Source organism: Esox lucius, chromosome 18, assembly GCF_011004845.1.
Source record: "Esox lucius isolate fEsoLuc1 chromosome 18, fEsoLuc1.pri, whole genome shotgun sequence".
NCBI lineage: Eukaryota > Metazoa > Chordata > Actinopteri > Esociformes > Esocidae > Esox > Esox lucius.
The window spans coordinates 3,179,779-3,236,808 of NC_047586.1; the positions used below are offsets into that span (position 1 = coordinate 3,179,779).

General features: G+C 45.8%; 1 protein-coding gene across 1 annotated transcript; it reads right to left on the bottom strand.

Moving 5' to 3' along the window:
• Nucleotides 1-876: 876 nt before the first annotated feature.
• Nucleotides 877-43,991, bottom strand: pdzrn4 (PDZ domain containing ring finger 4). The gene is made up of 8 exons (XM_013138556.4): nucleotides 43,548-43,991; nucleotides 17,636-17,886; nucleotides 16,012-16,105; nucleotides 10,824-10,922; nucleotides 8,685-8,747; nucleotides 6,392-6,598; nucleotides 3,820-4,664; nucleotides 877-3,652 (listed from the first exon to the last, which is right to left on the bottom strand). The coding sequence occupies exons 1-8, from the start codon at nucleotides 43,614-43,616 to the stop codon at nucleotides 2,803-2,805; spliced, it is 2,478 nt and encodes an 825-aa protein (XP_012994010.2). The 5' UTR covers nucleotides 43,617-43,991; the 3' UTR covers nucleotides 877-2,802.
• Nucleotides 43,992-57,030: the final 13,039 nt, after the last annotated feature.

Sequence of the window (57,030 nt, forward strand, 5' to 3'; positions counted from 1 at the left end):
CGGGCCAGTCTGAGTATTTCACAATCTGCTCAGTTACTGGGATTTTCACGCACAACCATTTCTAGGGTTTACAAAGAATGGTGTGAAAAGGGAAAAACATCCAGTATGCGGCAGTCCTGTGGGCGAAAATGCCTTGTTGATGCTAGAGGTCAGAGGAGAATGGGCCGACTGATTCAAGCTGATAGATGAGCAACTTTGACTGAAATAACCACTTGTTACAACCGAGGTATGCAGCAAAGCCTTTGTGCAGTCACAACACGCACAACCTTGAGGCAAATAGGAAAAAGAGGCTACAATTTGCACGAGCTCACCAAAATTGGACAGTTGAAGACTGGAAGAATGTTTCCTGGTCTGATAAGTCTTGATTTCTGTTGAGACATTCAGATGGTAGAGTCAGAATTTGGTGTAAACATGCCTTGTTACCACTGTGCAGGCTGGTGGTGGTGGTGTAATGGTGTGGGAGATGTTTTCTTGGCACACTTTAGGCCCCTTAGTGCCAATTGGGCATTGTTTAAATGCTACGGCCTACCTGAGCATTGTTTCTGACCATGTCCATCCCTTTATGACCACCATGTACCCATCCTCTGATGGCTACTTCCAGCAGGATAATGCACCATGTCACAAAGCTCGAATCATTTCAAATTGGTTTCTTGAACATGACAATGAGTTCACTGTACTGAAATGGCCCCCACAGTCACCAGATCTCAACCCAATAGAGCATCTTTGGGATGTGGTGGAATGGGAGCTTCGTGCCCTGGATGTGCATCCCACAAATCTCCATCAACTGCAAGATGCTATCCTATCAATATGGGCCAACATTTCTAAAGAATGCTTTCAGCACCTTGTTGAATCAATGCCACGTAGAATTAAGGCAGTTCTGAAGGCAAAAGGGGGTCAAACACAGTATTAGTATGGTGTTCCTAATAATCCTTTAGGTGAGTGTACAAACAAAACCTAACTAAAGTTCATCAGACAGGCCAGAAAATATGCATAATAAATGTACAACAATGAGAAAAAAAACTATAAAATAAATATGTTTCATAATAAATATGCTTTGTATTTAGGTTGTATTTCATTTATAACATGATGGAAATTTATTGTAAATCATCTGACAATTGGGTAAACCATAACTGAATAAGTAACTAAAGGATATGCCTATGTATCTGATACACACCATTGCCGTAACTTTTAGTAGTTTGAGATGAAAAAACAAGTCATTTAATTTAGATTTTTAAGTCTGATTCAAATAGAAAACCGAAACTGAGATGTTCTGCGACACCGAGTAAATTACTGACACTTCAGAAGTTTTCAGAGGTAACGGATATTATCGGACACCATCAAAGTTGGACTATTCAAGGTTGTAACAAGGAAAGGACATGTCCATCAGGGACTCAGCGTTTTATGTGTGCATGGCAAGGTTAGCTTTCTGAACATGTGTGAGGGGGTAGCAGTTGCGTGGTCAATTCTCAGTTAAAGACAAGGAAGAATCTAAGCCTCCTTTTTGGCTTGTTAACATCATTGATATGTCTCTGGGAGTTTAAGTCTCAATCGGCAGATGCATCAGCGTCTGGATATCACAGAGGGCTTTGCAAAATTTTGCATCCAACTCGCGTATCTACATGTAGTTGGCACAGACAGTGCCGGCTCTAAATATTTGGGGCCCCCTCCCCAAGAGGTATCAAGCGGTTGGGTGCCCAGGACCGTCCGTAAGTGCTTAGCCTGAGCGCTCAATTCTGCTGTTGACAACCAGTCAATCAATGCACAATGACAGTTGTCCTGAACGACCATCCCCAAGCCCGCCAATCAGAATTTGGGCAATATGAAATTTAAAAGGTTTATACAAATGTCCATAATACTTACTGTAAAACATTCAATAAGCATGTTGTCACATTCTGATGATAAACCTTGTAAATCTTTTTTTTATTTAAATTTTTAGGTTCATCAAAACTTGTTTCATTGCCAAATTCTCAAAGAAATTGCTTTGACTTGATACTGACTGGCGTTGATTTTTGGATGACAGTTAATGAAATTAAATACATTGTTTAATTGTATAAGAGCATCGCAAATGTACAAACTACTTCAGAAAACACAATACAGTACATTGACCACCATTGTTAAAAAAAAACTTCTACAAAACATTATTGAGTTTACAAAGTCTGAAAAATACAGTTTTATCCTTTTAAAAAAGGCCACATTGAACGAGGCAAGTGAAGTCATACCGCATTGGGGCGATGAGAAAGAAAGATATACAGTATGTACTGTATAGATAGATAGATAGATAGACAGAAAGAGAAGAAGAGAGAGAGATAGAGACAAAGCAACACATGGATCCAGGGTTTGGGGCAAGGTTGTCCATAATTTCAGATTTCGGGTCAGTTTTGCATTATCCTTTCAAATGGTTACCGTCAGACCAGGTGAGTGTTTGACTGGCCCTAGACCTGTGCATACAGGGCAATTCAACCCAGAGCTGCATACAGCACTGTTAGCCATAAAAACAGAGGTCAGTTTTGCCGTGTCCCCCAGATTGTTTGACGCCTGATCCAGATATTTTCAACTGATCCTATATTAATCAATGTCTACCGGGAGCTGAGCTCACTGGTTGTCGCTAGTTCTCTCAGTTTTAAAACCACAACTATGGCTAAACTCGCCTTGTAATGCACAATATCTTCGGATTTAAAACTGTAAAGCCGCTGCTAATTTTATGCCAAACAAAATTAAGACCAATGAGTGATATTTGGTTTCCATGACTTTCTACAACATGGCCACTTTGTACCTTGTGGCTGTGTCATCCTTGGGACAGCCCTATACCGTGGTAACAGACAGGAAGGCGTTATGTACTTGTTTAGTTCCCTGGCCCTCTGGGGCTCGGGCCCCGTGACTCATCAGTTCCTGGATGGTCATCCAGTTGTCCAGGATCTTCTTGTTGCGTTTCTTCATCATCTTCTTGTGGCTGAGGTCCAGGATGTTGACCTCCTTGCGACCCTCCACTCCACTCCCCGGGCCCTCCCGGAGGCAGTCCAGCCGGCTCCTCTGCATGTACTCCCTCCGCCTCCGCTGCTCCCTCGCCCTGGCCAAGTGCTGCTTCCTCTCCTCCTTACTCCAGTAGCGCCCCATCTTCATCTCCGACATCGCGTCGTCGTCCGTCGTCATCCCGCCGCTGCGCTCCTCCCGGATCCTCAGCGCACGCTCTCGAAGGATCCTATCCCTCGCTGGTCGGCGCGCCACGTACTTCGTCCCGTCTGCCCGAACTTTGACCTTCCATTCCAGACGAGGTTCACCGGGGCGGCCAGGGCGGTCCCGGCAGAGACTGAGGAGGCTCAGCTGAGACTGGGAGTAGGTCTCCAGGCCGGAGGTCTGCTGGAGAAGATGCTGCATGTAGCTCTGGAGGTGTTTGCCGTGGGCGGGGGAGGCTCCGCGGCCTGGCTGGGGCGCTGTGTGGTAGGGCGACGGGTATGGGGGGAACCCCGGTGGCCCCCGGTGCACCCGGTTGCTGTCACAGCGCTCGTCGTCGGCAGGCAGGGCCGGGTCTGACTCGGAGGGAGACGGGTTGGACTGGTCAGGGCTGCTGGAGATGACCATGCTGCCGGGGCTGGGACTCGGGTCTTGTCGGCTGCGTGTCGGCGTCAACGTCGAGGTCCATCCCTCTGGGTCCCTGGGAAGGAAGATAAGAAACTGGCGTTGTTGTCTGTTGTCTCGAGCATTAACGTCAGTCCCAGGTTTGGAACCCAAAACCCCCCGGCTGCTGCCCGCCGTTCCAAACTCTTGACTGATTGAGAATATACAATATACATTTGGTTGATTGGTTGATTGGCTACATACCTGGCCGTGATGGGGAAGGAGATTGACAAGCCGGAGGAGGTCATGGTACTCCGGAGGTTCTTCTGGTTGGTGAGGTTGATGCGCCTCTGTAGAGAGTGATCTGGAGACCTCTCCATGCCCAGCGGAGTTGACCGGGCACTCTCAGCAGTGTTGTAGGCACTTGAGCTGTCTTTGTCCCCCCTCAGCTTGTCACTGTCAAACTGCTTCTCCCCCGGATGCTCGTTAATATCGGCCAGCTTGGCGTGTCGCTTGCGCCCGTCTTTGGGGCTCCTTCCCGGGGAGCAGCCTGGGGAACGTGGTTGGTCCCTCTGGGCCTTGGGCTTGCGGAGCTGATGGGCTTGCATGATACTTTGACACTCCAGTTCAATGCTGTGCAGTTCTTCATTCAATAGCCTCAGCTCCTGCTCCACCCCTCCGGTGCCAACCCCCACGCCACTCTGCTCTGTCAGGCTGCACTCGATGGTGCTTCTTCGGCTGTAGTACACGCCACACTCCCCGCCGTTCCGAATCTGGCACTTGAGCTCCAGGAGCTGCTGGAAGCGACTGTCACACTCCAGGCCCACGCCCACTCCGCCCTCGCCTTCCTGGGCTTGGCTAGTGCACTGTGGTTCCTGGGTGTCCTTTGGCACTGCGGCCCTCCTGCTCTGCACCAGTCTCTGGCCATGTTCAGACCTCCATCGGTCCCTGAGCCCCTGGGCAGGTCTCCGATGGACGCGGGCTAAGAGGACTTCCTGTTCGGAGCTCTCCTCATTTCGTGCCGTCCCCACCCCGCTGTCCTTGTCCTGAGTGTTGGAGGAACACGTGGCCGTGTCCGTCATGGCGTCTTCCTCCTCCAGCCGCCTGGCCTGTGAAAGGGAAGGAAAACCAGTCAGATTAGAAGTGAAATGAAAGGAAAACCAGTCAGATTAGAAGTGAAATGAAAGGAAAACCAGTCAGATTAGAAATGAAAGGTAAACCAGTCTGATTAGAAATGAAATGAAAGGAAAACCAGTCTGATTAGAAAATGAAAGGAAAACCAGTCAGATTAGAAATGAAAGGAAAACCAGTCAGATTAGAAATGAAAGGAAAACCAGTCTGATTAGAAATGAAATGAAAGGAAAACCAGTCAGATTAGAAATGAAAGGAAAACCAGTCAGATTAGAAATGAAAGGAAAACCAGTCTGATTAGAAGTGAAAGGAAAACCAGTCTGATTAGAAGTGAAAGGAAAACCAGTCAGATTAGAAATGAAAGGAAACCCAGTCTGATTAGAAGTGAAAGGAAAACCAGTCAGATTAGAAATGAAAGGAAAACCAGTCTGATTAGAAATGAAAGGAAAACCAGTCTGATTAGAAGTGAAAGGAAAACCAGTCAGATTAGAAATGAAAGGAAAACCAGTCTGATTAGAAGTGAAAGGAAAACCAGTCAGATTAGAAATGAAAGGAAAACCAGTCTGATTAGAAGTGAAAGGAAAACCAGTCTGATTAGAAGTGAAAGGAAAACCAGTCAGATTAGAAATGAAAGGAAAACCAGTCTGATTAGAAGTGAAAGGAAAACCAGTCAGATTAGAAATGAAAGGAAAACCAGTCTGATTAGAAGTGAAAGGAAAACCAGTCTGATTAGAAGTGAAAGGAAAACCAGTCTGATTAGAAGTGAAAGGAAAACCAGTCAGATTAGAAATGAAAGGAAAACCAGTCTGATTAGAAGTGAAAGGAAAACCAGTCAGATTAGAAATGAAAGGAAAACCAGTCTGATTAGAAATGAAAGGAAAACCAGTCTGATTAGAAGTGAAAGGAAAACCAGTCAGATTAGAAATGAAAGGAAAACCAGTCAGATTAGAAATGAAAGGAAAACCAGTCAGATTAGAAATGAAAGGAAAACCAGTCAGATTAGAAGTGAAAGGAAAACCAGTCTGATTAGAAGTGAAAGGAAAACCAGTCAGATTAGAAGTGAAAGGAAAACTTGTCTTATTAGAAACGATGTAGATCCTGAAAATGGATGAGGATAGACAATATGATTAGACTTGTGGTCCTTGGGGGGAAGTAGGAGCAATTGGCAGGAAGGATAAGGTGGGGGGACAGCCACCTTATCTAATGATTGTCATGTATTAAGTTAGAGACTCCTCAGATGATTATTCTGTAAGAGTTTGACGCGTCTCTCTATTTGCAAATAAACTGTTAATTGTGCCAAGATAATTTTGTCTCTGTACTTACTCCTTAGATAGTTCTGATCGATGAAACTGCCATCACAGTAACCCCTTAACATCTTTCCAAAAACCCTGTAATAGGGATCTACAAAGATTAAGGTTCCTCAAAGAACCATTTGGAGAACATTTTGGTGTAGATCTTCGAGGAGTAACGTTGTTCAAAAGGATTATTGCATAAAAACAGCTCTATACAATACCCTTTCACATTTTTCCCTGAAGAACTTATCTGTTGGTAATGAATGGCTTGCTAAGGTAAGTGTTATGTTTAGGGTAAGGGTGGGGTTGTCGTTTACTTAAAATCTACTAGTAAGTTTATTTACAAATATGTTGATCTATAACGATACTGTCCAATTCACCTCCTCCCAAGAACATACACCCATGGTTCTCACCTGCTCCTCTCTTGCTCCAGACTTCTGTGCCTCCTCTTTCCTCTGCTCCTCTAGGATTTGGATCTTCAGCTCCTCCAGGAGGTCACTGCGTTCCTCATCTAGCCATGTGTCCTCTGGTCTGGTCACCAGCAGCACGATGCTCCTTGACTCTTCGCTGGACAGGAGAGCCACCGCCTCCTGCTTGTCCTGTACGTCACAGCCGTTGACCTGGTGACAAACATAAAATAGACAAAGAATGTGTCGTTGTCTTACACATTCATTCACAACTTTACTCCACATACTGATTATCAAAAAGAATGTGTCATTGTCTTACCCATTCATTCACAACTTTACTCCACATACTGATTATCAAAAAGAATGTGTCACTGTCTTACACATTCATTCACAACTTTACTCCACATACTGATTATCAAAAATAATGTGTCATTGTCTTACCCATTCATTCACAACTTTACTCCACATACTGATTATCAAAAATAATGTGTCATTGTCTTACCCATTCATTCACAACTTAACTCCACAACAGAAGAAATTGTCTAAATAAAGACAAGAGAAAGTATAGAGTACAAACTCACATTCATTATACACAGCGATAAAAAGAAAACCTTCCAGAAACCATCCTCCAGTGAATTTCTCCATTCCAGCCTCTAAAGTGCACATCGCACTCGTTCACTAAACTCCCTTTATCACCGAAAATTGAGTGTCTGAGGAAACCCTCCCCCTGTTAATCTCCCCCCTCCACTTTTCCATCTCTCTGAAAAGAGCACCTTCAGTCAATTATGAATTTCCACTTTCCCAGCAGTGGTCCGCTGTGTGTGCTGTCTCAACTCTGCATTGATTAAAGGCGCAGGGCGTTGAGGCCAGCCGTGAGGCTCATGAACGCCTGATCTCAGCGCAGAGCCCATCCAGACACACAATTAACTGTTCTGTGACAGGTGGCATTCATCTTCCCTCTGCAGAGTAATGAGGTTGTCATGAGGAGATAATAGGACCCTTGGCCACACCGGAGCTCAGCCTCCAATCAGAGGAGACCTGGGCTGACGTCCTCCAATCGGAGAACAGCGGGGCTCAGCCTCGAATCAGAGTAGACATAGGCTGACATCCTCGAATAGGAAAACACCAGGGATCGGCCTCCGATGAGAGAACACCACCCAACAGTGATAAAACATCGGGACTCTGAACGTCCAATCAGATAACCGCGGGGATCATGCCCTCCAATCAGAGGACACCAGAGCTTATGCCCGCCAATCAGAAAACACCGGGACTTAGCTTCCAATGGCGGTAGACCTGGGCTCATGTCCTCCAATCAGAGTGGTGTGTCCAGGCTTTTGGCCTCAGGTCACCTAGCAATAATTACTGCGCTGGAGAGTACAGAAAGCTCTGGGTAATAAGTTTACTTTTTGTTAACAACTAATCTAATGTAGAATACATGTCTGAGTAGAGTTCCCACGCAGGTTTTTTAGGGGGAAAAACACTGCGTCCCTCTAAACCTGGAAAAACCCTGGCAACCCTGGCAACACCACTGCGTGTTGTTCACACCGAACACTCAAGCTGAGGCATTTGTTTCTTTGTGACTCGGTTTACATTCTTACATCTGTAAAGTTCCATGCAATATATATTTAAATGGCTTAGTTCCGTTTTCTCATGACATATTTTTCCTTCAGTGTCTGACCGCAGGAAGACCAGCTGTCTCTATGATGTCAGCTAATGGGGATTCAAACAAATCAACTGCTCTGACACTCCAATCATTAATGTGCACACTTCCACTTTTACACAGCTGTCCACTGCCTTTCTGTACTGTCCACTTACTCTCTTTTTCACTCTGTCCCTCATCCCTCATAAATTTCTTCCTGTCTCTCTCACTCCCTCCCTCGCTATTTTCCTCCTCGCCCTCTCTGTCTCCCCCCTGCCTCTGGCTTCATCTGACTCTCTCTTTCTCCTTTTCTCCATCCGCTTGACTCTCTAATCTCGCTCTTGTCTCATCCCTCTCCCTGTTTCTATGTCACCTCCATGTCTTTTCTTTCACTCGGCTAGTGTGTCGCTGTGTCTCCGCAGAGGGTGAAAGAACTGCCAGGCAGGATGTGGTGTGAAACTAACGCTGAGGACAAAACATTTCCTGGACAAAGTGGAAACACAAATCTCAAATGCATGTTTTGCCCCAAGAGGAACAGCTTCAGCTTGTGGAGGGGGAGCTTCTACAAGTGGGCCAGTCAGATTCTGGTGCAATCAGCGGTCTCGTTTACTGCCGCCGTTCCTCCACGTGATTGATTTGTGCCAAGGCGATAATACACACCTGTAGAATTCGATCTCCGGCCCTGATGCGCCCGTCCCTCGCCGCGATGCTATTGGGTCCGACCTGAACGAAACAGAAACAGCCGATCAATTCAGACGCCGCGTGGACAGATGCGTCATTATGGTTGTGCTCGGCTCCCTCGCCTGCGATTCCCGCTGGATGATTATCAAACAGTGGGTTCAGATGTATCGATCCACCTTTCATGATGGATCATAATTGGACAATGTAGCTTTCACAGTCTGCTGACCGAGCATCCATTCAATCATTCCTCAAGCCTCCAATTGGGGTGAACATAGGTTCAGCCCAACTGACATTCTGTTCACTTTAAAGTGGACTCTGGTCAAATGTAGTTTACCCCTTGTGATTTACAGTGGTGCCATATGTAGAAAGCACACACTTTGTTTGAAATATGACATTATGGATTGTGTATGGAACATCAATACCAGTGTTGATTGGTAGGTGTTCTCCAAGATGACACTTTACTGCTTGAGTCAACAATCATCTTTACGACTGACGTAAGAGATGGGAATAAAGCCTGACGAGAAACATCATTAAGTTTAAACCATTTTTGTTTCGTTTCTAAGTGTGCACGTATGAAATTTCAAATCATACCTTTGAAGGAGGTCTGTTCGTTTTTTTTCCCCTACCTTTGAAAGTCAGTCTCCATGAAATAGATATGTTGCTTTCATCAAACAAATGAATATCAAAATAAGGCACATAGCAGGATTGTGAAATGATTAAGGTAAAAACACATAGGTACTGTATTTCTAAAGATCAACCTTTCTTTTCACACACAATCCCCCAATAGAAGTGTTTATGAGGGAATATGAAATACTACACGGATTGATACCAACAGCACCTCTCTGCAGAGATATTCTGCATCGTACTGCTCTCGTAGTAAAGATCAAGGGATAAATATGCATGTTCGGGAAAAACCAACAGGAGTTGAGGGAAGAAAATACCTACACAAGGAGTGACATCAACTGATGTCTATACATTTTAATGAGGCTGATTAGCATTTCCTGTTATCAAAGGTTTCTGTAAAAATAGCCAGTGTCTGTAGGTTGCTGTTTCTCACGTGCTGCTGGAGTAAGAGGGAGCTGCAGGTGATGGTTCCACTTTAGCTGAGGTGATGTTTTGGCTTGTTGGGGGGAAGGCTGGTGTTATAGTCAGCAATGCCACTCACATAAGGCCCCAATAGAAGGACAGGTTTAAAGGGTCGGTTCACCCAAACTTCCAAAATTGTTCAAATAACCCAAGAAAAATCGGTTTGTAGAACCCGCTAATGGTCACAGGTGGAGCCTATTTGGAGTTGAACCTTTTCTACATTTGACCAAACGTGGTTCTTTCAAGTGTATTAAAAGAAGCGTTGTATTGAGAAAAGCGTTTCGGGCTCACCTACGTTATTTTGTTTGGTCTTTGTCAGAGGCTCTGCCCCCCACACACACACAACACACACACACACAACACACAACACACAACACACACACACACAAATCGTACACTGCAGAGGACAAGAATGAAGGGTATCATTCATTATGGTCTAATTAAACACCTCAATTAGAATGTTGAACTGAACGAGGGGATGGGTTATGAGATAAAGGACTCACATTTCAAACTTTTCAAACTGGTTTCCACGCATGGCTTCCATCAACTTAGATATTATGTACTCAAAATGTTCCTAATTTCTTAACTTCTAATTAAGTTGAAGTCAGTCAATATTCCAGAACATATCTTATCTCGAATGTGTGTTTGTGTTCATGGTTATCTTTTAATTGATTTTGCCTATAAAGGGAAACTGATTGGGATTCCTAGCTGGATATTTCATTTATTTATTCAGATATATGTTTTGCAGTATTTATTGACAGATTAGAGATTGTGCTGAAATATACATAGGCTGGAATCAAGCCCGTGCTGCAGCTGTGCATATGCGCGGATTAAGGTATCACGCCTGTATGTTTGTTAGATTCATTTTAACACGTTATGGTGTGTGTGTGTGTGTGTGTGTGTGTCTGTTTCCTCATAGTCATGGGGAATGTGGTTTGTAACATGACTCAAGTAGGGACGTGGGTGTGTCCCACCAACACTTCTCTGGGGTTGTCAGTCTGGGCCCATCAGGATGGCGACGGTGTTGTTTACCTGGCTGACATAAATGGCGGTGTCCTCCTCATCGTCGGTCCGGTAGCACAGCGTCAGACCCAGCTTCTCCTGGCTGTTGAGGCGACACAGCTCCACCTCCTGCAGGGACAGAATGGAAGATTGGCAAAAGGAGAAAAGGAGAGGGAGATGTGGGGGCGGGGAGGGGGGATTTAACAGAGATTAGATGCTTGCACAGACTTTATAATAGCCTTGTTTTTTCCAGGCGAGCCCTTACTCAAGATGTATCACTGGTTATAGGAGCACTGACCGAGAATCAGTTCTGCTTTCCAGATTGTAATAAATGGTCTAATTCCTAAATAAGCCCTGTCAGAGGCTGTTGTGTAAAAACTCTGATACTTACCCCAGGGAATGTTCATTAACTAAAGCTTTCTGTCAGGAAATATATAGTGTGCTACAATGTCAAGACACTGACACGGTTCTGCATCAGTGCAGAACAGAAATTAGTGAATTGTTGATTTCTAAAGTTGAAGATGAGAATGAGATAATTATGCACAATCTCTCCGTATTGGATGCCTCCAGCGTCGGGGTCCTATGCTAATTTCTAGTGATGATATTCAGCTAGGAGCCGCTGTAGATGCTCATAGTGAGCAGGCGGTAGTTATCTCTGTGATTAAATATTCAGCGTTCACTCCAGCGGGGTTCAGTCCCATTGAGCTCCGCTCCAGTTGTTTGTAAACCGACATGAGCCTTGGTACCCCGACTTTACACACTCGGAGACCCAAATTCACATCAACATCAGCTAAGTTACACCCATCGGGAAAACTGCATAAGCCCGTCTCAAACAAAGCCAGTGTGAATGTATGGGAAAGAGATGAAGAGAAAGAGAGGGAGAGTGCTAGAGTGAGTGTTTAAGGGGAAGAAATTACACTTCTGGGGTTAGGGGTACAATAGGATTTTGAACGGGAATAACTTGCATAGTACTCATGGGTTTATTGGTTTTGATATCATTCTATTCACTTCATTCCAGCCCGTAGTTTGAGTCATTCTTCACTCACCAGCCTCCACTGTGAAAAACACTTTTGTATTTACAGTATCAGTAAAATACTGTAATCTCTTTTGACACTATATTAACACTATACACTACATTTACAATCCCGGGCATAACATTATTAAAAGATGGAGAATTTATACACTTCATTGTGTGACAATGTGACCAGGAAACCTTTTACTGTGTTGAATGAGATCCACTGAGATCCAATATCCACACAATCAGAACCACTGGTCAAAGGCGTGACAGAAATGTGTTAGTCACACGTGATACCTCACTCGGCCCAGGGATGTGGGGGGTGGGGGGGGGCACTGTGTCATTTATTGGAGATTACATGGAAATGATTGCCATGTTGTTTGTTGTGTGTTTCTGTTGTTTGTCGGGTCTTGTGGCCCGCTGCCCAGCGGGGGTTTCGGACATCAATCGGGCACACAAATCCAAGCCGGGTTCCCATCAGTGACCCCTTTGATGGTCGCACCGATGGCATTTCCTTTACAGCGTGTTCCTTTTATGGTGGACTGTCCAAAATGGCTGGCATTTTATCCCAGGATTGTTTGATGACTGCTGCGTTGAAATTAGAACTAGGCTACGGCAGAGCAACATTGTTTAACGCATTTCAGTCTGATGCTTGTTTGGTTTGGGCTTCCTGGAAGTGCGTTGGAGATAATGTCCAAGTTTGGGCTTCCTGGAAGTGCGTTGGAGATAATGTCCAATGTAGAGGATTATCCAAAGTTTCAAAGGATTCCAGGATGACGCGTGGTAAAGCACTGGGCCTGAGGTAAATCGCAGAGAAAAAATACAACAATTTCTTTGACATCTAGCCACAAATAAACTACTGCCACGTTTCCCTGAGAGGAGGGTGTATCCCAGTGGTTGTCAGCTGTCTCTACTGAGCAGACACCTCCAAAACGTTCAGAATGCTTCAAACGGAGCAGTGTGTGATTTGAACACACCCTGACAGTTGATTCATCATCATGTGCTGAGAGATTAGAGGACACTAGCAAGATCCTGACTGTCAGCGGGCATCGGCTGCTTTGTGTGTCAGTGGGCCGTGTTCAAGAGGATCAAAGCGCAGTGCATCATGGGTAAATTGTGACTGACAGGTCTAATAATAATGACCAATGCCTTTGGATTGCTAGGGAGAACAGTGATGCAGTAGAACTGGACACAAACATGATCTGTAGATCTGGGTTAGCCTAGACAGAGTCATCAAGTCGTTCAACCACTTCATAAAGGGATTTGGTTTGGTTGGCAACAATCTGGTACAGATTTGTTTTGTTCACCTGGTCGTTAAAAGATTCCTGGAATCAGGAGCAGAGAAAGCAAGAAATCCGGAATCCTCAAACTGGTATTTCTGTAAAACCTGTGGATTTTTGGAAAGTATTTGCGATCCTGGATATCGTGGATGACCGAACTTCAATCATCTATGGATCTACACCCTGGGGTTGGAGAGACCAGGCTTGCCTTGATTGGTTGATTGTTTTTACAGTGGGCCACTAGAATGGGAATAAGCCCTTAGCTGTGTTTTAGCCGTCCTAAATGTAACTGACCAGTATTTCCTATCTGAGAAGATACGACAGTGTTGTACAGGATTGTGTTGTCAGTGGATATAGACTCACAGGCTTTGTTCAACCTCTTTAACGACAAGGGACCTGCACAGCAGCCCTCTGGTATCACATACTCATCCACGTTCTTCTCAGAGAGACTCATTAAAGTGAGTTTGTGTGTGTGTGTCGTTGTGACCTCATGAGTAAACCAGGGACGTTTCCTATTTTAAAATATGAACGGTTAGGGTTACAATTAGGATCATGTTTTGCCATTAGGGATTAGGTTAGGGGTTAAAGGTTAAAATAAAATGTTTGGGATTGTGCTTAGGGGAAGATTTAAGGTTACAGTAGACAGAGAGTGTGTGTGTGTTAGCGGTGATACTGTTGATACTGTTGATACAGGAAGAGTGTTCTGGGTCATTAGTGTGACTGTGCTGCCAGCTGTGTCTTAAAGTCTCTGGCTAAAGGGATGATGTCCTCCTTGTGCACAATAGGGATGACAGGCCATGTGGAGTGTGAACAGACACCCACATACACACACACACACACACACACACACACACAAACCAAATCTGTTCACAAACATGAAGACAGACACCCACACAAATAGGCAGGCAGGTAGGCAGGTGGAACGAATACACACACACACACACACAACCATGTCACCCATCAACGTTCCTCCTGTCTCCCACAGTCACTGCCTCTCCAACACAAATGACCTACTTCACCAATCCACCAGGTTAGGCTATTTACAAGGCCCTGCCAGCCCCCCTGACAAGGTAGCACAATGTAGATTTATGCCAGTATTATCATTCCGGGTGACAAAATGAGCTGCTGGGATATGCATTGGTAATTTGTTTTCCGGCGCATGACTGCGGACCAATGTAATTCGCAGAGAGCCAGATGACTTGTCAATATGGCCGTCGTGGGAGATTTTTCACGGCAGGAATTTGCGGGGCTTCTCCATTGATCTCTGAGGTTCATAATGACTGACACGTATGGCCACGAATTACAATTTCCACACGCACATTTGTAAACATTACATGCTGCACAGTGTGCTGGCATTGAGGAATGAAGTGTCTACATTTCACTTAAACATAAATGCTTATAAACAATTGCAGCCCAGTTCTTCCCAGGAAATACTAGCCAAGGCTTTGTCACCGGCTAACAGACACCTACCAGTCCCACCACACGCCATTAGCTCGTAGGCTAACAAACACCTACCAGTCCCACCCCACGCCATTAGCTCGTAGGCTAACAGACACCTACCAGTCCCACCACACGCCATTAGCTCGTAGGCTAACAAACACCTACCAGTCCCACCCCACGCCATTAGCTCGTAGGCTAACAGACACCTACCAGTCCCACCACACGCCATTAGCTCGTAGGCCAACAAATCAAGGCAACCTTGTCCGATGCCATTTTCACCGTCCCTGGATGTTGCCGAGCCAAGATGCCCTGACCAATGCGAGGCCCCAGGGCATTGTGGGATATGCTGCAGTTTACAGGAACCCCTGTCTGGCTGGCAATGCCTTTTTTTGGAGGTTTCTGCATTATGAGGCGTTTACATGATGCTAGGAGGATGTCGAAGGAATGTCCACAGCGCTTCAACCTCCCACAAAACACGGGATCACGTATCTGCTCTGTAACATCCCATGCTTGAAATTTAAAAAGCACCGCTCCTAGGTTTAACAGAAACTGCGTTGAAAATTCTATAAGCTGTCTAACACTGGTTTTGGACAGATGGAAAGTGGCGCCTTGAAAATGACCTGGCTACGGCATCTGTGCTAGTCTGTAAGGGTCCCGTACAGCCTTTTAAATGCGGACACAGAACCTCCTCTGGGGATAGCTTGGGAGCCCTACTGAACAGGCATTTCATTTGTTGGTAAAGGAATGCCTCTTCTGAACCAGTTCAAACTCCTATCACTGCAAAACAGTTCCCAACATTCTCTGCAAACATTCTACACAGGAGTGGAATTCCGCTGTAGGAAAAGGCAATTATTTGTGCCCCTGTAGCCAAATTCTATGTTTGAAAACAGTGCCAGTGGGTTGTTGTAGACACAGAGACGCCGAATGTATTTCAGCTGCTGAAAGACTTGAAGAAAGTATTCCAGGAGAAGGTAATTGTGGAACACCCGTCCAAGCGTGAAACAAGGGAACCACCCACCATTGTGTCTGTGGACGGTTATCCAGGTTATATAGAAGAACATTAATCCCTGAAGTTGCTAACGGATACACACTTAGCCTTAAAGATGCTGTTCAGAATGACACACTTGTACAAAGAACATACTTTCAACATATCATACAAATTGCACATGAAAATATTAAGGATGTAGCATATCACATACATAATTGATGTATGCAACTGAGTTATTTAATGTTATGGAACACAAAAAAAGAGCAAGAACTGCTTTTAAAAGGGTCCCATTGATATAGTGATCTGTGGATGCATGGCTGTGTAAGGAGGGAAGGTGGTTTGTGTCTCAGAACGGTGAAATGAATTACGGTGTAGCCACAATCATTCAGACGTCTCTTCAAACGCATAGATAAGTATGCTAAAACCAGCTTAGATACACACAAGAGATGGTGTGTGTGTGTGTGTGGGGGGGGGGGGGTTCATTAACATATTTACCTCATACTCGAAATCATCAGGCCGGTCCACTTCAGCTGGAAGGTACTCAGGACACTCGTAGAACTCATGCTCCATGGTGTGGATGGAGTGGCAGCTGGAGAAAGAGGAAGGAATGAAAATAGAAAGAATGAAAAGAGAAAGAGAGAGAGAGAAAGAGAGAGAGAGAAAGAGAGAGAGACAGCAGGGGGGAGAGGGGTGTGTGAGTTACGTTCCAAAAAACTCCTGGTATTTACCAGAAATCCTGTTGGAGGATTCAAACTGGGGTTTCTGGAAATTCTTTGTGTGGTTAACAAATCAGAAAAGCAGGCTGGTTCTAACACCTTGCTCGTGTTGGCGTGCAAATTGGTGGCTAATAAAATTCCCCTTTACAACACTCAATAGACCGACTAATGGCTGAGACACACGCCGTTTCATGGTTAAACATTGACACATTTTTAACGAGACGCAAAGCCCACATAGGTGACAAAACCATCTGAACAAAACTCGTTTAAAGACAGCTTTATTTCCTCTGTGACATGTATTGATTTACAGATGGCGACTTGGCACATACAGACTCCCCTGGTTATAACCATCCCCGTTGCCTAACCCCCAGCCATCCATCCCGGTATCAGCCTCATCACAAGCGGGGCAACAGATGATTAGGGTTTTGGGGGACAATCTGGGTCCCCAGTAAAGACCTACAAATAGATGGAGAAGGAATGCAGCGCTACGTGTAAATCAGGAGGTTTTTCCATCACCTTGTAAACTATCCTTGGAAGGAGGTGGATCAGCATTCTGGCATAAACAAACATGTTCATCATGCTTTGAGTTTGTTTCATCTGAGCACTACTAGGATAAGTACAGATGGACTAGGGTTAGGGTTAGATGTCTGGTACAGGGGGACTAAGTTTAGGGTTAGGGTTAGATGTCTGGTACAGGGGGACTAGGGTAAGATGTCTGGTACAGGGGGACTAGGGTAAGATGTCTGGTACAGGGGGACTAGGGTTAGGGTTAGGGTTAGATGTCTGGTACAGGGGGACTAAAGTTAGGGTTAGGGTTAGATGTCTGGTACAGGGGGACTAAAGTTAGGGTTAGGGTTAGATGTCTGGTACAGGGGGACTAGGGTTAGGGTTAGATGTCTGGTACAGGGGGACTAAGGTTAGAGTTAGGGTTAGATTTCTGGTACAGGGTGACTAAGGTTAGGGTTAGGGTTAGATGTCTGGTACAGGGTGACTAAGGTTAGGGTTAGGGTTAGATGTCTGGTACAGGGGGACTAAGGTTAGAGTTAGGGTTAGATGTCTGGTACAGGGGGACTAGGGTTAGAGTTAGGGTTAGATGTCTGGTACAGGGGGACTAGGGTTAGGGTTAGATGTCTGGTACAGGGGGACTAAGGTTAGAGTTAGGGTTAGATGTCTGGTACAGGGGGACTAGGGTTAGAGTTAGGGTTAGATGTCTGGTACAGGGGGACTAAGGTTAGGGTTAGATGTCTGGTACAGCGGGACTAGGGTTAGAGTTAGGGTTAGATGTCTGGTACAGGGGGACTAAGGTTAGAGTTAGGGTTAGATGTCTGGTACAGGGGGACTAAGGTTAGGGTTAGATGTCTGGTACAGGGGGACTAAGGTTAGGGTTAGGGTTAGTCTCTCACCTATCTGAGAGCAGGAAAGGGCAGATGTCCGGTACAGGGGGAGTGGCCGGTCTCAGCTTTGCCAGGGCCATGATGTGTTCGAAGGTGATGTCCGTCTGCGTGCACACATCCACCACGTGCACTTCCTGTATCGTCTGGGCGTGGGCGGGGAGGTTGCCGTGGCGACGGAGCACCTGCACCATAATGGGGTCCCTCCTGATGTCCTCCGACGCCTCATGGCGACCGGCCTTGGTGTAGTCCCTGGCATTCACCTGCAGGGCCGCGACAAGGAAGAGTCCCACAGCTGAGTACATTTACATTTTCAGATGTCGTCCGCAGTGTCCCGACACAAACAGCACGAAGCCGGGCTGAAGATATTCCCGCTCTAACACGGCAAAAAACGCTGCTTCCTGTTTGCACCACCTCCGCAAATCATGATTCATACCCAACGGCAAACTGACACACTGACTCCATCCACATAAAAGAAGAACAGATCCCCGGGGACCAAGAGCTCAGTAATGATCCCTTAGAGCCTGTATGAGGAAGAGAAAAGCCAGACAGTTTTTAAAGGGCACCTGCTGTCCATCCAGGCTAAGGGGAGGAAATGGGGGGGGGGGGGGGCAGCCAGGGTGGGAGGCCTCGTCCCGCCAGTTGGGGGGGTCCAAGCACAGGGTCTCCGCTGTGGGTCGGGTCAGCACACTGTGGTTGCCAGACTAAATGGTTGGGCCTCTCGGTGGAGAGTGCGCTCCTGTCAGACATCATCCTGACACCTGTCATATAACTTGCAAGAAGCCTACCTCTTACACACACACACACACACCCACACACACACACACACACAAAAATACACATGCTTGTCTGCGGTAACACATACACTGGTGGTCTGCAGTCATCCGTGACCTCAAAAAACACTGGTTATCCAATTACTGGCCATCTTCACGCCGCGGATGTCAAGTTCACACTAAATCAATCACATTCTCACATTGATTTTTTGACGTTTACTTTGCTTTTGTGGACGGTCCTGACAGATTTTCACGAATTATTCCTTGCATCATCTCTGCATCACTGCTGAATGTGCGTAAGCACTCACAAACACACACACACACACACACACACCTCCCACACTTCTCGCTGAGCGACCCCGTTCTGTCCCTGGTTATCCTCTGTGGTGCTTGTCTCCCCTGGATCTCATTACAGAGTTAAATAGAGCGCACGGCCATGTATCTATTTCTGCTTATGCTGTATGAATAAATCTAATCTCATTCATTAATAAAACGATTCATTCAGTTCCAGGCCATTGACCACTTGAGTGACACAGAATTGTGTGTGTGTGTGCGTGTGTGTGTGCGAGTGTGCGTGTAAGTGAAAGCATACGTGTGTTGTGTTGGTGTGTATGTGTGTGTCTGTGTGTGTTTGTGTGTGTAAGCGAATGCATATGCGTGGTGTATTGGTGTGTATGTGTCTGTGTGTACGTGTTTGTGTGTGTGTGTGTGTGTGAGTGTGTGTGTGTGTGAGTTTATAACAGATTTGGCCCAGAGAGAGCAAGAGCTGTTCAGGATGTCCCATGGGTGTCCACAGCCTAACCACAGCACATTAAAACAGCTAGCTACTAAGTTACTAAATACTGAACAAAAAAACTGAAAACTGAAGGAGTTTGCTACTAAGTTACTAAATACTGAAGGAAAAAAACACTGAAAACGAAAGGTGCTAGCTACAAAGTTACTAAATACTGTAAAACCCAATGTTGACCCACGGTCAGCACCCAGCCAAGACAAAACAAAACAGAAACAGCTAGCTAACTGCTAATATATTAGCTGATGATTAACTTAGCAGAGACTGGATTGGACCTGAACTAGACACACTGTAACAGATCCTGACAAGAATCAACAGAATTAAGACTAAACAACAAAACGTTAATAACCAAAATGTGTGATGGCTTCATCTATAACTGGGCTTTGAAGAACCACAGTGTGGATTCAAGGACTGACCCCCAAAGACAACTTTTTGTACACATATTTAACCAGTTTTGGGTAGGTCAGTAGACTAAGTTCATAAAGCGTTTATACAATGCCCTCTGTAAGTATTGCAACAGCAAAAGTACTACTTCAAATAGTTCAAATTGCTAGAAGGTTAAAGTATATATAATTTTTTTTATTTGTATTTGAATTTGTGCACATGTTATATTCAACATTTTAAAATGCGTAAAAGAGATGTTAATGTCAAGTCTTGATTCGAGTCTGTGCGTTTGCCTTTTGATTCTTCTATTGTGTCTGTCAACATGAGGACCAAAGAGGTGTCCATGAAAGTCAAGGAAGCCATTGGGGATCATCATTAAAAACAGGGTCACCCCAGTTAAGCTCAAAAATCACTAATAGCCTGGAAGGCCGAGGAAGACCTTCACATTGGACAACCGATGAATGCTCAGGATAATGAGGAAAACACCCAAAACAGCCTGGACACCCAAGGAAGACCTTTACATTGGATGAACAAAGAATTTAGATTATAATGAGGAAAACACCCAAAACAGCCTGGACACCCAAGGAAGACCTTTCCATTGGATGAACAAAGAATTTAGATTATAATGAGGGAAACAACCCTGACAGCCACTCCCATCCGAAGAAGACTTCACCAGCAGAACTATAGAGGCTGCACAGTAAAGAGCTAAAACAATAGTTAGCCTCAAATACGGTTATACTATAAAGACCTGAACGTGACAAACATTCAGGGCCAAAAGTGTAAAGTTAAAGCTTTTCAGTTGCTTTATATTGAATTGAAGGCAAAAATAGAGGTAGAAAAATGCAAATTGACCTTTGTAAGTATGATGGATTACAATTGCTTCCTGAAGTATGTGTTTGTTCTATTCATAGCGCATCTATGATATTGTGATGTGGTGGGAAGACATTTATATCTGACACTAATGCTTTTTCTATGGAAGCTTTTTTTCTCATGAAGGCAGAATGGCTTCCAATTATGCTCGACCTGAAACATGCACACTACGCCAAACTCTCTATTACAGGCTGTTCACTGGGGTGGTGTATATGTTCACTATACTATAACCATAGTCCTCTTTAAGTAAAGGTTATTGAAGTCAATACAGCAACGCCCCATAGACCTTTTTGTGTTCACACCAGTACCTCCTGTCTCAGAAGACGCTGCCCTGTAAAGGTCACATGATAGTGGGATTAGAGGTTAAAGGGCTGTCCATGTATTGCCACATATTGATCATGAGCCTCAAACTCATCCTGCTCAATGTCAACTCTGAATAATCCCAGTCTACACCAAGTGAACCCTTGATTAACTCTGCTTACCTTGATTTTCCAAACTTAACCTACTAGGCCAAATATAAAACATGGGGATCATCCAGGGGATTTATTTAAATTTAACTGAAATGTATTTTTATGTATTGGTTGAATGTATTTATTAAATATATGAACTATATCTGAATACATTAATACCACTAATTCTGTAATGTAAGCATATATTTGTGCGCATAAAGGTAAATATAAGCCTCTGTAATTTGTACATACAGTATGTTAACCTGGGATACTCTACTACCGCCGGAGACACTGTGGTTTACTCCTATACCAACCCTTGATATATTACACATGATGACATTGACACCCAAGCGGAGAATATGATTGAATAAAAAACAGAAATGTGTCTGTCAAAGCCAACCTTTGGCTTGACCCTTTTCAGCAATGTCTCACTGGCCGCTTGAATTATGATCCACTAACATAACTAAATGGTGTTGCCTCTCGTCGATAGAAAAAGGTGAGATAAGTCGTGCCTTGTGTGTGTGTGTCTTTGTGTGTGTCTGTGTGTGTGTCTGTGTGTGTGTGTGTCTGTGTGCATGTGCATGTCTGTGTGTGTGTGTCTGTGTGTGTGTGTGTCTGTGTGTGTGTGTCTGTGTGTGTGTCACTGAGATAAGAACTTGATAGAAAGCTCTGGGGCTCGGCAGCTACAACAGACAGATAGCACATCTTTGTGAGATAATGGAAACCAGCACGCAATACACACACACTATGGACACACATAAAGACACACACACACACACACATGCAGAAACCAACACACACAGAGGATAAACTCGAATCACTTAAATCCGGAGCGAGTGAAAGAGGACTGCCCGTTGTTTTGAGAGACCCAGTTTCACTTCATACTGTTAGCATCCCTGCTATGGCAGAAATGACAATGGACCAGATCACAACAAGAAAGCCTGGCAGTTTCCTCTGGAGAACAGGCTGGCCTATTCAACACCGTCCACGCGCTTCTCTTCTCCCGGAAAGATTACGCCTGCCTCCCAAATGGCCCCTTCGTCTTATAACAGTGTGCTACCTTTGACCAGGCTGACTGAATAGGTCCCCACTTGGGCTGTGTGCTCTCCTCAACAGACAGCAAACGCACGACAGCACTCAACCAAGTTGATCTCTGGGCACCCTGATTCAATTGGATCGAATTGAAGTTTGGCTTTGGCATTTCTAATAATGGAAATCCAGCGTGCAACGAACATAGAAGTGGAACGATAGATTCTATTTCTACAGTGATGGAGTAAGCTCAGCTGGCAAGTGCCAAACAATCTCCAAACCTAATTTACTCTACGCTCCTAGAGCAAGTGATTGAGAAAGCCTCTCATCTCATCTGACTGGGGTTGTCTGCTATTTGAAATGTCTAATTTAAATAATAACAGTGCCTTCACAATATATTGCAAACTGGACAGGGAAAGATGATGGCTTCATAAATCAGTACGATGGGCAGTGTGGTGGACAGATTGATGTGACTGTAGAACTGGATGGGAGAAGTGTACCTTGCAGCTGATGGGGAAATTCTGTTAGAACACAGACAAAGAACACGAAGAACACAAAGAACATAAAGAACACAAAGAGCACGAAGAACATGAAGAGCACAAAGAGCATAAATACCACAGAGAACACAAAGAACATGAAAAACATGGTAGCTCATATTAAAGACCTAAAGTGAATTATTCCATAGACCAGCCCTGATTTTGTCAGGAGAATCATATTTCATAATTTCCCAAAATGTCATTGTTACCACCCACTAACTGGTACTAGTGGGCTCTGTCTGGGTAAAAGGGCTTTGGGGGAACCAGCATTTGGGAATTTATACTTTCTTCAAAGCTAATGGAGCTTCTCTTAGTGCCAGTGAAGGGAAATGGACGACGCTGTGAGCAGGCACATCCGAGACCACCACTGATTTATATAATTCACAGTCATTATATCAATTTCTCCTAGAGAGCCATGGCTCTGACCACCTTTGCTGAAATCATTGTATTTAGCACCTCACTCATCTCCTGCTTCACTTCATGAAGGTGTGAGAGGAAATGCAAAGTGCATTTGGGCTAACTGTGAGTGTGTTTAGGTGTTTGTGTGTGTCTGTGTGTATGTGCATGTGTGTGTTTGGGTGTCTGCGGGAGTTGACAGCCTTAAGGTTTCTCCTCATCTCTCTACAGTAAGCCTCTATCAGTCTTCTTTGAATACCCACAGGTAACCCAGTACACTGGGAGAGGTGTACTGAGTAAAAAATGCTCTGGAAAAGAGTCTGCTCAAATGCTCTGGAAACAAAGCGTCTGCTCAAATGCTCTGGAAAAAAAGTGTTGGCTCAATTACCTAAATGTTAATAAGTTGTCGCTTAAAGGTTAAGAAATCGCATCCGTAGAAAGCTATGGAACCAGCAATGCTATAGCCTACAGAGACAGGCAAAGTCTTCTTCTGTCTTAATCCATTCTACACTTCCAGTAACAATTCACTTCCTGGACATCCTGGAGTGTTAGCATGCAATAGCTCCTGTACTTCCCAGTAACACCACGTTTGGCTGGAGACTGCTAACTATATGCTGTTTGCTGTGTGCTGTTTTCCATTTCTTATAAGCATCGGACCGATTAATCAAAGTGACATGTTATTAATGAGAGGCAATTAGAGTTTTAACCAATGATTATCAGAGAGAAGACGAATGGATGAGGAATGTGTTTGGTGGGGAGGGAGGCAGCTGAACCAATGGGAGAAACCAACCACGGGGTAGAAGAAAATGTACTCTGCGTGAAGCCAGTTTCACAATCCAACAGCAGATCCACAGGGCGTGTGCGCGTGTGTGTGTCTGTGCATTTCTGTGTGTGTGCGTCCGTGTGCTACAAATGAGTCTGTGTTCATGTGTGTTGGCGAGTGTCCTTCACGATAACATTATACTGCTCCTCATCCATAACAACAGAAAATAATGAATTTGTTCTGCAATCAAAATAAACACGAAAACATGAAAAAGACTAGATGTGTCTCCTGCCTGGCTGGACTGCAGTGAAGAACATCTAACCACATCACCAGATCACCAGATCACCAGATAACCACATCACCAGATCACCACATCACCAGATCACCACATCACCACATCACCACATCACCAGATCACCAGAACATGAAGGGAATTAGAGCCAGCGGCGATGGGACGTCCACTGACGACACTTTCTCACTCACTGCTTTCCTCCTCTATGCTGGATTAGAGAACATAGCGGTTGTTTTGAGTCAGAGGTGGAACTGCATTGAAACGGTCAAATCTCAACATCCCCCGGTGTTTTCCAAAAGAGAACATTACACTCTAAGAAATAAAGTTATTTCTAGAACCTGAAGGGTTCTTTAGCTGTCCCTGTCGAAGGACCTTCAGAAGAACTCTCTTCGGTACCAGTTAGAACCCTATTAGAACCCTTTACAGGGAGGAATCTACATGGACGTCCGCCTTTAAATGTGTGGAGGAGTACTTTGAAAACCCCCCGAACCCCCCATTAAACACTGGAATGTGAGATGTAATCTGCACCCCAATTAAACTCACCGATATCATCACTATTTGGTTTAATCATCTCCCATTTGAGTGTAATTTTTCTCTTCATATACTACACTTCTACGTTCTGACTTTGTAATGTGAACAGCACGGGGGTGGCAGCGAGCCAAAGATCAGAAAAGCCATTGCTCACCTTTTGGACAGCACCAGCATTCTCAAACGTTTCTGAAAGAAATATAGCTGACACGATTCTTTTGTTTCATATATATACTACTTTTCAAAGAGGAATGTCAGTTCTACAGAGGATATTTATAACATAATATTTTTTTCCAAAACATTGTACCCTGTTAGGCAGAACGTCAACCAGATATGTTGATATTTTAGCAGTCTTTACATTGCAGTGGTACAAACTGTTCACAAAAGACACGCTTTAGCTAACGGGTTGAGAGGCAGTTTGTCAGCTGAGCTTAAGAGATTATCTGCTTAATATTTCAAGTAGTATGCTGAAAAGTAATCACCATTCAAGCCAGATAGCTGGATAGCCGACCAGTAGTGGAATGAGAGTGTGTGTAAGGGATGTCTGTTATAATGACATACCTTGTCTGTTGAGAGTGTGTGTAAAGGATGTCTGTTGTAATGACATACCTTGTCTGTTGAGAGAGTGTGTAAAGGATGTCTGTTGTAATGACATACCTTGTCTGTTGAGAGTGTGTGTAAAGGATGTCTGTTGTAATGACATACCTTGTCTGTTGAGAGTGTGTGTAAAGGATGTCTGTTGTAATGACATACCTTGTCTGTTGAGAGTGTGTAATGGATGTCTGTTGTAATGACATACCTTGTCTGTTGAGAGTGTGTGTAAGGGATGTCTGTTGTAATGACATACCTTGTCTGTTGAGAGTGTGTGTAATGGATGTCTGTTGTAATGACATACCTTGTCTGTTGAGACTGTGTGTAAAGGATGTCTGTTGTAATGACATACCTTGTCTGTTGAGACTGTGTGTAAAGGATGTCTGTTGTAATGACATACCTTGTCTGTTGAGAGTGTGTGTAATGGATGTCTGTTGTAATGACATACCTTGTCTGTTGAGACTGTGTGTAAAGGATGTCTGTTGTAATGACATACCTTGTCTGTTGAGAGTGTGTGTAATGGATGTCTGTTGTAATGACATACCTTGTCTGTTGAGACTGTGTGTAAAGGATGTCTGTTGTAATGACATACCTTGTCTGTTGAGACTGTGTGTAAAGGATGTCTGTTGTAATGACATACCTTGTCTGTTGAGAGTGTGTGTAATGGATGTCTGTTGTAATGACATATGTTGTGAAGCAAATTAGTCTCTCCTTTACACAATTTCTCTCAACCCCACCCCCCCACCCCCCCATCCCCCCAACAACCCAAATTGATCAAGCCAGTTTCAGAAACAGTACATCAGACACACAGACAGAGAGGCTGCTGGGTAGAGAACAGAGAGAGTCAGAGTGAGCCAGGACTGATGGGAAAACGGGCAGACGGAGTGTGTGATTAGGAGTCGACCGTCTATCACAGCCATCCACACATCCGAGGAGCCCCACTGATGTAAGACAAGGAAATCTGAAAGGAATAAATACATAAATAATGGAAATTCAAAGGTTAATATCTGTTGGAGAACACACATCATCTCATTTCGGCATCATCTCCTTGAATAGAGGAAAGGGAGAGGGCGAAGGCTAGTTCTGTCAAAATAATGGGAAGGAACAAACACGTCTAAAATGGTAGCCTGTGCCCTATTACAACTGGGCCTATTGCACTGCAGTCAAAAGCAGTGTGCTATTTAGGGAATAGGGTGTGATTTGGGACAGTAAAAAGTTTCCTTCATTCCTCCTTCACAATTACACGAATGCTCTGCGATCCTGATTAGAAAGCAGGGAATGTGAATCATTTCTGATTTCTCTTGTAGTCTGTCTTTCAGTTTCGGGAGTCTTAGACATTCAATGACTAAAATGTAAATGAGGGTCTCTGGGTTGCTCGACGCCGCAGCTAAGCACCAATACTGTAATCAGGACGCACACATACACACAAACACTACACACACACACACACACACACACAATCACCACACACACACACCAATAAGACGCACATACACATCCATACACACCCACAGCCTCTTGTAATGGAAGAGATAGTAATTTCTACAAACAAATGTTTGTAGGAACTATCACAGCATGAATAATGTGTTTGGGTTTGGTAAGATTGCCTATCATGGCAATGTGTCTGCATCTTGACAGGTTTGCTGTGCATTGTGGGATTGTTGACGTGCAGTACGCTGCTTGTTGTTACCTTCCGGGCTACCTGCCAAACTTTTTTGAATTTTTGAATTTATATTTAGAATTAATATTTAGAATTAATATTTTGAATTTATTTTGGAATTTATATAAACTACTTGGTTAAATTCTACTTTATTTTTATCTTTTGACCTTTTACCCAACTTTTCTACACTGGGACGCTATTTGGACATAATTAACGGAACTACTCACCCCTGAACACCCGAAGCTAAGTACCATTACTATGCCTTATTGTAATTGTTGTTACAACTATCGTCTTCAGTTAAAGATAGCAGAGTTAGAGGCTCGGATTCAGACGCAAATGTCAGGCAAGGATTGTGTTAGTGTAGAAATGAGAAAAACTGCATCTGTGTCACCAGGTAGAAACGATAGTTTTGTTGGCCCCTCGGCACAGCTCCTGCAGCCGGGCATGAACTTTCTCTTAGTCAATGGAAAGAAATGCCGTCGACCAATTAAACCTGAGTCGTTGCTAAATCCAACTGAGACTTTCAACAGGTTTTCCCCACTGGAGTCGGAGTCAAGGCCCGAGCCGTCTTCGGAGGGGAATGATCAGCAGGCATTTTTTACCGGTGGCCCGGAAAAACTGAAAAGTTTAATCATTGGCGATTCCATTACCCGCAGTATTAGACTAAAGAAAAAGCCGGCGATCGTACACTGTTTACCGGGGGGCAGAGCCACCAACGTAGCCGCAAATCTGGGGTTGGTGCTAGCAAAGTCTAAAACTGGCAAGTATAGAGAGTACAGAGATATTGTTATTCACGTTGGCACCAACGATGTTAGGATGAAACAGTCAGAGGTTACGAAGCAGAACATTGCATCAGCGTGTAAACTAGCTAGAAAGATGTGTCGGCATCGAGTAATTTTCTTTGGCCCCCTCCCAGCTAGGGGTGGTGACGAGCTCTACAGCAGACTTGTGCAACTCAATCGCTGGCTGAAAACGGAGTTCTGCCCGTCGCAGGAGGTAGAGTTTGTAGATAACTGGCTCTCTTTTTGGGACTCTCCCAGAAATAGGGCCAGACCTGATCTACTGCAGAGCGATGGACTCCATCCTAGCTTGAGTGGTGCTCTTTTATAAAGGAACATTGACAGGAGTCTCACTGCTATAGCCTCACCATGAGATGCAGGTCAGGCCAGCCTGTTGGCATTTTGGAGTCTGTCGATAGCATAGCCAGGGTAGTTAGTACAGTTTTACCTATTGCCACTGTGACTTGTTCCAGGCTGAGAAAAGTTAAACAAGGTAGTGCTAACAATAGCAACCTTACTAAGATAAAGCCTTCCTCCACCTCGGTCAAAAATAAAAATGACTGTATCACCTCGCATCTCAAAATGGGACTCCTAAATGTTAGATCCCTTGCTCCAAAGGCAGTTGCAGTATAGTTGAAGTATTTTACAGTGTGTGTGTTTTGTCTAATTTATACAGAGACACACACAAAGAGACATACACACACACACACACACACACCCTCTTGCCATCCGACCAGCCGTTCACACATCATGCACAAATTACGCGGTTTCCGTCGCAGCGGGGTTCAAAACGTGTTGTGTTTGCGACGTACTGCATGCTCCTGAGGAGGCTGGGAGGTTGGTTGGCAAGCGGACTGGTTTGTGTGTCTGTTTCTCTGGTGTCTTTGGCTTTCAGTTCCGGCTGCCGGCTATTAAAGGGAACGTTTCCGTGTTTGGCACAGAACAGCGTTCACGGTGAAAATGCTACACACTGTACGTCAGCTCTAACTGAAATTGCCTTCACAAGACCCGTGGCAGATTGAATCCCTCTCTCTCTCTATCTCTGCTTCTCTCACGTTCTTTGTCTCCGTGTTACACATCATTGTTGGACAGCTGATATTCCTTGGTTTGCGACGAGTCCACCTGGCTCTTGTCAGCGGTGGTGAAACAAATAAATCTCTGTCCCGGACAGACCTGTGCAACTGTTTCCAGGATGTCTGAGACATCGTTTCTCATTCCAGCCATTGTCTTCTGGTTCCAAACAGAATGAACAGGACTTTGGCTCCTGCTGAAACATCAAGCTCAGTGATGCCTCACGTACATTCCCGTCATGTGACATACATCCAGGAAATGTGTGAGACGGGGGACGGGGGGTTGTTCATTTATTAGTCATGGACAGTACACATAATACGTGCTCAGAGCATCATGGGAAATGCTTACTTGCTGGTTTGAGTAAAACATTTAGCTGTAAGTAGAAGCTCAAAGGATGAAACTGGATTAAATATGTAGTTGAAATAATTAATTACGACACAGAAATGCACTGAAACGAGTTGAAGTATTTTACATGTCCGCCGCGGGGAGACGTGAGTGATAAATTAGACAAGTGTGTGTGTTTTGTTTGTGTGTGTGTGTGAGACACATGAGTGCATCTGTGATTGCCTGCTTGTGTCTTTTTCACACCCTCCTCCTCCCCCGCTGCCCTCCCTCCCTCCCCTCGGCTGTGTCCCCCGTCTAGATTTATATCCTGATAGAGTAATGGATGGGTTCGGATCGGGTCGGTGCCAGGTTCTCCGTTGTGCCCCGACCCTCCCTGTCATTGCTCTTTCATTCATCTCCCCGCTGCCATTCATCTCCCCGCTGCCACCAGTGTCCTCCCGATCAGCCTCGACCACAACACACCAGTGTCCTCCCTGTCAGCCTCGGCCACAACACAGCAGTGTCCTCCCTGTCAGCCTCGGCCACAACACAGCAGTGTTCTCCCTGTCAGCCTCGGCCACAACACAGCAGTGTCCTCCCTGTCAGCCTCGACCACAACACAGCAGTGTCCTCCCTGTCAGCCTCGACCACAACACAGCAGTGTCCTCCCTGTCAGCCTCGGCCACAACACAGCAGTGTCCTCCCTGTCAGCCTCGGCCACAACACAGCAGTGTCCTTCCTGTCAGCCTCGGCCACAACACAGCAGTGTCCTCCCTGTCAGCCTCGGCCACAACACAGCAGTGTCCTTCCTGTCAGCCTCGGCCACAACACACCAGTGTCCTCCCTGTCAGCCTCGGCCACAACACAGCAGTGTCCTCCCTGTCAGCCTCGGCCACAACACAGCAGTGTCCTCCCTGTCAGCCTCGGCCACAACACAGCAGTGTCCTCCCTGTCAGCCTCGGCGACAACACAGCAGTGTCCTCCCTGTCAGCCTCGGCCACAACACAGCAGTGTCCTCCCTGTCAGCCTCGGCCACAACACAGCAGTGTCCTCCCTGTCAGCCTCGGCCACAACACAGCAGTGTCCTTCCTGTCAGCCTCGGCCACAACACAGCAGTGTCCTCCCTGTCAGCCTCGGCCACAACACACCAGTGTCTCTGAATTACGCCTCAGAGAGTCAGCGATTAGCTCCGCTTTAGTCACTCAGTCTGGGGTTCAGGCGAAGGGCAGCTAGCCCTCTACCATAATCCTGTGGGTTGGAAAGGAATGGAAGGAGGAGGTGGAGCAATAGGAGGATAGAGTGATCGAGAGGTGGAGGAGGATGGAGATGGAGGAGGTAGAAGTGGATGGGTGTAGGGAGAATGGAGGTGTAGCGATGGAGCTGGTGGATGAAGTGGAGAGATGGAAGAGAGAGGAGCTGGAGGGAGGGAGGGGTTGGATAGCTGGAGGGAGGGGCTGTTGTTGTTTTGGGGATGGTGGAAGAGGGTGGAGAGATGGGGGTGTTTGAGAGAGGGAAACATGGAAGAAGTGGAGATGGTGAGAGGGAGATGGAGAGGAGGAGGAGTTAGAGAGGTGGAGTTAGAGAGGTGGAGTTAGAGAGGTGGAGTTAGAGAGGTGGGGGGGGAGTTAAAGAGGTGGAGAGGTGGAGTTAGAGAGGTGGAGTTAGAGAGATGGAGTTAGAGAGGTGGAGTTAGAGAGGTGGAGTTAGAGAGGTGGAGAGGTGGAGTTAGAGAGGTGGAGTTAGAGAGGTGGAGAGGTGGAGAGGTGGAGTTAGAGAGGTGGAGTTAGAGAGGTGGAGTTAGGGAGTTAGAGAGGTGGAGTTAGAGAGGTGGAGTTAGAGAGGTGGAGAGCATTTATTTTCTTTAAAAATGAATGACAGTTAGAACTTCTGGAACTGTTCAACCAGAAATGGACATGTGATCTCAGGTCCTGGATGGCTGAGGATGATTCTGGGCAGGACGGACTGCCCTACTGGCCAATCACAGTTAGCGGACCGTCGTGGCACACCGGCCCAAACTGGCGTAAGCTTCTGAGACCTTACAGAGCACCCGTGGGGCTTCACAGAGACTGTGTGTGTGTGTGTGTGGTTGTGTGTGTGCGCGTGTGTGTGTGTGTCACTGTGTGTTTCATTGGCCTCTATCAGGATCAGCCACTGGATATGAGCATTGTTCCCCAGGTTATCGTCATTGTCCCCCAGGTTATCGTTTGGGAGTGAAACAGGTTAATTTACTTTGCTAGTTGACAGCTCTGTGTCTGAGTTTGAGCCAATACAGCTGTATGGTGTTGATGGTATGACTGTATGGTGCTGGAAACAGTAGACACCCTCGCTTAAGCCAGGAGAGCATCTGTTTTTTTGTTTTGTATTTTTTCTCAGCCAATTTGTGTTTTTGGGTAGGGTGGGGTGTTGGGGGGAGGGCGTGTTGTCTGTGATTACACAAACTACCAAATTTGGTTGGCAGGCAAAATACTGTCGCGCATTCAGTGTATGAAGGATGAACGCATAATTAGAAAACAAGTCAGAGCTCAAAAACGTTTGCTGCTGTGAAGAAAAAAAACGAGGTGCATAAAATTACATATGAAGGTCTAATTGACCTAATAAGATGCCTTAACTGCCATAATTCTCACCACCTTTTGTCAATTTAATGTGATGCATATGTCTACTGGAAGCGCCGCTTTCATTAACATATTCATAAGTGCCTCCTGCCTATCCAGTAGTTTCCTTGAAAAAGAAGAGGCTTCACACTTCAGCGAGCACCAACGAAGAAAATATGCCTAGAGTGAACGTACGGCGGTTCCTGAAAACAGCAAGGAATGTATGAAAATAATGAATCTGAAAAGGTTTTGAATTGTTACTACGCTCCATTTAGCCCAGCACAGTCAACACATCACATTCATAGTTCTTCCTTTACTACGGATGGATGAGACAATCAGGTTCATCACACGACAGAGCTGGGAATAGCTGTGAAGACACAAACTCACACCAGGTCTCCTTTTTAACAATTTACAGTGAATTGTGTCTCCCTCTACTCATAATAACCCACAATAATGACAGGATAATTTCTTCTACGGTAATCACCAAAGATGCCGTGTCTTCATGTGACACTGTTTCCCAAGGCAGGAAATGGAAATGGGTGTTAATTAATCCGATTTTGTAGGAGTTGATACCGTATATGTTTCGAGTGGGCAATTCAATTCTGACGCTTTAAAATGGAAATTACGAACATCAGATGCCTTTTTTTTTATCCTAGAATTAATTTCCAGCTGTTAAGGAAAATTCTTGCAACAACCGGGTAACCAAATGAGGATGAGGTGCTGGTGAAGGAGTCTTCTGCTGGAGCGCTGAACAGATGGTGGGGTGATATTCTATCCCAGCTTCGTCTATAGAGGCCCTCATATCTCCTACACACAGAATCATAGTCACACACACTCACACACACCTTCACTCACACACGCACAGACAGGCACGCACGCACGCATGCCAGCAGGAAAGCTCTGCCACACACACACACACACACATATAAATACACAAAAACATGACCAGGTGGTAGCAGGGAAACCCAACACCGTCTTTACTGTAACGTCATTTAAGTCGACCAGCGTCAGAGCAGGTGACCAGGCCGAGATACAAGGGGGGGGAGGGGTTTGGGTGACGCACTCACTCACACACACACACACACACACACACACAGGCGTGATGGAACACTGGCACGATGAGGACCATCTAAGTGGAACATCTGTCCCTCTCGACAGACGGGCGCCCTGGTCCTCAAGACATGAGGACGTGTCCAGGAGGGGTGTTATTGGGTTATAGTGGCACAAGGTTAGCGTCAAACTCAATCAGGGACAGACGCCACGGACGGTGTGAGGGGACATTAGTGTCACACAATTAGTGTCTCACACACACACACACACACACACACAGAGAGACACCTGCATGTGAACACACGCCCCCCCCCCCCCACACACACACACACACACACACACACACACACACACACACACATAGACACGTGTGACCCCCCCCTCAGAGGGGTGATGGGCGTCAAGCAGGATAATCTGGCGCTGACAGACAGATTGACAGACGAGGCCACCAGAGGGGAACAGATAGGAGACCAGGAGTCTGGTTGCAGGAAGCAAGGGACCGGACACACGTTTAGGGGGAGGATGAAGATAAGTGTGGGGGGGGGGGGGGGGGGGCTATTCACATCAAGTAAATACTGAACAATGAACACAAAGCACTCCCCTCCAGCCACACCCCCCTCCTCCACAAACCGCTCCACAGATTCCAGGCATATTGGTCCTGATTGGCGCGTCCATGAAAGATCTGCGTGCAGAAACGCGTTGACCTCTGACCATTCTGCACTATGGGCTTTGACAGCGCAGGGGAGAACTTTCACGTCAGACTGGCGCCCCCGTTCACGCCCGGCTCTAACACGCGTGCAACGTCCTAGCGCCGTCCCGCGATCTTGTTTTTACACACAGAGGAGACGAGACAGCAATCAGATCACGCTGGGGGGTTTCACAGTCATCCACACCCGTCTCAAATTATGGGAACTTATCAGAATGTGGACGAGAGCAGGACAAAGGACACATGTCGGTAGCAGGTGTATACAGGGCTTCAGGCTGTCATATCAGAGGGAACCCACTTGGTCTATAGAGGCCTCAAAGGGACTGATAAGGCCTATTCTGTCTGCTTGTGTGGAGTGACATTTTCACACTGCTGTAAATGCTGGCACTGTCATGTTAATGCCGTTCACATTTCCACTGGCTGGCTTTGTTGCTTATGCATTCTGGGTAGCCCGTCTACTTCTCCACTGCTGGACTGGGAGGGAGGGAGGTGGGGAAGGAGGTGAGGGAGGTGGGGAAGAGGCAAGGGACGTGGGGAGGGAGGGAGGCCTGTCAGTTTTCCCCATCTTGGCCTTTCAGCTTGAGCTTATCAGGACAGAAGCATGGGTCTCCGTGACCTGTGGAGCGAAACGACTTGTGCCCTGTCCTGCCATGGCTACACACACACCCCCTCACACGCCTCACTCTCTGTCTCACAAACACACACACCTTCCCACCGCTTGTGTTTCACCGCTTTGTTTTTGCACCTTGTGACAACGTAAGCACTGGAATGAAATGTGTGTTTGTGTGTGTGTGTGTGTGTGTGTGTGTGTATAAGATGATGTGATTGTGCAACAAGACAGAAAGAAAGATATGTGAAAATCCCATTCATTACACCGGGATAACTTTGGTGAATGAAGTAGTTGAAACACCTTGAAACAATTTCCTCAACTCCCTAAAATCAAAACCAAAATAAACCTCTATACTACCAAACTGTCTACAAGGTTGATGTCCTGTATTGATTATGGTTAACATTTAGAAAAAGCAGTAAGAGATCAGGTGAGTTGGTGGTTTGGTCTTGACTGCTCTAGCCCTGGGACTCAATGTGCAACCCTCAGATTTGCACTTTGGGTTTATCCTCAGATTACCATCCACAACTCCCTTACACGAGGTCAGCCAACCCATCTAACTTTAGTGCTCACCTTTGACCCTGGTGGCAGAGGTTTGTAGCCCAACATTCTAGGAACTTGGAGAGATGTGTCGTTTTGACCAGGAACGTCTGTGACCCCAAGGGCTTATGGGTACATGCCATTGTGCATTCAATCTTGTGTGTGTGTGTTTGTTTGTGTTTGTTTGTTTGTGTGTTTGTTTGTGTGTGTGTGTGTGTTTGTTTGTGTGTGTGTGTGTTTGTTTGTGTGTGTGTGTGTTTGTTTGTGTGTGTTTGTGTTTGTTTGTGTGTGTTTGTGTTTGTTTGTTTGGGTGTGTTTGTTTGTGTGTGTGTGGTTTTGTTTGTGTGTGGGTTTTAGGTCTAACTATACTAAAACCTTTTGCCGGTCCCCATGAGGCAAAAGTCTAGTCTAATTTTAGAGTTAAAATTGGGGTCTATTTAAGGTCCAGGTGTTGTTGGTTAAGTTTAGGGTTAAGGCTAGGCATTACATATAGGTAAAGTTTAGGCATAAATGTTTATTGAGGTTAAGGTTAGGGTTAGGTTTAGATTAGGGTGTGTGTGTCTGTCTGTCTGTCTGTCTGCTTGTATGTGTCTGTCTGTCTGTCTGTGTGTGTCTGTATGTATGTATGTGTGTGTGTGTGTGTGTGTGTGTGTGTGTGTGTCTGTCTGTTTGTCTGTATGTGTCTGTCTGTCTGTCTGTGTGTGTCTGTGTGTGTGTGTATGTATGTGTGTGTGTGTGTGTCTGTCTGTCTGTCTGTCTGTCTGTCTGTATGTGTCTGTCTGTGTGTCTGTGTGTGTCTGTGTGGGTGTATGTGTGGGTGTGTGTCTGTCTGTCTGTATGTGTCTGTGTGGGTGTATGTGTGTGTGTGTCTGTGTGGGTGTATGTGTGTGGGTGTGTCTGTCTGTCTGTCTGTCTGGATGTGTCTGTCTGTCTGTGTGTGTCTCTGTGTGTGTGTGTGTGTGGCTACAGAGGACAGGCCTGTGACATCATGTTGCCAGCTGTCACCTGGGGATAAAACACATGGAACTGGCATTGACACCTCTGCATTGTATTATTCATGGAGATGTGTTCCAGACTCCCAGATGCCTCCATTCTATTCCCAAAGGTCAGCATGAATAGCAGATCATATGAGCCTTCATGCTGTGACTGAAGTGTTCATGGTAAATTAGACAAAGCCCCCCTGTTCACAATACCTATGTATTTGTCATTTCACTGAAGTAGGAAAGGATACAAACACATCGAAAGCATTTAATTAACAACCCTCTGCTGACAGAAATGTGAAGGTAATCCACTAATATGGGAGAAATGCATTTTGATTGCTCTTTAACACTGAACTTCTGCAGTACAGATCAAATGCAGCCCCAGGTCTTCCAAAACCTTTACTTAAAATGTAGGCTCACTGTTTCCACAGCAGTAGTTCACAAATCAGTCTGAATTCATTTCATCCATGTGTCATGAGGCCGGGTGTTTTCCCACAGTAGGATATCGTACCAAGGTCTTTTCAGACTTGGCAGTTTGGATAAATTCTCCAATATTTCCCTTTCATCACGAAACACACTGTCTGGGTTTCATGCACTCTGCCACCCAGGTTTCTAATAGCAGCTCTTCAAATCTGGATTAGTCACTTCTCCCACTGTAGACACTAAACGGTGCATTTCAACAAAAGGCCACCTGGTCCGTCCACCCGCTGTAGAAAATTAACCTTGTTTTAACAGTCAGTCAACACACTGGTTTACCTGTTTTGGCTCGGGCCCAGAGGAGGTGTTGCTCAGTGTGGACTGGGCCATATGCATCTCTAAATCATGTGATAATCACATGCCGCGCTCCACTGAGCCGTCCGACCCGGGCCAACAACTGGTAATGATGAAACCGTTCATGGGCAAGACAACGTGCTTGGGGAGAATTGTCAGAGCAGCGAAGGATTCACATGTTCCCAGGAACACCGTGGAACTCCCCATCTGGGGAATAAGTCAGCCCGATAACTAGGGTGACCGACCATATTAACTGAGGCCAAATACCAGTTCAGTGTCAGTATAACCAGTGTAAATAAAAGTTGTTAGGACGTCCCCCAGAATGCCAAGGGGTGATCTCACAGTCCCTGTTCATTGGTTGAGAAATGAATCATTAATACTACACCGCAGAATATTTTATAAACACCAACATGGACCTAGAAACCGAATAACAATTAAAACACCATGAGAACAATAATTTATCAATAATTGATCGAAATGTGTCAATCCTATTACAGCCATAATGGAACTAAATCACAATATTATGAATCTGTGGGGTTATAAACCAGTCACAACGGTGTTAAGAATTTTGTGCGTGTGTGTGTGTGGGTGTGTGTGCATGTGTGAGTGTGTGTGTGAGTGCGTCTGTGTGTGCGGGTGCAGTGTAGTCAATTAAAACCAGCACCATTTTATCCTTCCAAGACCATAATGATGTGTTAACAAGGAGCTCATCAGTTCTTTTGTTTGTTTGTTTGTTTGTTTTGTTTGTGTCTGTGTATGTGTGTGTGTGTGTGTGTTTGTGGAGTCAGGCTTAGTAGACAGATGGACAGACGGAAACCCACATGGGTGTTTTCATGCTTCCATGTTCCTGTCTGTGTTCGTGTATGTGTGTGTGTGTGTGTGTGTGCGTTTGTGTGTTTGTGTGTGTGTGCATGTGTGTGTGCAATTGTGTACTTTTTTCAATTCACTAAGACCCCCAGGCCAAGCTATTGCAAGTCAAGGTGTCCGTCTGTGTCCATACGACATGCACGCACACACGCACGCACACACACACACACACACACACACCCACTCACACTTGGACACAACACAATGAAGGGGCATTCACCAGACACATTGGCGGACAACAACACATTCTGATCGGGGTGTTCGCAGCGTGAAGAGAGTGTTGCAGAGAAATCCTCTACCTTCTGCCTCCCTGCCCTTCTGGCTGAGAGGTATTTCAAAAGAGAGGTGGCGTTCTACTTCTGAAGTGCCCACTGTACCGGGTCTGAACTGCAACGGGTGAGATTAAAAAGGTCACACGAAACACAAACACTCGGGTGAACATGAGTACGAAACGTGTGTACAAACACACACGCAAAACATGCAAACGACACACACCTCTACATCAGATATGAGGCTGGAATGGATGCTTCTCATCTACCGTATTGACACCTTGGCTGTGTCCTAAACAGTACACTATTCCCTATGCAGCGCAGTACTCTGGATCACTCTGCGGTTGTGGTGATGTTGCCTGCCCTTTACCCCCTCTGGTTGGAAGTCATTAAGCTTGGTCCCCACGGCCAATTTGGAAACTGGAACAAAGTTGGATGTTTTTGGCTGACTGAGTGGGAGGAGGTGAATTAGAAAAAAATGTGTGATATTATTACCAGTTGACCTGTGCACGCTCTCGCTTTCAAAAGATGTGCATAATGACCAGCGATATCCAGGGTCTCCATTTGGTTGTGAGATACGACAAGTCTGGAATGCAAAACAATTATATTTTTCTGTAAAGAAAACTAGGTTCTGTAGAGAATCCATGGTGCTGGTGAGAGCCTGGTGATGTCTGTAGTATCCGTGATGCTGGTGAGAGCCTGGTGATGTCTGTATTATTCAAGGTGCTGGTGAGAGCCTGGTGATGTCTGTAGTATCCGTGGTGCTGGTGAGAGCCTGGTGATGTCTGTAGTATCCAAGGTGCTGGTGAGAGCCTGGTGATGTCTGTAGTATCCGTGGTGCTGGTGAGAGCCTGGTGATGTCGGTAGTATTAGTGGTGCTGGTGAGAGCCTGGTGATGTCTGTAGTATTCTTGGTGCTGGTGAGAGCCTGGTGATGTCGGTAGTATTAGTGGTGCTGGTGAGAGCCTGGTGATGTCTGTAGTATTCGTGGTGCTGGTGAGAGCCTGGTGATGTCTGTAGTATCCAAGGTGCTGGTGAGAGCCTGGTGATGTCGGTAGTATTAGTGGTGCTGGTGAGAGCCTGGTGATGTCTGTAGTATTCGTGGTGCTGGTGAGAGCCTGGTGATGTCTGTAGTATCCAAGGTGCTGGTGAGAGCCTGGTGATGTCTGTAGTATTCTTGGTGCTGGTGAGAGCCTGGTGATGTCTGTAGTATTCTTGGTGCTGGTGAGAGCCTGGTGATGTCTGTAGTATTCGTGGTGCTGGTGAGAGCCCGGTGATGTCTGTAGTATTCTTGGTGCTGGTGAGAGCCTGGTGATGTCTGTAGTATTCGTGGTGCTGTTGAGAGCCTGGTGATGTCTGTAGTATTCGTGGTGCTGGTGAGAGCCTGGTGATGTCTGTAGTATTCGTGGTGCTGGTGAGAGCCTGGTGATGTCGGCGCGTGGTGCGTGTTAAGGGTCAGGGGTTCATTCAGAGTGAGGGAGCAGACTGACTTGACTGACATGGCCCAATGAACGCTTTTGTCTCCCCGTCCCAGAGATCACCACAGAGCCACACTGTATTTGTGGGGCCGATCTAGTCGCCATCAAACAACACATTTTCCCCAGCTAGGGCCGGGGACATCTTCTGCAGAGCAGCTCGGACAGGATAATGCAGGGCTAGATGGATGATTACATTGGTTGCTGACAATCTGAGACCTGGAGAGAGCACCACAGAGCCCAGACACAAGAGGGAGTTTATGTGCAGATGGTAGCATACACACATTGCACACACACACCTACACACACACACTATTCTCTCCACTTCCTCTCCCCTTCTCTTCGTCTCTCCTCGTCATCCCATCAGAGAGAGACCGCTGACCGTGATGAGGTAATGGACTAGTCAGGCTGTGTGACCATATGCGAATATCCGACCACAGCATTGCCTTTTCTATTTGGTCCTCTGTGCGCTCCGTAGGTGGTTCGGGGGTTTTGGTGGGCGTCCTCAGACCCGTCTAGCCTCCCATGCTGTCCAACACACCGGGCATGAGGCAGAGCATCTGTCCCTAAAGGTGACGACATTCACACAGCCTGTGTACACCAGGAGCTGTGAAGTCTGGGAGGTCAGTGAGTCAGTCAGTCAGTGAATCAGTCAGTCACAGTCAGTCAGTCAGTCACAGTCAGTCAGTCAGTCACAGTCAGTCACAGTCAGTCACAGTCAGTCAGTCAGTCACAGTCAGTCACAGTCAGTCAGTCAGTGAGTCAGTCAGTCAGTGAATCAGTCAGTCACAGTCAGTCAGTCAGTCACAGTCAGTCAGTCAGTCACAGTCAGTCACAGTCAGTCACAGTCAGTCAGTCAGTCACAGTCAGTCACAGTCAGTCAGTCAGTGAGTCAGTCAGTCAGTGAATCAGTCACCGACAGTCAGTCAGTCACAGTCAGTCAGTCAGTCACAGTCAGTCAGTCAGTCACAGTCAGTCACAGTCAGTGAGTCAGTCAGTCAGTGAATCAGTCACCGACAGTCAGTCAGTCACAGTCAGTCAGTCAGTCACAGTCAGTCACAGTCAGTGAGTCAGTCAGTCAGTGAATCAGTCACCGACAGTCAGTCAGTCACAGTCAGTCAGTCAGTCACAGTCAGTCAGTCAGTCACAGTCAGTCACAGTCAGTCAGTCAGTGAGTCAGTCAGTCAGTGAATCAGTCACCGACAGTCACAGTCAGTCAGTCAGTCACAGTCAGTCAGTCAGTCACAGTCAGTCACAGTCAGTCAGTCAGTGAGTCAGTCAGTCAGTGAATCAGTCACCGACAGTCACAGTCAGTCAGTCAGTCACAGTCAGTCAGTCAATCACAGTGAGTCACAGTCAGTCAATTAGTCAGTCAGTCAGTCACAGTCAGTCAGTCACAGTCAGTCAGTCAATCACAGTCAGTAACAGTCAGTCAATTATTTGTTCACTGATTCAGTGGTTAATCTGGTGTGTTGGGGTGTGTGTGTAGAGAACTTCACCATTTCCATGGCAGGTCCCTTCAGAGTGGGGAACAATCATACTTTGGACACTGGTCTCCCAGGACTAGCTGGGATGGACAAACAGAAATTGAGTCCAAACATTTGAAGGGTGTGAAAGGAATGAATAGGTGGAGGGCGGAGCCTGGAATTATCCAACTGGTAATCTGGTCTACAAGCAGGCCGTTCGCAAGCCTGGGGACAAGGTTAGCCAGTCAGTTATCTCTCCCATCAGCCAGCGGCCTCAGAGCCTGGGGAACAAGTTAGCCAGCCAGTACATTCATGTGACAGTAGTAGATAACAGGATTGCGTAAGTTACTTTGTGAATTTAATCCCTCACAGTTACTAGCTACTCCAAAATTTAAATCAGTACCTTTTGGATTACTGAAACTCAGTAATTTGATTACTTTTGAATTACTCTCCCTGTCAATTAAACCCATATGGTGTGTTGTTAGAGAGCTTGTCACTTATCACTGAACGCACACTTCAAAACAAACTTTATCCTGCACCTCTTTTCCTTGTTGAATTAAATTTGTGACCACAGAAGGCAAAAATCCTTTGTGAATTCGGAAATAATGAGTGAGGTAATTATTTTGATTTTCAAAATAACTTTTAATTGTTTTGTTTTCCTTTATGAACTCAATTATCCTCAACTTGGTGGAGACTCCCATCCACATAGAGACAAAGGAGTAATTACAGAGACGAAAAACAGAGAGGCCGAGCGAGGGAATAGAGATGGAGGCTGGAAGAGTGTGAGATACTGATGTTAGAGAGATGGACCAAAAGAGACAAGTGAAAAAAAGAGACAGTCATCAGTATGAGGAGAGAGAGAGATCAAGAACAATAAGAGAGACATTTAAAGAAAGAATGATGTCAGAGATAATGATGAAGAGTAAGACGCCTATAAAGACGAGGAAAGAAACAGACAGAGAGTGAAAAACAAGCCCTCTCTTTCTTTCACTGCCTAACAGTCACACAAACGGATATTATCTATTTCATTCCCTAGTTACCTCCAACCCCTGTCTCTCTCCAACCCTCCCCCGTCCTCCCCCGTCCTCCCTCCCTCTATTCATCCCCCTGTCTCTCATTCCGTATCTCCTCAGTGGTACTGTAGTTCCTTCGTAGAACAGCTGCACCTGGTTCTTACAGCACCAGGGTTCTGGGTTCTGTAACCCCAGCCGGGGGGGAGGGTCTAAAAATGAATGCACTCACTACTGTAGGTCCCCCCTGACTCGGAGTGTCCGTTATTTCCATAAATCTTGATGTGAACGGATCTTTCGGTCCCGAACCATTCCTCAGGTCGGTAGCAGAACCCTGAACACGGCGGTTCCATTAAATACGTAGCGCAGAAAGGATGGGAGGGTAGAGTCCCTGCCAAACGCCACATATCGATCAGGCTAAATCGGAATCTGTAACCTGACTGCGATACAGATTGAACAGTGCGTTTTGGTTTTCTCTCAGTGAAATGTGTGGTGCTGATGGTCACGGAAGGTGATACTCTGTCTGGGATTACGAGTCTGAGGGCATTACCCGAGGTACCCCGACTGGACAGGCAGACGCAGCCATCGACCCCAGGCACTCAGACACACACACACACACACACACACAACGACACACACACACACAGACACACACACACACACACACAACGACACACAGAGAGAGAGGGAGAACCCTCTTTCTACTCTGCTTTCTTCATTATTACCCAGCAGCCTGAAACAGCAACCAACCATTTTATCCCACATCTCTGAACTTCATCTAACGCTGAACTGAGGGTGAAGAGGGGAAAGGGACTCCACTGTCATCTCTGAGACAGTTACTGTGGAGATGCCCAGATGTGCACAAAAGGACACACGATGCCCCCGGGGCTGCCTGCGTTTGACAAGGCTAATCTTTCTGTTGGCCGACCAGGCTGACAAAGAGACAATTTGGTCCTAATTAAAGCACAGGACCATTTAGAGAAACGGCTTAATGAGCTCGCCAATCATCGCGCCGTGAAAATATTCATTAGCAACAGATTTTAAGAAGTGAGTATAGTCTGGTTTTAGCCCCATGTGCACATTCACTAACGCACGCATACACACACACACACGCGCCCACACACACTCAAACATGAGTCTCTAGCCTCTCTCCAGATTTAATTATCCCTGTGGCAGAAGACAGTTTGTGAGATATAGGTAGATAGGTGGAGCGCAAGTTGGATAGATAGATATAGAGACAGATAGATAGATAGATAGATAGTACATCCTAACCTGGTTATAAGACTGGGTTTAAGCACCTGAGGTCCATGCCTGCGATACTCTCTGTCCACTTGGGGTTTTGTCTCATATGGCCTAGGTTTAGTCAGGCGGCCAAGTTCTAACCACTTTCCTATTAACTAGTACTTTGACCAATGACAGTATATTGTTTCATGTCAGGTTTAAAATCAGAGCTGATCCGATTGGTCAACATCCCAATTAGTAAAATAAATAAGTCTTTAGAGCCGTGCTCGTTTTGCGAAACCCCCGACACCAATGGGAACCACTGAAGAGTTATAAACGGGCCAGATTCTTCCTCAGGTACTGAACCAGGCTTCGGGCTGCTAAACGGTCCTATACACAACCACACTGGACATTCACACTGCGAGTTCCATCATCAACACAATTAATTCAGCCTCATTCACAACCGGGTCTCACACATTCCTCTGTATCACTTCATTGTGAGCGGCCCAGATGGAATATGGAGGCTGTACAAACAATTAAATCTGTTGGTACAAAACAGATTATTCATCAAATGGAAACGGGTGCTGTTCGATCTCACCCACACCAGAGGTGTCTAGCCAGCTGGTTTATAACTGTTGTATAAATGAAGTATAAAACAGCATTGATGACTTGCTGGCACAAGCAAAACAGCAAAATGTTCTGGCACAAACGAAACAGCAACATCTCTGCGCCAAACAAGGCAGGAATATTTCATGTCTTTGATGTACTCAGCATCCTCCCATGGTAACAGCATGCAGGGAAAAGTGGGTGCTTCATGAATCCCCCAGAAGCCCACAGAGGAAAAGCAGCTGAACTTGTTCTGTGGTGGAATAACTAACTCTTCTTCATTTTTTCTACTCTCTCTTTGAAGAGAGTACTGCATATTCTACAGTGTGACTGACTGAATCTGTGCATACAAGAAATGTCAAAATCTCATTTATTACTGTCTTTTGCCTGCCTCTTCTATCTTTCTTTCCTTGCTTCTTTCTCTCCATTTCTCTCTGTCTATCATCTGTCATCTCTCCACACGTGTAACACTCAAATCACGGAGAAACACATCCTCTCGCCACAGCTCCCAGGGAGTCCAGCCTCTCTTACCTGAGCGATCTCATACAGCAGTTTGTAGTGTTCCTCCCGTTTCTGTAATGTGCACAGATTGCAACCCATTCTAGTTGTCTTGGAGACAGCGGACGGCGTGCCGCAGGTCCCCCAGGGCAACGAGGCGACGCACAGGGTCACTGCCTAAAAACACCCGGTCTCCGTTTAGCATCGGGGTATCCTCAGAAAGAGACTCCTCTCTCGCTCTGACACAAGGCAACAGCAGCACACACACACACACACACACACACGACTCCAACGCACTGAAAGGCAGTCCAGGACCAGGCAAGGTCCGGTGTGTGTTGGCAGTTCTGGCAAAAGTGTGTTTGCCTGTGTGTTTGTGGAGCGGTGTCAGCAGCAGGAGAATCAGTGAGCTCCTCTCTCCCCTTCTCTTTATCTCACACCCGACTCCCTCGCTCCCCGCTCTCGCTCGCTCGCTCCCTCCCTCTGCCACTACAAGCACACAGCCTCACGCACGCTGGCTTGGTGGAGACACACCCCTTCCCTCTGTCAGGCTGGCTGCACAATGACGACGTCCACCCCGGCTCATGAATAGTCATGGAGCTCATTGGCTGCTCCATCAGGGGAGGAGCTACAGGACGGATGGGAGCTCATTCTCATAACCCTGATACTATACAGAGATCTCTTGTACTGAAGCAATTGTCTTTGTGTGTGTGTGTGTGTGTGTGTGTGTGTGTGTGTGTGTGTACCTACATGTAAACAAAGCCATGACAGTCCTGGACTCCACAATCCTTTATGTGACATTCAATCTATACGGTTAAACAATTACACTGTCACAGAAACATAGTGTATTGACATCCAGATTTCGGACACAGATCAATCTCATTCTAATTCAGGCAGAAAGTCCTTTCACACTGAGTGCTAGAAAAGGCATTTAGTGTGAAGTAAAATAGATTTATGTTGGGCCGGTGACTGTAACTGAACAGATCCTCTCAGACAACTAAGACAAGGGCACCCTGATTGACACAGGAAGCGAAACAGACGGAGAATATTGATTGGATCAAATTAACTTCCACTCCAACTACCCTTGCACTGCAGGAGAGAGGGGAGAGAGAGGGAGACAGAGGGGAGACAGAGGGGAGACAGAGGGGAGAGAGAAGGGAGGCAGAGGGGAGACAGAGGGGAGACAGAGGGGAGAGAGAGGAGAGAGAGGAGAGAGAGAGGAGAGAGAAGGGAGGCAGAGGGGAGACAGAGGGGAGACAGAGGGGAGAGAGAGGGGAGACAGAGGGGAGACAGAGGGGAGAGAGAGGGGAGAGAGAGGAGAGAGAGAGGAGAGAGAAGGGAGGCAGAGGGGAGACAGAGGGGAGACAGAGGGGAGAGAGAGGGGAGAGAGAGGGGAGAGAAGGGAGGCAGAGGGGAGACAGAGGGGAGACAGAGGGGAGAGAGAGGGGAGACAGAGGGGAGACAGAGGGGAGAGAGAGGGGAGAGAGAGGAGAGAGAGAGGAGAGAGAAGGGAGGCAGAGGGGAGACAGAGGGGAGACAGAGGGGAGAGAGAGAGGGGAGAGAGAGGGGAGAGAAGGGAGGCAGAGGGGAGACAGAGGGGAGACAGAGGGGAGAGAGAGGGGAGATGAGAGATTGAAAGAGAAGGGATGAGAGAAAGTAAGCGCAAGGGGTGCAAGATAGACGAGAGTGGGGGGAGGGGAATAGAGAGAAAGAGAGGAACAGGAAGAAAAGAGAGAGAGACGGAGAACAAGATAGTAAGAGAGAGAGAAAGACAGAGAAGAGGGAGCGACTGTTCATTCTGGAGACTGAACATCTGTTTCACAGCACCTTCAGACAGGCGCCATCACATCCAAAGACCTCCGCGTGACTTCTAAAAACACCCCCCCACCATGCCCGTCCCCACCCTGCCTGTCCCCACTCGTCCTGTCCCCACCTGTCCCGTCCCCACCCTGCCCGTCCCCTGTCCCCCAGGGGGAAACTCATTCAAGGGTGTCAGTGCAGCTCACAGCCCCCCCATGCAGACAACACTTAGCCTGGTGTCCCCATCCGGGAGGTCAACCAAGCACCGACCCTCAAACAGACGCCTGTCTCCAATTTGAAGGTGACTCTCCCCTGGTGACATCACTCGCTAACCCACAGGAGATTCCCCGTGGCTTTCTTTTGGTCCGCGTCGATAGGCTTAATCTGTTGGTCTCCAGGGTCCACGTCTCCCAGTGTGGTCTATCTGAATAGGACTGAATGGGACACTCATGGGGGGGGGGGGGGTAGATGCCTGGCCGAGAGGTCCTGATAACAAGGATAAAGCTTTTTGTTCTGATCCGATGGAATCAGAGGAAGCACCTGGACAGCTGGACCTGTATTTGTGAGGAGACAGGATGTGCTGGTTTCAAGTTTGGATCTGCTGTGGTGACGCGTATATCTCGCGCTCTCATTTCTTTTAAATTTGCTTTATTTGCCCAAAGAAAATGGTTTTCTGTTTGGAAGGAAACCAAGTTAACCAGAAATAGCAACCTCTAGGACACCAAAGGAAACGCATCAGATTTTTCATAAAGCAGTTCTGTACGTGAAATAGTAAAGAGAACCAAAATACAACGGTTGGCAAGAAGAGAGATTTCAAAGGAAACCATCTTAACTTTAATAACAAAAGGCCGATGCTCCAGAGTGGAATTTAAAGCCAGCCAATCAGAAGCCCAGTAGTTTAAAACCCCCTAGTAACACTTGACTACTGACACATAGAGTACAACTAATCATCCAATGGCGATCAGGCGTCCGTCCTAGAGTCATTAGATCACTCTGAAGAATACCAAACACCTGCTGCTCTTGAACACGTCACCAGTGAAAGGTTTCTCTCTGTCGATCTCTCACTCGGCCACATCTTTCTGGGTCTCTTACTCTCTCCCTTTCTTTCTCTCCCTTTCTCTCTCTCTCTCTCAAGGTGCCTTGAAGGTCAACGCTGTCCGACACTTGGACTCAGTGGAAGAGACTCATCTCTCTTTCGTATGAACATGTTCCACAGAGGCCAAACCCAGAGGGGTCCCAGAGAGGTCCCAGATGTGTCTCAGAGGGGTTCCAGAGGGGACCCATAGAGGTCCCAGAGTGGTCCAAGTGAGATCCCAGAGGTGTCCCAGAGGGGTCCAAGAGTGGTCCAAGAGGGATCCCAGAGGTGTCCCAGAGGGATCCCAGAGAGGTCCAAGAGGGATCCCAGAGAGGTCCCAGAGGAGTCCCTCTTTAGGGCAGTACATTTGCAACCTGCCTGTCTTTCTGAGAGTTTCGGTGCTGCAGTGTGTTGTGTGTTGTGTTGTGCGGTGTGTTGTGCGGTCATCACGTCGAACAGCTTCTGCGGCTGTCATAACTATGGTAACGGTACCTCTGTTTGTGATCTCTGGGACGTGTGCAACGAATCAGACAGCTGGGCGTCTCAAAGCCAGTGACATCAGAGCGGCTGGAGGCTATCATCATGCACACACACACACACACACAAGCATGCACGCCCACCGGCAATAAACGCACACACACACAGACACACACACCTCTCAGTGACTGTGTTTGGTACATAATTTATCAGTATTGAATGATTCATCTGAGTATAAACATGGTTAGAGATTTTTAATAGTGTCGAGGGAAGCCTGGGAGATACACTGACACTCAGAATGCTGCCTCTTCATTTCTCAACTCTGCTAATTACATTGTATTAATCCTTTCTTTTGAAATTACACTGTAGCCTGACAAATCATTGTTCTGTAATTGCAGTGCAAGGCCACATTCGGTATCAATGGCCCGCTATCTCTCAACTTCAACGTGTCTCTCAATTAAATCGTCTGTTATCGAAACAAAGGGACCGGACGTGTTCAGGAGCCTTTTTACAGATTTAATTATGAAATTACAAAGCTGAGTTCTGCACAGACCCGAATGACGGAGGAAGCCAAAATGAACTCCGTTCAAGGTGACATTTACGGCTTCTCTGTGCCAGAATGAAAGGAGCGCGGAGTCGAAACTCATTCACTCGGGGAGCGGTTGTCGAAACCCAGCGCGCTGGTTAATCCGTGTTAATGACCGGTCAGACGTTTTGAGGCCAAGTGAGCGAGGGAATGAAAGAGGAGAGGGAAACATGGAGAGGACAGAATAGGGATAGAAGGTTGGATAGAGAAGAACAGAGGGCAGGAGAGGGAGCGAGGGAGGTAGGGAGAGAGGGGGAGAGAGGGGGAGAGAGGGAGGGAGAGAGGGAGGGAGGGAGAGAAACTTGCACACCCCGGCATGGGAGCCACCCGTAATTCTCTGGCCGGTTGGCGACAGTCAAAGCAGAGCTGACCACTGCAGTGTTTAGGTCTTAGTGTGTCTGTGTGTGTGTGTGTGTGTCTGGGTGTGTTCATGGCTTTAGTGTGGCTTTAGTTTACCACCTGGGAGCTGGAATAGCGAGGCCGGCCCACCACGGGTCCATAAATCCACCTCCTGGCCGTCACTCAGACGGTAGACCTCTGCTGAGGGACGTCCAGAGAGGGTTGGGTCCTGGAGACCATCCACACATCAGAGGAAATCACTTTACATTTTACAGCAAAAACCTGTCGCAATCAATCACGTGATGAAAGTAAGTTGAAAACAGCCAGAAGAAAATATCAAACGGCGAAAAACCTGCAATGACAAGTAACCCCTAACGACTAAACCCAAAGCAAACCCCAGTTGTAATAATAACTCAAATCATAGCTTTCCCCCTAATCCAAACCCATTATCCAAGAATTTATCTGTAGTAAAAACCAAGATCACACACACACACAAACACACACAAGGAAGAACCAGAACTGTGAATCAACATGAAAGTAAAATGTGGGAGGTTGGTGGGATTTCTGAGTTCAACAACACATTAGAGTATCAACACCAGACTGAGGAACCTGAGTCAGAAACAATTAAACTTAAGAGCCACTGTAAGAAAGACACAAGCTCATCTGCCCTGCATCTGAGTTCAAGTTTCAGACGAGGTGTGTGTGTGTGTGTGTCACAGGGCTGTCTGCTGCACAGTCCGAGGGACAACATGCATCACACGCTCTCACGCGCACTCCGACCCCCGACCCCCGACACACACTCCAGCTGGACCCTGACCCTGTCCCTGATGGGTAAACCCAATACTGCTGCTCCAGTAGAGCTGAGGATGGGGTCCATCCCCTCCCCTGCTGCTGTGGAAATACCACTGACAGGCCTCTTAAACCTCCAGCAGCGTCAGTCATGAGCAACTGTCCAGCCAGAGGAGAGGACGCCTAATGGCTCTGGGTCCCCAAACGGTACCACGCCAGAGGGCTTATGTTTTAACCCCTCTGTTTCCCTGTTTCAACCCCTCTGTTTCCCTGTTTCAACCCCTCTGTTTTAACCCCTCTGTTTCCCTGTTTCAACCCCTTTGTTTCCCTGTTTCAACCCCTCTGTTTTAACCCCTCTGTTTCCCTGTTTCAACCCCTCTGTTTTAACCCCTCTGTTTCCCTGTTTCAACCCCTCTGTTTTAACCCCTCTGTTTCCCTGTTTTAACCTCTCTGTTTCCCTGTTTCAACCCCTCTGTTTCTGTCTGTTTCAACCCCTCTGTTTCCCTGTTTCAACCCCTCTGTTTCCCTGTTTCAACCCCTCTGTTTTAACCCCTCTGTTTCCCTGTTTCAACCCCTCTGTTTCCCTGTTTCAACCCCTCTGTTTCCCTGTTTTAACCCCTCTGTTTCCCTGTTTCAACCCCTCTGTTTCTGTCTGTTTCAACCCCTCTGTTTCCCTGTTTCAACCCCTCTGTTTCCCTGTTTCAACCCCTCTGTTTCCCTGTTTCAACCCCTCTGTTTCCCTGTTTCAACCCCTCTGTTTCCTTGTTTCAACCCCTCTGTTTTAACCCCTCTGTTTCCCTGTTTCAACCCCTCTGTTTTAACCCCTCTGTTTCCCTGTTTCAACCCCTCTGTTTCCCTGTTTCAACCCCTCTGTTTCCCTGTTTCAACCCCTCTGTTTCTGTCTGTTTCAACCCCTCTGTTTCCTTGTTTCAACCCCTCTGTTTTCTTGTTAGTCTGTTTTATACACCCGTTTCTGTGTCTGCTTGTTTGAACACCTCTCACTGATTCTCCATCTTTTTCCTTGTTTCCTTATTTTCAGTTGGGTCTGGCCTGTATTTGTTGCTCTGCACACCTCCCCCTCCGCCCCTCTGCCCTGTCCATTCTCCACTGTTTATCTAGCAGGTGTCCGGTAGCTCTCTCCCAGCTGGTTATGATCTCCTGTTGTTGCTGGTTCTGTTTAGTAGCCCTGACACTGAGTGTGCATCTGTGTGTGTGTGTGTGTGTGTGTGTGTGTGTGTGTGTGTGTGTCTGTGTGTGTCTGTGCAGACTAGGGAAGGCCACACCAAGCCGGCGGTTATTGCAAAGCTTTTCAAATCTCTCTTCTGGGAAGCCAAGACGTTCCACATCTTAGCTGTAGCCCTGAAGTAGCACAGTAGATTCTCTAATCAAGAGCTTGAGGATTAGTAGACAAGTTGGATCAGGTGTGTTACCTCAGGAGCGGTTCAGATACCCGGACCGGCTTGGGGTCCCTGAGGAGAGGTTTGAGATACTGCATGAAGTATTTACAATAGCTCAGCGGTTTCCATCTCCGGTCCTCCAGTACCGCCAGTAGCACACATTTTGGTTTATCCCTGGACAAGCACACCCAATTGAAGTCAGTGAGGGCCTGATAATTAGCTGACAAGTTGTATCAGCTGGGCTTGGCCAGGGCTACAAGGAAAATGTGGACTCTTGGGGCTACTGGAGGACTGAAGTTGGGAACCATTGCTGCAGCTTATATTACTGCTCTATTACCGAGCAAACATCATATAACAGGCTATAACAGCTTATATCCGCCTGTATTATAACAGCCTACAGCATCTTACACAATTATATAACAGCTTATACCAGCTATGAAAGCTTAAAACAACCTGGAACAGCAAATAACAGCTTGAATATTATCACTTAAATGTTCTAATAACAGCTAGTAACAGCCAATTTAAGTGTTAAACAGCTGATAAGAGCTTATAAACACAATACAATATAATTTATATGACAATAATACTAAATACTAGATTTTTTTAACATCTTGTATCTGCTTCTCATAACAGCCTTCAGCAGCTTATAACAGAGAGGCAATACACATGGACAAACAGGCAAACGTCTCACCATTTCTTTCTTTCGATGTCTGTCAGTTCAGACTAATGGCAATGAGGCAGTAATAATTACAATTACAAAAGGGATGGTATTGTGGGAATGTTCTTTGGTCTGCCTCTCCTGGAATTTCTTCTTTCACTTTTTGTCTCGCTCATTCAGCTTCAGCCTCATGAAAAGGTTCTTTCTTGTTCTCCTTGTTTACATTTTTCTTCCCCTTAACGTACTCCAGACGTTGTTAATCGCCTCATTCGATCTCTATCAACACAGCTGTCGGGTTAAAAGGCATCCACTGGTGTGTGAATGTGCCCTAATCCGAGCCCACCCCCCCCCAGAAGAATTGGAGTGGGTGTTGGTGGGGAGGCAGGATTTGTCACCTCCCACAGGGCCCAGCGGCAGGCCGAGGGAAGTGGCATGAAGCCTCACTGCTGGGGCTCCGCGCAGGCCGCTCCCACTTAACCCCGTGAACCGATTGGTTAATAACCCGCTCCTGTCTGATGTGTGCGAAGGGTGTCTGTATCTGCCATTGTCTCATGGAGTCGCCTGTTTTCGTGCTGCGTCAGAGCCGTGGTTCGAACCTCCTGTGCTGTGTCAGAGCCGTGGTTCGTACCTCCTGCGCTGCGTCAGAGCCGTGGTTCGTACCTATGTTAAATAAAGGTAAAATAAATTAAAAATATATATATTCTCCTGTTATAGCAAGAGGGCTGAAATTGAGACACAACATCTGTACCCCCAGGACAGACAGAGCGGCGGACTCAGCAGGTGAACGGGCCTGAATGGTCGGTCCGACTAACCAGAGGAGACAGCCGGCACAGTGAGAACCTCGGCACCATCGATCGAATCACGAGTCTCCGTCTGACCGGCCAGGCAGGAAGCTGTCATCAATACAGCCAACGAAGAACAAAGCTGGGCCTCAAAACCCAGGACAAACAGATCTATGGTCCAGTCAGTAGGTCAGACCACAGCAGGTTATTAGGTCACTGCTGGTCCCCCTGTCTACGTTTGCCTGAACGACCAATAAAAACTTTACTGTTCCCACAATGACCGTCATGCATTATGGGGACACAGCTTAACAAAGGCCAGATGACCTATTCCATTTCACTGCCGAACCAAATTAGCTTCTGCTATTACAGGCAATATGGGGCCACAGATGGTTGGATGAGAATGACGGGTGTAGTCGCCTCTGGTTCAATCACTCCCGATCTCCTGACCAATAAACACAGAGAGATTGATAGATGATAGAAAATGGATTAGATGGGACAGATAAACACCTAGACCGACAAACAGTCAGACAGTGGAAAGGCAGACAGACACCTAGACTGATAGACAGTCAGACAGTGGAAAGGCAGACAGACACCTTGACAAATAGACAGTCAGACAGTAGAAAGGCAGACAGGCACCTAGACAGATAGACAGTCAGACAGTGGAATGGCAGACAGATCGTTGGCTGGTTTTCAGACAGGTGCTCGAAGCACATGAAAGCACAATACTTATAGTGTGAGTTCTCATGTAGCTCATGAAACAATGAGGTGATATGCTGAGATTGAAGTGAGAAAAAGTTTTCCTGAACAAACTCACTCACACCTAGCCAAGGTGAACTGTTATCTTCTCCAATATCTCCGCCCTCTATAATGAACCAGAATAGTTAATTATATTATCAGTGTGTGTGTGTGTGTGTGTGTGTGTTGGTGTGTTTATAATAGGTAATCATAATTCTATGTCCTCCATACCATGTTTGTCAGCTCTCCTTGAGCCCTGAGATGAGATATAAAAACCTCTCCTTTACTAACCCAGAGGAGGGAGGCAGGGTCTTCATTCCAAATGGACCCCTAATTCCAGTATATCGCATAACTTTGTTTGGAAACTAGTCCACTATATGGCAGCACAATATGAAAGAGGATGCTGTTTGTGATTCAGACACGCAGTTTCTATTTTCTCCCCACAGAACCAAGGACATCCTCTTCTCCCTTGCTTTCACTCTCACTTCTTCATTTCTTCCTAGCTTTAAAGGGATTAGGGTGTCTCAGAAGCAAGATAATACCCCACGGAGGGGATCGCACTGTAATTGTATTTTCTCAACGAACAGGTAATGGAAATAGGTGAAAGGTGTTTGTGGCTAAAGCAAATAAAACGAAATAAAATAGTAGCTAAAAAAAACTCTGAACATTTACAACTGTTAGCGTTTTACTCAGGATAAGGCTTCTATTTGCAAGTTGTAATTCAATATGGAATTGATGTAATTGACTTAAAACTCATTTGATTTGGAATCTCCGTGTAAGTGATGGTCCAGCCAGAACATCTTTGGATTCATTTGAATCATGGGACTACAGTCATTTGTTGTTCTTCTGAGATCAAACTAATACAGCATATAACGAACTAAACAGGGCTTCTAGTCAGCTATCAGGTCCTGTTGACATTATTAGTTATATTATCTGGAACAGATAATATTGATAGGGCAAGGCACTTCACTTTCTCATTTCAAGTATTTATACAGAATTACGTAAACATATTATGCAAATGTTATTTAAATTGAACTGTTGTCACAGCAATTACTATAGTCTGAGTAGGCCCAGAATGATTAAAAGCTCAGTTCACGTGATTGGATTTTCTGATACATAAAAGTGTGATATAAAACAAACTGTAATGAGCATTCCTTGTCAGATCTACATAGAATATTATCTTCAATAATGTAAGCATTAAAAAAAATCTGAATATTGACTGAAGAAAATAAAGTTAAGAGGGTTCTCGTTTGCTGACAAGCCACAGGAGGATTTCATTAATAAAAGCATCATAACTGACATGTCTGACATCATAAATCACTTGAAGTGTTTGCCTCTTTGTCTTGAAACACACTGCCGTCACCCAGGTAAAGCAGTTTAGCATGAGGGCAACAAAACATATTTCCCTCTCCCAATTAATCCACTGCATAGAACTTTGGGAAGAATTAAGTTAACTACGTGAAAAACTAACGACAAATATATATTATGTTGATTGACAAACAAGTAGTATACATATTTTTCCCACCATCAAATCTATTTTTAATTAAAACTGTTTCAACAGAACAAGTGAAAACCAAACTGAAAACCAAATCATTGTGAAAATCAAAAATAGCTAGTAGACGGTCATTGTTTTCGTTAAATGTCCGGTATAGCTATTAGCTAGCCATCTACAGTAATCGGTTTCTATCAAAATGCGTTAAATACATTAAATTATTTATATGCAAATTTTGTTCCATACACTAGGCTTCAGAATAGCACAGAAACCAAGCATTGACCACTTCTCACAAGTTGGCCTTGGCCCATAAATAGCTGCTCTTTAGACTCCCTCCCTTGTTCACCACAATCACTTGTACTTGCGGCCCGGCTGAACTCGGCTTGCCTGGTTCTTGTTTTTTCAAAGTGAACGTTTAGAAGTATGTAATTACATCCCATTTGAATGAGAAATAATTCAGTTTACCATGCAACCAAAGTGTACTGGGGCCTCAACACCATGGTCCATTCATTTACAACACAACACAGCCACTCATTGGAAATCCTCTCAGCTTGTAAAACGAGCAGCTCGGCAGAGATGTTTCTGTTATTGAATGTGCCTCAAGGACTTTGGTTCACAAGGGAATGAGCAAGTAATGATGTACCAAGAGGTTTTACAGAAGCATTAGAACATTAAGTACTATACATTATAAACCAGGTTCTTCGATACCCATGTATGGCATCACATTACTTTTTACAGTATACTACACTGGTAGCCGGTTTATAAAAGCAATAAGACATCTCAACAGGTTTGTGGTATGTTGCCAATAGACCATGGCTAAGCACGGTGTCAGGGCACTCCATCGTGTGTTGTGCCTAAGAACTGTCCTCAGCTGTGGTATAATGGTCATATACCTCAACCAATCACGCCTAATTAGGGTAAACCCTAACCCCTGACCCCTAAGCCTTTATCCCTTTTTGTGGTATAACGATAACGTGTCAACAAACAGTTTTTGTAAAAGGACTCTACTCTTCCAACAGTTTGTCTACTTTGGCGTTATATTAAATATAAAATGCTCTTTTATTAGTCTGAACTACATTTGATCAATACCTCATGGGTCAGTAGCGCCCAAATTGGAGAATTGGACACCATTTGGGATCTCACGCACAGGTAGTTCCCATCCACCTGACACGTATGTTTTGTGACCGGCACACACACAGGGTCCACCAAATCGACCTCCCTTCACCGGAACATCCGTCATTGGAAAGACCGGCAAGACCAGCCGGGCCAGACCAGAAACAAACTCGGATCATAAACGTTTTCTTAAATGTTTTCATTTCACCAAAATGGAGGCAGGCGCGTCAGCCGGGAAGATTTGAAACTCGACCAACATGCCAGTTATGCTTGATAGCGACACCATCTAGGTAGACAGCTTGATAGTTATATTACAAGGTTTTCGTTACATTATCTTTAATAATCATTATTATTTCAAAACAAATAGTCAAAAAAACGTGCCGGTGAGTATTGCAAACCCAACCAGACTTAGAAACCATGCTGCAACTAAGCTAGTGGGCTCAGTTCTCCAACAAGTTCCAACGACCTGCACTGCGTACCTCCAGTGAATGTTCCTCCACTGACTCGGCGACGGGCATGGTATCCAAGACAGATTGGGCCGGGGGATCCCAGCTTTAGGCCCTGTGATGAAACACCAAGCACACTAAGCACAGTTTTAACTATTCTCCGGGCTGCTGGCTGACATTAGTGAGTTACACTGGACAATCGCAGGGGGGCTTGGCCTGATGTTTATGTGGGTTTACACTGCAAAAAAAATTGCCAATGGAACAAGTCAATTTAACTGTATTTGAGGAATTATTTGCTTGAAATATTTGCTTGAAATAAGTGAAATAATCTGCCAATGGAACAAGACAGATTACACGATATTCAAGGCATATTTTCTAAAAACGAGCGGTATGATCTAGTTTTTTTAAGAAAAATATACCTTATTTTAAGGATGCTAGGGTTTTTAACCTGAGAATAAGATAAATATACTTGATAAGCCATATCTTTTTTGGAGTGTAGGGGAGTTTTGGAGTGCAAACAATTCGCTTTTCTTCTTCTTTTTTTTTTTTTGCTGTGAAATCTGTTTTCCTGTTCTTCTCAGAGACTATAAAGGGCACAGTTCACTAATTATTAGAGAAAGGAGCTGGTTCTGAAACTTGTAAATATCACAGATCAGTAACCACAGCATAGCAACAGAGTATTTTTTGTAAAATATATTTAATTAATTTGTTTATTCAGCATATTTTTGTTTGTGTCTTTTTGGTATGGCAAATACATTATTACACTAGTCACCCATATATAATTTTTTGCGGTTCTTCAACTACGGCACTGGAAAGCATTCAGTTTATTGGGATTAAATTACAATAGCTAATGTTTTTAAGCAAACCGGTTTGGGAAAAAACGTACATAAAAAGTTTTCCGCACAGTTCGAAAATGTGATAAAAACACACCACCCTTTAGATTCTTATCTCTGCACATGGAAAGGTAAACATAGAAACGTCACATCATCATACATGACCTTTCATCCAATAAAGGTCAGTTTGGTAGGAGCACAACACTAGAAGGAACATTTGCATATTTTTCTCTACCCAGAATGCTTGCATGTGACAATCTGTTGCTAATTGGATAGAAACTTGGTACCTCTAAGAAGGGTTCTGAGGAAAGATTCAACTCAGGTACACTGTAGCATTTTCAGGTGCAATTAAATGTCAGAGAGAACCTTTAAATGTAATATCCCATAAGGCTGTAACCCAAAAACAGTGGTGAGAAATGAAAGGTTGCAAATGTTCTTTAGAAGATATGCCCAGATTAGAAGAAAAAAAATCCCAAAATTTACAGGGAATTCTGCAACTTTTTCTTTTACACAATAACGACTTTTCGTTGACTGAGTTCAACTTACTACAAATATTTTATTTAAAAGTGCCAGTACTAGGATAAGAGAGGAATAATCCGGCTCCAGTAGACCCATGGTCCTGGGACCATGTCTCATTTGTAACCAGTGTGTCCCTCTTCTCAGGGTCTCCTCCAGGTTAATCTCCAGTGTGCAGTGAGCCAGAACACATCCCCAGATTGCACTCCCCGTCCGACCACTGTCCATCCCCCCGCCCTCGCCAAGGAGGCCTCCCACTAGGTTCACGGGAGCCCCTTAATTGGCCGAGGGGTGACCCCTGGCCACTAGCTAACCCCGAATTGACCCTGTCACGTGCCGTGAGCTCAGAACATGTTTAGGTTATTAGATTTTTGGAGTTTCGTCCCTCTGTCCGGGGCAACCCCGCTGAGACACAGGGTGACCCCGAGAGGGCGTTGAGGAGTACACTGATGGATAGTCTAGTGGGGTCACCACCGCTGCC

What these genes read in the sequence shown, in the direction of transcription:
- pdzrn4 (XM_013138556.4), bottom strand. Translation starts at nt 43,616, where the DNA reads ATGGGTTGCAATCTGTGCACATTACAGAAACGGGAGGAACACTACAAA. An exon ending in TGCTGTATGAGATCGCTCAG is followed by an intron (nt 17,887 to 43,547) that starts GTAAGAGAGGCT and finishes GCGGCCCTGCAG; the next exon opens with GTGAATGCCAGGGACTACAC. An exon ending in CCGGAGATCGAATTCTACAG is followed by an intron (nt 6,599 to 8,684) that starts GTGTGTATTATC and finishes GTTTGTCACCAG; the next exon opens with GTCAACGGCTGTGACGTACA.